This window comes from Helianthus annuus, chromosome 3 (assembly GCF_002127325.2).
Source record: "Helianthus annuus cultivar XRQ/B chromosome 3, HanXRQr2.0-SUNRISE, whole genome shotgun sequence".
In the NCBI taxonomy this organism is placed as follows: domain Eukaryota; kingdom Viridiplantae; phylum Streptophyta; class Magnoliopsida; order Asterales; family Asteraceae; genus Helianthus; species Helianthus annuus.
This window is the reverse complement of record NC_035435.2, coordinates 161,226,355-161,298,443: the sequence shown is the minus strand read 5'-3', so window position 1 is coordinate 161,298,443 and position 72,089 is coordinate 161,226,355. Positions and strand designations below refer to the sequence as shown.

General features: G+C 34.3%; 4 protein-coding genes and 1 long non-coding RNA gene across 5 annotated transcripts; 2 read left to right on the top strand and 3 right to left on the bottom strand.

Annotated features, from left to right (window-relative positions):
* The first annotated feature begins 20,031 nt into the window (after positions 1–20,031).
* On the top strand, positions 20,032–24,243 carry LOC110930247 (endoglucanase 6). Its single transcript, XM_022173524.2, has 9 exons — positions 20,032–20,397; positions 20,512–20,724; positions 20,953–21,153; positions 22,242–22,331; positions 22,449–22,484; positions 22,611–22,895; positions 22,984–23,332; positions 23,417–23,488; positions 23,634–24,243. Exons 1-9 carry the CDS (start codon positions 20,182–20,184, stop codon positions 23,921–23,923), a joined length of 1,752 nt encoding a protein of 583 aa, XP_022029216.1. The 5' UTR covers positions 20,032–20,181; the 3' UTR covers positions 23,924–24,243.
* A 1,078-nt stretch (positions 24,244–25,321) lies between these two features.
* Positions 25,322–30,904, bottom strand: LOC110930246 (long chain acyl-CoA synthetase 4). The gene is made up of 18 exons (XM_022173523.2): positions 30,520–30,904; positions 29,538–29,601; positions 29,348–29,437; positions 29,104–29,160; positions 28,977–29,025; positions 28,789–28,865; positions 28,647–28,686; positions 28,475–28,569; positions 28,203–28,370; positions 28,006–28,116; positions 27,841–27,928; positions 27,638–27,704; positions 27,469–27,544; positions 27,266–27,383; positions 26,929–27,177; positions 25,910–26,232; positions 25,700–25,819; positions 25,322–25,593 (listed from the first exon to the last, which is right to left on the bottom strand). Exons 1-18 carry the CDS (start codon positions 30,669–30,671, stop codon positions 25,552–25,554), a joined length of 1,986 nt encoding a protein of 661 aa, XP_022029215.1. The 5' UTR covers positions 30,672–30,904; the 3' UTR covers positions 25,322–25,551.
* A 9,252-nt stretch (positions 30,905–40,156) lies between these two features.
* Positions 40,157–42,962, bottom strand: LOC110930245 (ribosomal RNA small subunit methyltransferase). The gene is made up of 3 exons (XM_022173522.2): positions 42,829–42,962; positions 42,044–42,371; positions 40,157–41,093 (listed from the first exon to the last, which is right to left on the bottom strand). Exons 2-3 carry the CDS (start codon positions 42,362–42,364, stop codon positions 40,359–40,361), a joined length of 1,056 nt encoding a protein of 351 aa, XP_022029214.1. The 5' UTR covers positions 42,365–42,371; positions 42,829–42,962; the 3' UTR covers positions 40,157–40,358.
* A 1,047-nt stretch (positions 42,963–44,009) lies between these two features.
* Positions 44,010–47,179, bottom strand: LOC110930244 (putative RING-H2 finger protein ATL21A). The gene is made up of 3 exons (XM_022173520.1): positions 46,803–47,179; positions 45,955–46,366; positions 44,010–44,698 (listed from the first exon to the last, which is right to left on the bottom strand). The coding sequence occupies exons 1-3, from the start codon at positions 47,076–47,078 to the stop codon at positions 44,232–44,234; spliced, it is 1,155 nt and encodes a 384-aa protein (XP_022029212.1). The 5' UTR covers positions 47,079–47,179; the 3' UTR covers positions 44,010–44,231.
* A 12,473-nt stretch (positions 47,180–59,652) lies between these two features.
* LOC110928151 lies at positions 59,653–60,879 on the top strand. The gene is made up of 4 exons (XR_002586172.2): positions 59,653–59,906; positions 59,991–60,126; positions 60,473–60,587; positions 60,653–60,879. It is a non-coding gene; the product is annotated as an uncharacterized LOC110928151 (long non-coding RNA).
* The last annotated feature ends 11,210 nt before the right edge of the window (positions 60,880–72,089 follow it).

Here is a 72,089-nt window from a genome sequence, read left to right as displayed (position 1 = left end):
CATAATCACAAGAATCACGGTTTCGGTCCCGAAACTCGGACCTACACAAGTCTCCATTTGAAGTTCTTTTTAGCCAAACTCCAACTTATGACGATTTTCAATTTTTCAAATGTCAGGTATTTCCTTACTTACGGGATCATATGAAAAACACAAACTTACACCATAAGGTGCTTCGTGTGTCTTTATTGGCTATTGGTATGTGTTTGTTTAGTGGTTAATTTAACAATTCTTAGCACGATTAAGTGATTATGTGACATCTGTCAACTATCCATACTTGTAACCTGACCCGTTTTACTATTTGATTTTAAATTCCCAATTAATCATATCAATTTTCTATTCCTATTTATTTATTAAAAATATTAATAATAAAAGTATTTTTTGAAAATTGTTATTATTTATAAATTAATTATATATATATATATATATATGAACATAGTTTTCTTTAAAATTATATTCTAGATTTATTTTTTATAAAAATCTGATTTTAAACATTTTATAAAATAAAAATATACATTTAGTGGGATTCACATCTAAGAGTCTAAACATAAATTCATAACTGAATTTGAAACTTTTGACTAAAATTGAGTGTAATCATTTCAGAAATTCAATAAAATGCATTCATTTTAACTTCGTAACCACACGCCCATTTCAAGCATAAGCATGCTCATGAATACTATTAGGCAATCATATTTAAAATATAATTCTCAAGCTATCATAACTCATTTCTTTTCTCATCATTTTCAACCTTCCATTGATTCCTTCAAACAAGAACACCCATATTCAAGAGGTGTTCTAAGCATGTGGAGTCTTCGGATCATCAAGAAACCGCAACATGCAATGTCTCGTTCTTGGTAAAACTCTAAACTTGTTAGTTTTGTTTCCTAGAAATAAATTCATGAACCAAACCCTAATTACAAATAAAACTACTGTATTAACATAAATAAAACGTTAATTAGTATTTTTATGGGCCATACATGCAAGTTTGATTATCAAAACATGTAAAAAACTTAAAACAACATCAGTTTCAAACAGATTCTGAACCTGAAATTGTGGGAGTCATAACTTGATGATAATGAAACTATTTAAAAGATTTTTAGGTCTAAGATGTACTACTATGTGTCAAGAACTGAACAATTAAATTTCCTATTTTTTCAATAAGTATAAGTTAGTCTTTTTGAATTTATAAAAAAACATGTGTCAGAACTGTTTTCGGATCAGAAAGATTAGGGTGATGATAATGAAACTATTTAAAAGATTTTTAGGTCTAAGATGTACTACTATGTGTCAAGAACTGAACAATTAAATTTCCTATTTTTTCAATAAGTATAAGTTAGTCTTTTTGAATTTATAAAAAAACATGTGTCAGAACTGTTTTCGGATCAGAAAGATTAGGGTGTTTTACGAGGGCCATAACTCACAAAAATACAAGTTCAGATAAGCTAACATGTACACAGAGTGTAATGCTATGAGTTACAAAGATTCTCCACGTAAAATGACATGATTTGATTAAACGTAGAAGTTATATTAATTGTTGTCGTAAACTGTCGCCGGGAAAACATTGTTCTGGCCTTTCAGTGTCTATTGATTTTTCCTAATTTTTATACAAGCTTATGGCACTAAGTAAAAATATGGAGAAGTAAGAAAAACATGTGGGATCATCCCATTTCATAATTATATTTGGTGGTTTAGTATTTTATTAAAATTCGTGAACAAGGACGAAAAACGAATTTAAAAACATAATTACTAAACTGGAATGTTTTCACATAAATCCTTAACCTAATGATACCATGTTACGATATGGAGACCAGATCCAAGAATGGCATTTTCATGCCCAAACACCATGTTGGCCTCTTAATTTATTCCATCCAACTTAACCATGCTCTCTTTGTAGCATATTACCCGCAGGGTTGTAAATCAATAGCTTAACACACTAAATGGGTGAAGGGTATGCAAAAGGAAATGCTTTATTTACCAAACAACAAATCTTGAGAATTTGTGCCCCATCCTTCAACTTTTAATGTAGTTGGCTCAAAGTGAATTTTTAGAGCAAAATATAAATCTAGCGGGACCATAGATTGGTATAAAGCTTGTTTGCTCGCTCAACAACGCCTTCCTTAATGGCAACCTCATTGAAACGATTTATATGGAACAACCTCCCTGATGCATCGATCAACATTATCGTGATCATGTGTGTGTCGTATACAAAAAGCCCTCTATAAACTCAAACAAGCCCCACGTTCTTGGTTTCAATGACTTAGCACCTTTATAACTAAAAGTGACTTTCATTGCAGCCAAGCCACTAATAGTTTTATGCTATTTTCCCCAAAAAAAAGTGACTAAAATAACCTTAGAAATTCTGAAAATTCAAAATTATTTTGATAAGATAGACCTACAATATGATACAGTTGTATTAGAATAAATTGAAAGTGAGTTTTTATTATTTTACATCTTTTTTTGTTAAAAATAAAATAAATTACATAATATACTAATCTGGATGACCTAAATGATAGTTTTAATACATACACGAACTTGGTGAACAAAAAATATTATGATGACCTACACACATTATCTATAAATTTAACATAAGAAATTCATTTCCTTAATATATAATATGTTTATTAAACTTTCTTCATTTTGCAGTTACGTGAACCCACCTTTTCAATAGGGATTCTTATACCCTTTTATGCTTGATCTCATATTTTGGGGCAGAAGTTGCAGCTGGTAGTCAAATATAAATGACATCTAATAGAAAAAAGTTGTAATAAAAAACCATAACCATTAACATTATCCTAACATATAAAAAAAATTGTATAAACCAGTATCGAAACAACTAGAACTCGACATGTCACACTTCACAACAATTGTTCAACGATTAAGTTTGAGTCAAGCTAGCATCAATTCGAATTTGAGCATCTCGACTCAAAATTTACAACTCAGTTAGGCATATTTCCAATTGAGCCGGAAAGTGAGCCTCCAACTTGAGCCATCTTGCGGAGAGGTCTTGGGTTCAAGTCTCACATACTACTAGGGTTAAAAGAAAGTTGTCCTCCAAAAAAAACTTGTGAGTTGCTCACTTCTCTCAAATTTGATGATTTTGTATTCTTCTATTTATCAGGTTAAAAATCAGTGTATTACACAGGTTGAATAAATGTTTTTTGGAAATATTTTGTATTATAGATTTGTTAAAATCATAATACGCATGTTTATAAAGAGAATTCAATAAATCTAGAAAACGAATTTAAAAGTTTATATTGTCAAGTTTTTTATACATATCTTATAGTTTAATAGGTTATAATAACTACATTACGTAAGTATTTAAAATTTGTAAACTAATAATTTATGTGAATTATATATAGATTTCTAAATCAAATCTTAAACTATTATAACTAAAAATACATTATAAGTGTCAAAACTTATAAATTTTAATCACTATTATACGTTTATAAGTATCAACGTTTATCTATAAATTAAAAATGCATTTAAAATTTATGTTACATCTATATTAGCAACACTTCACTTCACCCATATAAAGCGATGACTTATTTATATAAATAACTTATGTTTTATTGAAGTTTAATTTTCAAAAAAAAAAAAAAAAACACTTATGTATTGGAATTCAGATTTGAGAAAAGTCCATATCAATCCCGAAATATATTCTACACTTTAAGAGTTCTCGAAGATGAGAACACTTTGGTCCCTCAAAACCTTATCAAAATATATCTTCACTTTTCCCAAATAAAATTGTTTTCTCAGTCAAATCAAACGTTACAGATTACACTAGAGATTAGCATTTGGTATCGGATACGGATACCATATCAATACCGAACCGTACCGGATATATTCGGTACCGGTACCGATTCCCATTTCTCTGTTTTCGATACCAGTATTTACGGGTAAAACACTGGTAAGTACCGGTGTATTCGATACCTGTACCACTTTTTCCTGTTTTTCAGTACCGGTACTTTCAGTACCGTGCTCATCCCAAGATTACACACAATTAACTCTTTGTCAAAACAGATTACACATAGTTTACGATACCACTAGAAATAAGGTTAAATACATACAATAAATTCTTAGTTTTCAATTTAACATGCTTAAAGTTTAGCAAGACGATATGACATTAAAAAGTAAAATGGTTAGTTGCCAAAAAAAAAAAAAAAAAAAAACCACCGTCACTATTGTACATATTATCAGATAAAAGTGTTCATAATAGGCAAATTGGAAAATAATAATCCCACCATTGTGAAATTGGCCAATAATAATCCCAAGTCAGGAATTAGCCAATAATAATCCCACCTCGTCAATTTTTGGAAAATAATAATCCACAGTCACTAAACGACAAAAGTGCCACGTCAGCATTTGGAGTATTATTTTCCAAAAATGGACGAGGTGGGATTATTATTGGCTAATTCCTGACTTGAGATTATTATTGGCCAATTTCACAATGGTGAGATTATTATTTTCCAATTTGCCTTCATAATATTAGATAAACTCAAATTCATTGTACCATTTATATTCTTATATTAAAATAAATACATGTATTTATATTTATAAAAAAAACAGAAAACTATCCTTTTAACTTTAAGGCTTTAACCTTTAACCATAACATGATAACAGTGACCTAAAAGACTCTTGATTGTTATTTAAACACAACTATAAAATTTTAAGTATCGTCTAAGTTTATAAAATCATTATTTTTTAAATGGCATTGCTCTAATACACTTCCCTAAATTTGTGTGTAAGTGCTCAAATATTCAAATGATGATATTAAACACACTGAAATATGGGGAAATGGTTGTTGTTTTGGAGACAATTGCTTTTTATAATAATTCAAAGTTCTATAACACTTGTTCAAAGTTCAAACAATTTACGGACCAAACACATCCTATAGTACTATATAGTGCTCCTTATATATATAATTATAACAAATTCATTAATTATAACTAGCATGATTTTTTTTTTTCAAAACCTAAGTTTTTCTTTATCATGCTCTTGGTCTTTAATTTTTGAGTTAAATGCAATTTGCCAGTTTAGTTCAAAGGTTTCATTTTTTGTATGTGGGTCCAAAAAAGTTTCATCATTGCCATTTTAGTCCATTGAGTTAACTTCATCCATTTTTTCTGTTAACGAGAAAGGCAATTCATTCATTTTATATGGCCGAATTGCCCTTATAGTTAACAGAATTACATATAAAATGACCGAATTGCCCTTTTTGTTAACAGAAAAAAGGGATGAAGTTAACCAGTGGCTAAAATGGCAAAGGTGAAACCTTTTTGGACCCACAGACAAAAAATAAAACGTTTGGACTAAACTGCCAAAATGACCCAAACAACAGGGACTAAAATGACATTAACTCTTAATTTTTCTAATGTTAGAAGAGTATGATAGATAAACACTTAATTTTCAAACAAACAAGTTTATACTCCCGTTATAATAAATTAGTTGTGCAACAATTATGTATAGGGAAGACTATATGATGTTTTGTTATGTTGATTGTTAAAAACTGAAGAAGGTTCATAAGTTCAATAATCTGTTGATTTCTATTGTTATTATTATGGATCATACATACAGACAGATTATTATAAGAATGAGGCACGTGTAGAAATTTAAATTGTTCATGGCACTTAGATGATTTGTTTAAAGAAGTTGAGGCACATAGAGAGGTTGATGTTAATTCACTGGTAGTGGAACTATGCGTGGAAGTGTTAGGATCAGATTTTGTTATTCAAAGAGAGGAGTGTACATTTGTAAACAAGTTTAGCTCTTAATGAGGTTTTTAATGGTTCAGACCTCTTACTGGTTCAGCACTTAATAGTTCAGACTGTTTGTTTCGCGAGCAGATGTCTGAATGATTCAGACATTTGCCTCTGAATGGTTAAGCACTGTACTGAGTCTGAATGGTTAAAACCTCTTATGTGAATTGGTCAGACATTTGCCTCTGAACGGTTAAGCATTATACTTGCTCTTATTGGTTCAGACCTCTTACCAGTTCATCACTTAATGGTTCAGTACTTACCCATTCAAAAGTTGTCAAACAGCCCCTAAGTTTTGATGCATTTGAGTGGTGGAAGGATTACAAACTTAAGTTACTCATAGAGATGGTCTCGTACCGACCAAAAATATGTCTTTCTAGACAATAAGATTGATCTAAATGTATAACAATTTATGGGTGGTATGTACACTAAGATACCATCAACTTGAAACAAAACATGTGTTTTGCTCGTTTTGAACAAAGTTAAATCAAACCTCGATTTTTTAAGCACGCCCTTTTCTAAACTCTTGTAACACTAAACTTGTAGTTAAATCGAAGTGCGTTGGGGGGGGGGGGGAGGACTAAATTAGGGCAAAACTTAAGGTTTGACTATGTCTGATGATTCTTATAAAATGTCATATATATATATATATATAGTATTTTTTCAATGAAAACACTTTTAACCATCTTATATGTATAATGGATAATAAAATGTACATACGAACATGTGCCAAAAAAATAACATCATTTAGCATCTTCAACACCTGGTATTGGGCCGTCTTTTAGCTCACATGAGGAGAGACAGTGAGGAGGCGTTCGTGTGAAAGAACACCCTTACACAGGTAATGAAAGAGGTAGGAAAGGAAAAAGAGAGATGTCAGAAAACGACGTTTTCATAAGTAACTCTGACAATTATGACGTTACGATGTTTTTGAAGCTCGCCGTTTAGTACGCCATCAAGTGACTTGGTGAAAATATAACTTATGCCGGTCAAAATTTGATAGATAGATAAATCCTTATAAAACATTGTTTGTCCTATTATGTTTTTATCGTATACACATCAAGTTTTTCAACTGAAAATATAGAATGGGAAAACCATTTGGGTTGGTAAGGTGAGGGCCATGTGGAGGGCCACCCGACAAACGGTCGCCGTGACAGAACCGGTACTAAACCGGCAATTGCGGAGGAGGTGTGGGCGTTTCTGACTTTTCAAAATAAGATGGGGTGGGTGTTCAGATGGAAACTTTAAAATATTTTAATTTTAATTTTAATTAAAAGTGTAAAAAGAATCAGGTGATGCACTTATTTTCTTGGGGAAACCGTTGATTGCGGTTATAAAAATGGTCCACTTTTTTGACCGTTTTCTTTCCTTCCCAAAGTCGATATTCTAGCTCTCTCCGTACACTAAAGTTTATGCAAAACTTATTTATTTATTATTATATTGGTACAAACTAGTGAATAGTGAGTCACACTTTTTAAACATTATATAGGTTAACTGAAAAAAGAGATGAGAACTAACTTTGTCCATTCTAGAATTAATAATCAAAATGTGAAAATAGCTAAAAATATATTGGACTTTATAAAATGTTTATTCAATATAATTAGTGGGATTCCTCGTACGATATGGTTGTAATTTGATTAGAAACAGTTTGATTTGTTATGGTAACGTGACTTGGTATACTGATATAGCAATTGAAAATATTGTACTAGAAAATAAAGTCATAATATGTGCAAGGATATCGACCACTTGTTTACATAAATCGAAAATCACAATAACGATTACTGGTATCGCTTTCAATAATACCAATTTCGTGATAGATGTAATAAAAGTTAAAGAGATATTGTGATAAGTAGTTAAATAGCCATCATATGCATCACATTATTCACAATTTAAAATGTTGTTATATAATGAGCGTGCCCCTGCTATTCAAATTGAATATCATTTCTATGTTTAATTAGAAACACAAATGACAATCTAATTTGCCCATGTTGCCCTTATCAACACACTTTAAAAGTTTAAGGTTTTTTTAATGATTTATAAACTTTGTTAAATTTAATGTTAAAGAATATTAAGTTAACCATACTTTTCATAGTTTTATTTTTCTTATGAAGTTTACTTTTCTAAAATAAAAAATATATATATACTTTTCATGAAGGTAAAAATAGTTTTCTCAAGTCTCGGACTATACTACTAAGCATAATATTGAAACTTTTATTTAGAAGGAAAGAAGAAGCTAATGGTAAAGCTGTTAATTAATATAAAGTTTTGAAATATCATAACGTTTGATTATTTATAAAACAAGAGTCCACATCCTTGTACTTTTATTTTTTAATTGAAAATATATAATTAAATTAAAGTAGAATAATAATGGACGTATTACCATTGTCTACAAAATTATTCCTTTTTTTTTAAAGTTAGTTACATTTATTATTAAATTTGTATATAAAAGTAGTAGATTTTGTTTTATAATTAGATGTAAGCATAAAACTCAAGATAAGAATATGGTGCTATAAGACAAAAATCCTTTTGTTAAATTGGAATTTAAATAATTTGTTTTGATGGATTTTGATAGCGTTAATTACGTTGAGTAATGGAGTATTTATATGAGACCACGTTATGATTATAATAACAAACATAAATGATTAAACCAGTCAAATGTAGGGAATGAAAGACGTTCATGAGAGTGTGTGAGACATTAATTGCAACATTTCACTATATATTCTTTTCTCGCTATACAAATTTTATAACTTTAATTTCACGTATCTTTGTGTTAATTAGTTCGCATGATTGTATAATAGGTTATTACTCATACTGTCTTCAGTGGTGGGTCACCGTTAGTGGCCCGGGTGGCAGCGTCCGTCACAAAGGATGCAATGGAGTGGTCGGCCAGCGCCCAGCGGTGACAGTGCACATATCTAAGAGTGGTCAACCCGTGATGGCAGTATATGTATTTAAAACTATGTATAGTGGTATAACTAAAAAGCATAAAAATTTATGTCACGACATTGTCACGTATGTAGCGGGGCTTTAACTAAACTACAAATTCACAAGAGTATAATGGTTTTACTAAAATTTAATGTGAGTTAGGCGGCATGGGCGTAGCTTTGAAGGGGCCGGGAGGGGCGCCCGACCCCCCGAACTTTTCGCTCAGTAGTGTTATGTATGTACGTTTCGTATAGAATTTTTTAGATATATACGTTTTCGACCCCCCGGTTTTATAATTTTTAAGGTACAATTTTAGGTCCGGTGACTTCCGACCCCCCGGTCGGAAATCTCAAGCTTCGCTACTAATAGGCGGTGATTGGTTAGAAAAGAACCTGGCCCAACACCCCAAGCATTCATGTTCTTTATTACCCTGGCACCAAAGTTTGATGGATGACGTTGTGTTTGGTGTCCTTCGATGCTAACTTGGCGCGACAGGTTAGTTGGGGTGGCGGGGTTTGCTATTCTACTACACATAGTCTAAAGGCAATCTTGGACAAAAAAAATAGTGGCACCCATTTGCATCTAGTTCTCTATTTATAATTGTACAAAGCTCCGCCAGCGGTACTCAAAACTTTGGAGGGCATATGAAGAGAATTTTTATAGGGTGGGTGTGGGTCAAATAAAAAACTAAGGTGGATAAAATGGGAAAAGGTTGTAGCATCGAAAAAACTATGAGGGTTAGGAGTAGGGGTGTCAAGGAATTGAATTTGGCTATGTTAGTAAAATGGTGGTGGAGATTGAAAACGGAACCTGATCAATTATGGATAAAAGTAATAAAAGCACTACATTTTAATTCTAGAAGCGTATCATCTTTTCCACTAAAAAAGGTAAATGCGGGAGTATGGAAGGAAATAATTGGTACGGATAAAGAATGTAGAAATATGGCGTAAACATAAATGCAAGCCTGAGAAGCAGGGTGGAGGACAAAACTCTATTTTGGTGCGATAATTGGACTGTTGGAGGAGCGCTATGAGATCAATTCCCTCTGTTAAACCAGTTAGCGGTAGAAAAAAGAAGTATGGTAAATGATTGTTATAAAAAACGGGTGGTGGTGGTGGGGGGGGTATATGGGATTGGAGATGGTTTCACGATACCTAGTAAAGAAGACGAAAAGACTAAAATGGAACATTTAAAAACATTATTGATGTAGCAAGATATACGGTCAGCAAGTGACAAATGGGGTTGGAAAGAAGAACCAGGACCGGGGTTCACATTTAAATCAGTAAGAATGATGGACCATTTGAATTTAAACATGGCAGGTAGTACATTTTTTTGGAACGAGATTACGACACAAAAAGCGAACATATTTGTTTGGAGAGCCATAGCAATAAAAGGGGATGTACGTACAAAACAACAGGTGCACATTGTGTGAGCACAACGCGGAATCAGCAGACCATGTTCTTCTGAACTGCCGAGTTGCAGTGGAAATTTGGCAGCAGCTGATAGCGTGGATGAACGTCGATGCGGGTCAATCACGTTATACAGTCGAAGATATGTTACAGAACATTAACGAGGTTGAATGTCTCAAAGAGTAGAAAGAGGATAATTCAGGCGGTCTACATTTTGGCTATGTGGAATGTGTGAAAGGCAAGAAACATGAAAAGATTTGAAGGGGTAAATGTAAACAAGCACAAGGTCGTGGAGGAGATCAAAGAGATGGCTTTCGATTGCTTTGTTAACCGATCAAAGTTCAAAGAAATATCATGGAAGGATTGGCATAGGTTTAATATACAAGTGTAATATAAAATGTGGAGGGTAGTTTCTTTTTTGGTGTAATGTGATGTAAATTGTAATTGGTCGATAGCCGCTTGCAATAGGCTTTTGTGAAACAAAAAGTTAGCGTTATCTTTAAGAAAAAAAAAACACCGATCTAATAAATTAAAGACACACTATTCTCACACGCCTAAATCTTATTCACGCAACCTTTTTCACTCTATCTCTCTCTAACCTGGAGTAAAGAATTACGGAAAGGTTTCGAGGCTTAATAGATGGTAAGCTAGAAGCATCCAAGTTAGGGCTCTTCAAAATGAAAAGAAGCTGAACTTGAATTGAAGAAGCGAGCCTCTATCAGAGAAAGGAAAGCCGTTGCGCAATATATATCTATATGTATATATAGAGAGAGATAGAGAGGATGGATGTGTGAATATTAACTCCCTAAATTAAATATGCATTATTTATATAGTTCATTTATGACTTTATCCGTCATCGCTATTTTTTATTACTCATCTAACTATAAAAATAAAGAGCTAATTACTGTTTTCGTTCCTGTGGTTTGTCAAAAATCACTATTTCAGCAATTAGTTTAAAAATTACGATTCCAGTCCCTGTGGTTTCACTTTCGTAACCATTTCAGTCCACCTCGTAACCATTTCAGTCCCTATACTAACATAATAAATGGATTGAAATATACGAAAGTGAAACCACAGGGATTGAAATCGCAAATTTTAAACTAATGGACTGAAATAGTGATTTTTGACAAACCACAGAGACGAAAACAGTAATTAACTCAAAATAAATGCTGAAATATTATAGAACCTGCAAAAAAAAAAATCTAGCGGTGTAAACAAGTCCACTCACATTGAGCTTAATCCATTTAACTTTATATGATGCGAGTCCAATTTGTTTTGAGCTCTATATGTAAAGCTCACACACGATGCATTAGAAAGTTTTTAAACTTAAGCTCAATCCGTTTATTATTTACTTATTTATTCTTGTATAAATGTATTTATACTTTTATAAACATAAACTTTAATTATACAACATAATATATATTGTTTACTTAGTTTTATTATAGTTATTTATATAATATTACTAGGTTAGAACCCCGTGTAATACACGGGTTGAATAAATGTAATTTTATATATCAAATAATAAAAAATATTTTTAAAACCTTTTTTATAACACGGGTTGAATAAATGTAATTTTATATACCACATAATAAAAAAATATATCTTTAAAAATCTCATTTATTACATAGGTTGAATAAATGTAATTTTATATATTAAATAATAAAAAGTTATATCTTTAAGAACCCTAAGTATTGTACGGGTTAAGTAAATTTTATTTTATATATTAAATAATGAAAAAAGTTACATTTTTAAGAACTTCATGTATTGTATGGGTTGAGCACATGTAATTTTATATATCAATCAATAAAAAGTTATATCTTTATAAACCCTATGTATTTTTTTATTTTTATTTAATTCTCTACACCCTTTTAACATAATGCCCACATTCCCACTACATCCATTTTAGAAAAACGTCAAATAATGCCTCTTGCTGACTGTACTGCCACGTGACGGAAAACGCCCAAAGGTGTGGTCATTATTCACCCTTACCACTACGCATGGTCTTATTATATATTTATAAACCCTGTGTATTATAAAACATTTGGACTAAACTGACAAAATGGCCCAAACCACAGGGACAAAAATGACATTTAACTCTTTACATTATATTAATTATATTTAGTGTACGTCTTTTATTAATGTCAAGATAAATAATTTTGAAATCTAATAAATATTTCAAAAGATTATATTATCTCCTATACGAATTGTTTAAATTTAATTTTATGATTATCTTTTAATTAATATTAATTAGTTATAATTAAGTAGGAGATAAATATGAGAAAACTAAAAAATAGATGGCTTCAATGAATGACATGTGTCCCAAAGTTGGTTTTTTTTTTTTTTGAACGGCCAACAAACTCAATCTCGAGGACTCTCGGGGCACCCACTGAACAAACGGAGTACTCCGAGAGTAACCCGAGTCCACCACCAATTCCGGGGAAAACCCGGTAACCCACCCCACCCGTAGGCACGACGGTGAAATTACCGGTAAAACTCGTTTGGCTTTAAGGATCCAACCCAGGTTTCCCTGGGTCCTATCATTGCCCACCAGTGCCTCACTTTGCACCAAGTGCGAGTCGAACTTGCATCTCTCAAGAGAAATGCAAGCCCTCCACCACTTGATCTAGAGATAATGACAGTTGGTTTCTTTTATTATATAGTATTGAATAGATTAATCAATTGATTTAATATTAACATATTAAAAACAAAAAAAACAAAATGACCGCTTGCTTAAGAAAAAAAAAATTAAAACAAAATGAATCAAATGATAAGCATGCTCGCTTAAGAAAAAATTTAAAACAAAATGAATCAAAGGATAACCATCGAATTACGTTATTCTTTATATTTTCATTATTTTGATATGAATATACAATTTAATAAATACTTGATCATATAGTAAGCAAATTTTGAGGAATAAAGAGGAATTGCTATTTGGCATTATTTGGAGTTTTTTATCTAATAATATTTCAAAAGATTATATTATCTTCTATACAAATTGTTTAAATTTAATTTTATAATTATTTTTAAATTAATATTAATTATTTATAATTAAGTAGGAGATAAATATGAGAAAACTAAAAAATAAATGGCTTCAATTAATGACATGTGTCCCAAAGTTGGTTTCTTTTATTATATAGTATAGATGTAATATATGTTCGCTACATTATTAAAAAATATAATATTTATATAGATAGTAGGTTTGTTTATGCTTGTGAGCCTAGTCAGTTTTGTACGTGAAGCTCGGGCTCATTTAATAAACACTCTAGGCTCACTCAAACTCAGTTCAGTTCGAGTTTTCAACGACACAATACTAAATAGCTCACGCGCATCTCAACCATTCTCTTGCCATGAACCTTAGTTATAACTAGTTTTTCATATGAATCACAACATGATTCAGGCTTATTGCTACTTTATTTTTATTACACCACTACATCAAACACGATGAACATAATCTAGAACAAACCCCAACAACGATAGTACTGTTGGGGCACATGTGTGACATCATCAAGCGGGTTGTAGCTACAATGATAAAGTTATGATGGCTCTTAGGGTTAGGTTTCCACAATTGTTACTTGATGGTGGATACAAATGTGGCATACGGTAATGTCTATGTCTAGGGTTTAATATACCTCCTATATTTGACAACATAATTTGCTTGTGGAAGCAACTCTAATTAAGCCCTTGTGTAATGGGGCGGTATATCACGGGTTGGGAGGCTATGGCGCCTCAAAGCGCCGCCCAACACCATTACAGGGGGTGCTGTGGGGGTTGAAATCCTTGCTTCCGTTATCATCTTCGCGGCGTGAACATCTGCACAATCTTTCCCCCCACTCACACACATATGTATGTATAATTGAAGGGGTTATATAACTCCCTTACCACTACACTCCCTTGTGATATCAAGCCTCTCTCTTACGCATTTCGTCACTTGTCGCATAACGTCCCCAAGTGAGCTTTATGACTACACATGGCCTAACAAGTGATGTGGTGTGGAGGTTGAGTACCACCCTATGTGTATAGTTAGGGTGATAAAAAAATTATGAGCTCCGACAAGGGAATCAGTGAGAGAGAGAAGTAAGGTAGAGAGAGATGAAAATTATGAAGAGGCGTGGACTAAAATTATACGAGAGAATGAATGAATGTATGATCCCTTATTTTCTTTTTCTTTTTTTATTTTCTTGAAAATATGTAAAGAAAAATGTCTACTAAGTTTATCGAATTATTGATTTGAAAATATTGAATTATGTCACTTGGCCATGAACTTGTGTGTGTTTGCACCACGTCCCCTAATGACTTTATATATTAATTGAACCATTAAGTGGAAATTTATAATATAAAGCTGTATGATTTGTTTGACAAACTTAAAAAGTTAACAAAATTTCAAATTCCACTTTATCAAACAACATAACTTTTTTTTGAACGGCCAACATAAATTTTTATTAATTTCTAGCCAGTGGCTAGCACCAAACATACAAACACCGATTACAATTATCTACCAAACTACTACAGCCATGGAACCGACTTAATTCGATTCGCTTTTTTTTTTTTAAAACACGTCGAAACAAAACCTTAAGAGCCGTCGCCGATGCTATCTGGGTCACTGAGGATACCTCACGCTATTCAAGATAGAGAGAGAGGTTCAACCAGGGCTCCAGGGGAAGAGACCGGGACCTATCACGCTATTCTGACTGAGTTTTCTTCATCTTGTTTTCTGGCGACGGTTCGTTTTTTAGAGAGAAAAACTTTTGTTTCGGCGTAGTTAGAAATTAATTGTGGAAACCCGATCTGGACGGTGATAACTCAATGGGTGATGCCGATGCTAGTGCCGCAGAAGAATCAGATGGTTATTCCGATAATGAAGATGGTGAAAATCAAATGGAGGATGATGCCGAAGAAGGAGAGATTAGATCAGGGGGTCCGAAGGTTGATGATCGGAATGACAACGAGCCGTCACCGGAATATGTCGGGCCAGCGGTAACCAATCAGGAAGTGGATACGCAACAGTCGCATGGGAATATGGAAGCAACGATTCACCTACATGGGGAAGGGGAGGAGACGACACATATCTCGAGTAGCAAAAACCAAGGTGACTACGTGCATGGGGTACATGAAAAGTCTGGTAAGAGCCCAAGGAATTATGAAGATACTGAAGAGACGTTGGCGGTAGACACGTGTAGTGGTTTTGGACCCCACCAGTATGTTAAGCCAAATTGGACTAAAGATTTTATTGGGCTTGATAATACTCCTGGGCCTAACAAACAAGCTCAATGTGGAAAGAGAACTAGAAGTCTGAGGAGCCCACCATCGGTGGGCTCAGTCCAAGGTAACCCTACTAGGCAAAGGCAAGGGAGTGACGATACTGCTGATGGTTCTATTGATCTGAACAGACTTGGCCATGGCCAGGAGACCTCCGCTCCGGATAGCAATAGTCCGCCGCTCATGCAGCAGTCGCTACCAACTCGGGTATCTCATCTCTCCTCTTCTTGCCCCGATCCCCAACCGTATCCCGATACTCGGATTGAAGAAGAAATTGGGGATACAGTCAAAGTTGGAGAGCTAGTCGGAATTCAATTAACCGGGTTTGAGGAAGATATCAGGGAAATCATTCATGGTGAAGGTGGAAACATTAATTTACAATGAATTTTCTCTCCATTAATATTAGGGGTGTCCGGGATTCTCGGAAATTAGAATGGATTCGGGGGTTAAAAACTAGTCAGGGTGTGCATTTTCTGTGTGTTCAAGAAACGAAGCTCGACAACTCGGATGGTTTTCATTTCAATCAGATGTGGGGCAGGTCTCCTTTTCAATTGGCGGCGGTGAACTCGTTTGGTAGATCGGGTGGCCTGGTCTCGATGTGGAACCCAACTGTCTTCTCCGAATTAGAAGTCATTAAACACAGGTACTTTCTTTGTGTATGTGGTTTTCTTATTCCTACTGGAATAACATTGAATTTGGTAAACGTATACGCCCCAAACGACGCGTCGTGTAGAAAAGTTTTTTGGTTAGAACTGTTAAATCTAAGGAATTCACGCCAAGGACTATGGGTCTTCATGGGCGATTTCAACGAAGTCAGGAAATCGGATGAGCGATTTAACTCTGAGTTCATGGCAGCAAATGCAGATGCCTTCAATGATTTCATTCTTTTGGCTGCTCTTCATGAATATGATATGGGCGGGGCGAAATTCACTTATATGTCGGACAATGGTAAGAAACTGAGTAAACTTGACCGTTTTTTGGTATGCATTGGTTTTCTTGAAAATTGGCCAGGGGCAGCTCTTACAGCACTCGACAGGCGTCATTCGGATCATCGGCCCTTATTATTATCCACTACCCCATCCGACTTCGGTCATGTACCATTCAGGTTCTACAATTCTTGGTTGGATATGAATGGGTTCTTGGCCTTTGTAATGAGTAAATGTCATCAGTTTACATTTGATGGACCTGCGGATTTAGGTCTTGCTACAAAACTTCGATGGCTAAAAAATAGAATCAAAGAATGGGTGGCTATGGAAAAAAGTAGAACTCCCGGGCTGTACAACAGTCGAAAAGCAAAGGTGGCAGAATTGGAATTATTGGCCGAAGAACGAATTCTATTACAGGCGGAATTAGAATACAGATAAGAGTTGATTCAATACATTGTGGAGGTGGAAAAACAGAAGCAAGCGGATACGAGACAAAAATCTCGGGCGAGGTGGGCGCTCGAGGGTGACGAAAACTCAAGTTTTTTCCACTCTATTGTAAATGCTAATATCAGCTCTAATCGAATTAACGGGGTATTTATCGGAAACGATTGGATTACCAACCCAGTGGCCATTAAGCAGGAATTCTATGATTTTTTCGCTCAGCTTTTGTCTGAACCGAAGGAATCGCGACCATTGTTCAACTGTCCAAATCTTGCGGTTCTATCGCCGGAAGATGGTGAACTCTTAACTGGTCCGTTTTCACTTGTTGAAATAAAAAACGCTGTTTGGGATTGTGATGGTGACCGGGCTCCGGGGCCGGATGGGTTTAATTTTAAATTTCTAAAGAGATGCTGGAACGGGTTACAAAATAATTTTGTTAAATTATTTGAAGAATTCTATGATAACCCGTATATCAATAGAAGCTGTACATCGTCGTTCATCGCACTAATTCCCAAGGTTAAAGATCCACATAGACCGTCCGATTTTCGCCCCATCAGCCTAATCGGTTGTATCAACAAGGTCATTTCAAAAGTCCTCGTGAATCGACTAAAGCTAGTTATTGGGAAGCTAATATCCGAGGAGCAAACAGCATTTATATCCGGTAGAAATATAACAGATGGCCCTTTAATTCTGAATGAAATTTGTGCATGGATGAAAAGTTCGAAAAAAGAAGGTATGATTTTCAAGGTGGACATACACAAAGCCTACGACTCCCTCAGCTGGTCGTTCTTGCACAGGGTTATGGAACAGATGGGATTCCCGTTAAAATGGCGCAAGTGGATAATGGCTACACTCTCCTAGCCCGAGCGTCCGTTCTCGTCAATGGCTCTCCCACTATGGAGTTCGAATGTTCACGCGGGCTTAGACAGGGAGACCCCCTATCTCCATTCCTATTCATAATGGCCATGGAAGTCTTATCTGGTGTCATGAAAAAGGCGTCGGAGACAGGACTGTTTCACGGCATTAGGTGCAACAACTCGGGCATGATGCCCTCACATCTGTTATACGCTGACGATGTGGTTTTTCTAGGGGAGTGGTCTGCTGCAAATGCTTTAAATCTTCGCCGTCTCTTAAGATGCTTTCATTTAATTTCTGGGCTGCAAGTAAACCTATCAAAAAGCAGGCTTTTCGGGATAGGAGTATCGGATCCGGAGTTAACTGGCATGGCAAATATACTTTAGTGCAGTGCTGGGTCATTCCCATTCAAGTATCTGGGGCTATATGTGGGAGCAAACATGAATTTAGTACGGAACTGGAAACCAATTGTTGAATTATTTAAGAAACGTTTATCAATTTGGAAAGCCAAAACACTATCTTATGGCGGGAGAATCACCTTAATAAAAGCAGTGTTGAGTTCGCTACCAACCTATTTTTTCTCCCTTTACAAAGCTCCGGGTCAAGTCTTGAAGCATCTTGAAAGTCTCAGAAGAGTTTTCTTTTGGGGTGGGACCGAAGAAGACTCGAAAATGAGTTGGATGGCATGGGATAACGTTGTAGCGCCAGTCAAGTACGGGGGTTTGGGTTTCGGGTCTCTCCGAGATGCAAACCTGTCGATGCTTGCGAAGTGGTGGTGGAGATTCAAGACGGAACCCGATTGTCTTTGGAGGAAAGTAGTGTGGTCTATCCATTATAGTTCCCGATCTTGGAACTATATTCCCACCAAGCTTTCGATAGCTGGGCCGTGGAAAAACATCTTTAACATAGCACCTCTATTGTCAAATAAAGGTGTTGATATCGAAAAAACTATATTCGGCGTAGTACATGGGGGGAATGATGTGGCTTTCTGGGTAGATACTTGGGTCGGTTCCCAGCCGTTGCTATATGTTTTCCCATTGCTTTTTCAGCTGGAAAAGGAGAAAAGGTGCACAGTAGCGGATAGGCTGCAAACTAGAGTTTCTGGGGTTTCTTGGGTGTGGAACTGGAGACGTCAACTGTCGGACGCCGCTGAATTCAGTGAACTTCAGCACCTAAATTCCATGCTGGGAAGTGTCTCGGTCAGTGGTAACGTCGACAGGTGGCGGTGGATGTTGGATCCTTCAAACGGATTCTCTGTCGCCAGTATTAAGCGTGTTATTCAATGTCATAATCGGGATCCGAATGCATACGTAGTGGAGTGGAACAACTGGGTTCCAAAAAAGGTCGGTATTGTTGCTTGGCGAGCCGAAAAGGAAAGACTACCGACGAGGGATGCTCTTGAAAGACGGGGCGTTACGGTACAGTCCACGGAATGTATTATATGCCGAGAATATCCGGAAACCAGTGACCACCTTTTGGTCTCGTGCGGCTACGCTCAAATAGTTTGGCAGGCTTTGTTTCAGTGGTGTAAAACACATCCCATCTTGGCTTTTAGCCTTAGGGACATCCTTGATTCTTACAAGCAACTAGACGGCTCAAAGGAAAGAAGAAAGGCATTTCATGCGGTTTGCTTGGTGACAGTTTGGAGTATATGGAACATGAGAAATGAGCTAATGTTTAGGGGGAAAGACAAGTCAGTAAACAACATTGTCGAAGAGATCAAAACTAAGAGTTTCCTTTGGATAAAGAATCGATCAAAAAATCTGGAGCTGACTTTGGAACATAACTATATAATACTTTATGTATACATATATAGTGAAAGATGTAACTTTCCAATGTAACAAACCACATAACTATATAATACTTTATGTAAAATAGTGAAAGATGTAACTTTCCAATGTAAATTTCTTAAAGTTAGAGTTGGTAGCAAATGAGATAGATGTGAAGTATTGTTTATGTATCTATCATTAGGTGGTTGTTTTTAATTCAATTATAGTTGTATACCGAGTATTTGTCATATATTATCAGAACTTGTAACTATATATCCCAATTCTATTGTATAGTTCAAACATTTTAATGATTTTATGCAACTTATGTGTGTATAGTTCAAACATTTTAGTGTTTTTTATGCAACTTATGTGTCATTTTAACCTTGTTGATGTGTATTTAGCAATACATGTATCCATGTGTCAAAACTTAAAAAAAAACTAATTTAAAAAACCACCGATTTTTCTGAGTAAATGAAACCCAACAAATGAACAAAGTCACATGTCTTGCTTCTCCTATGTTCACTTGTTCATACTTCTTTTACTCACAAAAAGCCCTTCATTCTTCAAACTTGTTTCCAATAATTATGTCAAATGTCTATTATTATTTTTATTAAATAATAATATTAATTCAAGAAAATGCGTTTATTAATCTCTACTTTAAGACACATTCACTTTCTTCTCCTCCATATATACTAACCCTTCCCTCCACCTTCTTCCCCAACTCTCATCTCTCTCTTCACTTTCTCTCTCTGACACTTGCTAAACTACACCGGCATTGCCGTTTGAACCAACCCGTTTCGTGTCGGGTAGCGAAAAACCAAACCGAATAGAAACCGGTTCTTTTACAATGGGGAAATTAATGGCAATTGGTCTGTTTTTACTTATGGGAGTTGCACCATTAGCATTAGCAGGCGGGCACGATTACGCAGGCGGGCACGATTACGCTGCCGCTTTAAGCAAAAGCCTTCTGTTCTTCGAAGCTCAACGATCCGGTTATCTTCCGGGTAATCAGAGAGTTACATGGAGAGGAAATTCGGGGCTCCATGATGGAAAAATTAATGGGGTAATTAATTAATTAATTAATTATCAATATTACATATATATAATTGGATAATTGGATGTTGAAATTATTAATGGGGTATTGTTATTAATTGATTTGGTTTTTGAAATTTTGAAGGTGGATTTGGTGGGAGGGTACTATGATGCAGGGGACAATGTGAAGTTTGGGCTTCCGATGGCGTTTACGGTAACGATGATGTCGTGGAGCATCATCGAATACGGGAACCAAATGGGTGCGAGTGGCGAGCTTGGCCACGCCATGGATGCGGTTAAATGGGGTACTGATTATCTCATGAAAGCTCACCCGCAACCTCATGTTCTTTACGGGGAGGTAAAAAAACGAGTATTAGATGCTAAATAAAACATAAAAAGCGACATTTGATAACGACGTGATGTTAATTCAAGGTTTTATTGTGTGGGTCCTGTTTAAAAGGACCCATGTTTTAAAACCGAATTTAACGGACTTGTAGTAATGATTACTTTAAATGTATTGATGGTGACATAACCACATAGGTAACGTTTTTACTGATTTAAATATTTAATTAACGTTTTACTATAGGTGGGTGATGGTAACACTGATCACTATTGTTGGCAAAGGCCCGAGGAGATGACAACTTCTCGATATGCTTATAGAGTTGACCAAAATAACCCCGGTTCGGATCTTGCTGGAGAAACTGCCGCCGCTATGGCCGCTGCCTCCATCGTCTTCCATCGCTCTAACCCCGCTTACTCGCGACAGCTTCTCAACCATGCTTATCAGGTCAGTTTTAGCCTCTTTCATCATTCCGTTTTTAGTCTATTATTATCACTACTAAAAGTTGATTATTTTTGTGCATAGTTGTGCAAGGTTGCAATTAAAAAAACACACACACACTCACACTATGAGCAAGGCGTAAGATAGTAAAAGATAGGTGTATGTTAGCAAAAACGGTTGGTGTGAAAGCAGTTACAGTATCAACTTTATTGTCTGGCAGGTTGTTGGCGGTTTAACTTAGCATACCTAGCTAAGTTACCTAGGTCCTAGGTAGCAGTTACCTTTTTCATAGGATGGTCAATGTTCCAACTCTTTTTCTCTTTACTCCTTTTTCCAGAGCCACAATTTCTAAATTCAGAGTGCCATACAACTTTTAATGCACAGCATGCATATTATCTGAATCACTTTACTGAATCTAACTATTAATGTTCTGACAAAAGGTATTACTTTTGTCATGTACAATGATGTTAATTTGGACAAGTTAACCACGTTCAATAACATGTTACTTTTAACTTTCGATCACTAACGGATCAGCAGAGTATTATCATGTTATTAACAAAATCACTCGATTATATACATCTCTACTAGACAATAATGTTTATACATCAATTAAAAAAAAACCAAATAAAATATTAGAAAAATCCTCTTACGAGAATCAAACCCAAGACCTATGTTAGTAACAAATAAATAAATAATAACAACAACAACAATAACAACAACAATAATAATAATTATAATAATAATAATATAATTTTTAGAACATTCTTTAAAATGGTGTTTTAACCTCCATAATTTGCTGTCAACTCCAATTGTTTGGTTTGGTTTGGTTTGATTCGGTTTGATCCTGTCTTAAAAACCGATCATCGGTAACTCAAACCGAGTATGTTTATTTTGTGTTTGTGTTAATCAACTCCAAAAGTTATTAGGTACTGTGGTCGGTGGTAGATGTGAACCCATCAAGAATCTAATTTTATTTAGTATTGTCGGTGGTAGTACTACTACAGTAGTATCACACCCCATTGTACCAGTCACCACATTTAATTCCTGTTTTACCCCTGCCACGAGTCACTAATTACAACTCTTTTTATCTACAGCTATTCGATTTTGCCGACAAGTACAGGGGCAAATATGACAGTAGCATCACCGTGGCCCAAAAGTACTACCGATCTGTCAGTGGCTATGCTGTACGTGATCACAATCTCTCCCCAACCACAATTTTAAGTCTTACATATGTTTGTTAAAATTACATATTTACCCCTCTTTTTTTTTTTTTTTTTTTTTTTTTTTTTTGAAATGGGCAGGATGAATTGCTATGGGCAGCTGCTTGGATGTACAAGGCAACAAACAATGATTACTACTTGGATTATCTTGGCAAAAACGGTGACGCCCTCGGTGGGACCGGGTGGGCCATGACTGAGTTTGGTTGGGACGTTAATAATTTTTTTGGTTGATTTTATTTATAGTTTTTAATGGGAGGAAAAGCCAAGAATCATGCTTCAGTATTTGGGAAGTACCAAGAAAAAGCCGAATTTTTCATGTGTTCATGTCTTGGAAAGAGTAGTCAAAATGTTCAAAAAACTCCTGGTGGCCTAATTTACAAGCAAAGATGGAACAACTTGCAATTTGTCACAAGTGCGTCGTTCCTACTCACCGTCTACTCGGATTACTTAACATCTGCCCGAAGAAACCTGCATTGTTCTTCGGGCAGTGTTGCGCCGTCAGAGCTACTCGCATTCGCCAAGTCACAAGTAAATAAAACCGCCTATTATTTATTACTTATATTTCTTTTAAGTCATAAACATTGAAATGTGACTAAAACTTGTTTGTCTTTTTTAGGTTGATTACATTCTTGGAGATAATCCAAGGGCGACAAGTTACATGGTTGGATATGGAAACAACTACCCGCGACAAGTTCACCATAGAGGTTCATCTATTGTTTCGGTTAAGGTTGACCCGTCATTTGTTAGCTGCAGAGGAGGTTATGCAACATGGTTTAGTAGAAAAGCGAGTGACCCGAATGTTTTGACCGGTGCTATTGTTGGTGGGCCTGATGCTTATGACAATTTTGCTGACCATAGAGACAACTATGAGCAGACCGAGCCTGCTACTTATAACAACGCCCCACTTCTTGGTATTTTGGCTCGGTTACATGGTGGTCATGGCGGTTACAACCAACTGCTTCCAGGTATGTTTCAGTTTGTGTTCGTTAGATGTTATTGTTTAGGTTTCTTTCGATTAAATATTTAAACGTGTTTGATATTGTTTGCAGTTGAAATTCCTGTTGCTAAGCCTACTGCTGTTCAACCGCAGCCTAATTCAGTTAAAGAAACTCCATTTGCAGGTACTTAAAGAAACTCTATTCAAAAGGGGGGTTGTGGCGCAGCTAGTTGCCCGTTTACCTGCCATTTTACTATAAATTTCCTATAATATGATTATATCATGAAATAAGATAAATTCTAATCTTTGAACATTGTTACTTTGTTTAGCTCCCGTTGCAATTGAACAAAAGACAACAACTTCATGGGTAGCAAACGGGAAAACATACTATAGATACTCCGCTATAGTGACCAACAACTCAGGAAAGACGATCAAGAACCTTAACTTATCAGTCTCGAAACTCTACGGTCCTCTATGGGGTCTAACCAAGAGCCCAAGCGGCTCATACGGGTTCCCAACATGGGTTAGTTCATTGGAAGCTGGCAAAAGCATTGAGTTTGTGTACATCCATACCGCTTCACCGGCAGAAGTCTCAGTCTCAAATTACACATTGGCATAAGTCAAGATCAAGAACGCGATCAAAAGACGAGTGCAACTGAAGTAAAGTTTTCTTGGGGTGTGGTGTTTTTAGTTGTGATTTTTGGGTTGTTTAATGTTTTTAAAGGTGTGTAAGAATGGAGGGTGAAAGTAGTGAAGAGAGGGTTGAAAAGAAGAGCTCTCCTCCTCTTTCTTTAGATTAGTGTTGTTTTTCACTTCAAATTAGCCTTTTGAAGTTAGTTTCACTTGTTATTGGTGTGTGTGTTTTGGTGTAAATGTGGCAAAACACTTTAAGTTCCAATATGAATGCAGATTGTGCAACACATTCGTGTTTTTTTTCGACGTGTTTTTGTTTCTTGAACTGATGAGATAGTTTCTCTGTGCTGCCATATTTGTTGGGTTTCATTTTCATGTATTGTTCAAAACATAATATGTGTCATTGTCCATTCCAAATAACATGTCATTTACTTTAGAAAAAAACAACATGAAATGAGCAATTTCAAACTAAAACATGCCCACTTTTGCCTCGTATTCAAGTTCTTCAAGACTTTTCATTGACTTGGCTATAGGGCCTTAATACTGTTTTTTAAAGTTATGGTCGTTTTTAAGCCTTTTAGTTCACTTGGTAATGGTCGTCTTCAAAAGTTGTGGCAAATGGCACATTTACTCTCATGCTTTTGACATTTTTTTTTTCTACTTATATTTTGATAAACAATTCAAATTGGCGCCAAGAAGTTTAGATAGATTTAAAATGGGAATAAATATAATTTGAAGTTTCAAAGTATTTTCTTTTGCTTTACTTCCTTTTCTTTTAGGAAAGTCTAAGGATGGCAACGAGTCTCAAGTATTTTCTTTTGCTTTACTTCCTTTTCTTTTAGGGAAGTCTAAGGAGCATGGCAACAATTCAAGTTTGCGACGAGCATTGCCGTATTGGTAATCCTAGTCCTATACCCCCCCCCCCACTGTATAATTGAATTCCACACCACACCCCACTCCATTTTCGACGAGTGTGAACAGGTATCGGCATACTAAGCTTTCAAGTATATCAGATCGGCATACCCATACCCGAACCCACAGCATTTTCTTGTCAATCCAATACTTAAATACCCATTTCATTACCAAGGGGGGTGGTGGTTCATTGGCAAAGACAAAGCCTTTAAAAACACCTAGATTGGGAAGGGAAAGGTCTTGGGTTCAAGTCCCAAAGACAACAGAGAATTAAAAGAAATTAGCCGTTCAAAAAAAATACCCGTTTCATTACTAGTCTCGGATGTTTCTAGAATTTCCACCGGGTTCGCCCTTTCTTGCCATCCCTGGAAGCCAAGATATAAATTACACACTAAAAATTCTGTCTTGTCTATCTCCCACCCAGACACTTTTTTTAACCCCCGACACTTTAAAAAAAAAATAACTTCAATAATAACTTACGAAGTTTTATAGTATTTATTGCAAGATTTTCAAATCAAATGAACAATAATATATAGGTGTAAAAGTATGAGACTACATTGTGGTGCATAAATTATCTTGAGACATAACACAACTGTACAGTAGCATAATTATAAAACTTAGAATTCAAAACAAATTCAGAGTCGCTAAAGGTGATAGAAAAACTTCAATCAAGCAGAGAAGTCACCATCTTCATGCAGTGATTCACTTTTTGTTAATCGTCTTGTACATGTTATCGATCACATCCTGCAAAAAGAAAAAACACGAAATTTACATCCAAGAGAACAATATCATATAAAGAAAATGCCATTCTAGTAAAAATGAAAACAAAAAACATATTTTATATACATACCTTGTAATATTTGAGCATTTGGGGCCTTTTCTTCTTGAATGTTGGGGTCAAAAGGTCGCGTTCCATGTCAAAAGGAACAGGGTCAAGGTGGACCGCTTTCACAAATTCAAAACCTTTCAACTGCAAGACGGTTTGACGGATACAGTTAAAGAGACTTTGAAAAAGATAGAGAAGCACATAAAAATTTTACAAATTAATAATAATAAAAACCTTTTTCTCTTTTCCGATTCTGGTGAGCTCTCCCAGTATGTACTCTTTAATCTTAGGATTCTCGCATAAGGATTCAAAATCCCCAGAAATATTATGCGTTTCAGCATATCGTTCAACCGCTTGCTTATTTGGGTTCGCAACAGCAACAAGACAAGACTCGAAGCTGTTCCCATATATCCATACCGCGTCAATGTCGGAAACAAGTCCATAAACATTTTCCAGATTTTCAACCGCCACATATTCTCCTTGAGAAAGCTTGAAAATGTTTTTCTTCCGGTCAATAATTTTCATGCTTCCATCAGGTTGCCACTCACCAATATCCCCTGCAACAAATTACATAAACAATAAGAATTTAACTAAGTACAAAAAATTAGGGGTGTGCACGGTTTGGTTCTTGGGTAAACTCGAAACCGAAACCGTAACTGAAATGTTCGGTTTTCGGTTTTTAAAATCGTTTGGTTTCGGCTTTTACGGTTTTGACAACGGTTCGGTTCAGTTTTTTGAACAAAATTACGTGAGATTCAAAAATAAAATGTATAGACCAAGATTTAAGAATCTTTCTTAGATGTTTACATTTAAGTTATTATATTAACCTTTTTAATTAATATTGTTCACATAAACTTAACTTTCTAATCTATTTTTATGTCTCACCAAAATTTTTATTAAAACATTTTCTTTTTACGTTAATCTTTATTATTGAACCCAAATGCGAAAAATGAAACCTTTGGACTAAACTGGCAAAATGGCCCAAACCACAGGGACTAAAATGGCATTTAACTCTTTACTTTTTACGTTAATCTTTGTTATTTGTTGTAGGCAATGGGTAAATCATTTCAAAAATAAATAAGTTATATTTTTATAACAAATATTCAAGAATAAAATTAATAATAATTCCTAAATCGATATATAAAAAAACATTTAAAAAAATGATTTTTTAGGTTGAAATTCGGTTTTTTCGGTTTTCTGCTCACCCCTACAAATAATTATAATAATAACGGCTAATTTCTTTAAAGGCAGACCTGTATGGAACCAGCCATCGACTAACACTTCCTTTGTAAGGTCCTCGCGCTTGTAGTATCCTGAAAACAGAACATCACCTCTAATACATATTTCTCCCTGTGGTTTGTTTGGATTCAGGGCATCATAATTCATCTCGAAAACAGACTCCAAACGGGCGTCCAAATTTGGTACTGGTGGACCCACAGTACCCAACATATCCATTTCGTTTGGCAGCGAGACAAACGTTCCAGCACAAGTTTCCGTCAGCCCTATATATTGTAATAACATAGTTAATATTTAAATATTACTTAACTATAGACCAAACATTTTGATCAAATGATAAGAGTGAAATGATACCGTATCCTTGGAGAACGTGAGAACATGCCACCACTTTCAGGTAAGCTTCCACATGTGGAGCTAACGGAGCTGCTCCGGATAGAATAATTCGTACGTTACCTCCGAGCCCCTGTTTAACCTGCTCAGATTACGTTAAACAAATATCAAGCAACCATTGTTATTATGTTTAGAGAATGGAAGCTACTTTAAGTTGATACACTCACCTTACTAAAAACAATTTTGTCACTTAGTGGAGATGCCTCAGAATGTTTATGCCCACTCTTCATATTATGTAACTTGCTGTACAAGTTATCCAAATCAACAAAATTTAGAACTTGAAAGAGAAAAACATATATGTAAGTTACGCTAAATCAAATAAGTTATGTAACTTACTAATTATACGCTAGATTAAATAAGTTACGTTTGAGAAAACCACCAGCAGCAATTTTTTGTTGTAAACCTAACACAGCGACAGTTGTTAGCAGCAAAAGATATTAACGAAAAGTTTATAACTTATAACTTATAAATTCTATCCAAGACTCGAGGATAAATAAATAACTTATAAGAAAGTCGATAAATAAATAACAGAAAAATACCTGAATAAATTCTATCCAAGACTCGAGGAACAGCACAGAAAATAGTAGGCTTTAGCTCCCCTATGTCTTCAATCAGCAATTTAACATCCTGCAAGTAATAATAATTCAAAAGAATCGTCATTTTGTGTAAATAACTAATAAAAACTTAGTAACCAATCGGCTTACCCCACGCCAAAATCCAATAGAGGCCCCGTGATTGATAAAACATTCTTCAATCACACGATCAAATATATGAGCCAGTGGTAGAAACGAGAGATAGACATCGTTAGCATCCAACTGCAAAATATTAATTCACGTGTATGAAAAAAAGCATGAAACTAGTGAACTTTTTCCACTTTTTTTATTAGCGGGTGGGACCTTACCGATTCATTTGCACTTCCTAACAGACGGCGTACACCAGCTATAAGTGTTACAATGCTGTTATTGGAAATCAAAACACCTTTTGGATCGCCGGTTGTTCCACTAGTGTACATTATTGTACATATGTCACTTTTTTTCTTCAATGGTAGGTCAAAGTTTTTATCATCACCCTGCAAGTAGATATAAGGCACCAAAATTAATTTGTAAATTCGTATTAATAAATATAATAATTGATAATAAGAATAATAATAGTAGTAGTAGTAAAAGAGCGTACCAACGACAAAAATTCCTCCCATGAATGTATTACCACGCCAAAATTTCCGACTTGTTCTTTTTGTTCAGGAGTAACTTTCCCAAAGCTCACAATTGCTAAAAAGATGTATGCATTTAGTTTCTTTAAAATGAATATAAATGTTTTAAGAAATTAAACATTATGAGTAGCTTACTTTTTAGATGTTCGCCAGCTGCGGGAAATGTTTTTAAGAGCTGTATAACCAACAAAACATAGTTAATCCAACTGCAAACTTTGAAAGAACTTATAAATAGCTTTTTTTATGAAATAAAATAATACAAACAATGACGAAATACCTCAGGAATCTTTTTCTCTTCTACGAAAGCAATTGTAACCTCAGCATGGCAAATAATGAATTCTACTGCACCAGCACCTATATGTAAAAAGAACATGGTATAATTAAAATATATATTATAGGTAACACAGAAGCATAAGGAATTACACATCTTTAAAACTGAATCAAGAAATAGCATTGCCTACTTACCTAAGGTATCGTATAAAGGCACACAGTACAATCCATGAGCATTGCACGCCTGCATTAAAATAGAAGTATTAAAATCCAATCGAGATCAAGAAGCAACCAAAAAGAAACAAAAGGAACACTAGAGTACCTCCATGCTCATAACCCATTCCGCACAATTGGCACCATAGATCCCACACCGTCCTCCCTACATCATCAATCAAATTTTGTAACAATGAATCCATGTTTATTAAAATTAAATTAAATTATATAATTTTCGAAACACTAGCAATAAGATAGAGCCAATGGTCATGAAGAATGTTTTAATTACACATGAAAAGATAGGCAAAGCTAAAGAGAAAACGTCTTATAACTATCATCAAAAGGTCACTCACCGGCTCGACACCACATGCACGGATAGCATTTCCAACCTGTATCACCTTGTCATACACTTGCTTGTAAGTCAACCATACATACGGTCCATGCTGTAGACCCAACAAAATGCATATAAATATTGTCAACAAATAGTCAAACACAGGAATTACTTAAGGAGTTCAGTATGATCCATCACAAGCACCAATATACCTTTCCATTCACAAGTTCACGAGTACCAAGCATTCGATTATCGGGGTATTTCTCCACCGACAAGCTGTAACATAACCACAAAAAGAAAACTTCATAAAAAACCAAGAATTCCAACACTCAAAAAATAAAATCAGATCCTTATAGACGTTGTCACTATGTTTTAGATTCTCTTTGTGCAGTAAGGCTAAAGGGTATGGAGAGCCTCATCCCCAAGGGGATGGGCCGCCACGTAGGCTCGGCTTGGAGGGGATGGACCTAGGGGGTGGGGGATGCGCCCCTTTATATATATATATATGTATGTATGTATAGATGTGTGTGTTAGGAGAGAGGAGAGAGGCACGGCACATCCGGCTGTGGGGAGCCGATGTTGCCGAGCCGACCCTATGGGGGGCGGTGTGGGGGACCGGCGCCGATCCTAGCCGGGCCTCAGCCGGCCCCCATACCCTTCAGTCTAACCAATTGAACACGTTCTATCTTCCTAACCAAAGATTCTCAAACAATCAAACTCCCAGCCAAGTCTAACCAAGCATCTAAGATTACAAATCCTATAATCGTTCCTGCGGAATCTCATATCTATCGTTTTTGTATGTGAAATCACATCTTTACAAGAATACAATTCAAGTTTTCATAATAATAAGAAGAGTTTATCCATAGAGTTACATAACAAACAAGGTTTAACATAGAGATTAGTGGCACTCTAAATAAACCTTTTGACTTTAATGATCTACCTTTAAATCATCCAATAACAAAAGCCAAATCAATAAAAACACAACAGTAGTCAAACACAACATTCCACACTAATAATTAAAACCAAACAACATGCAATTTAGGTCAACTAACCCTAACTACACAAAATCAACCACACAATAAACAAATATGCTCAAATTCAACCTAACTAAACTCAGATTCCAAATCCAAATCACAACACCACTTGAATCTACTATCATTATGAAAACACAACTGAACAAGTTACAGATCTAACCGGAAAACGTCCCAGCAGGAATCTAGACCGTCGATCGGAGGCGGAAAACCGTCCTTAGCGAAGACACTGCGGTAAACTGGTCCCATGGATGGTTTGCCATCTGTGGCTTCAATTGCTGGCTCAACTTCTACTATGAACTTCTTCGACGACATTCTCGAGATAGCTGAAAGTTGAAGGTTGTATGTATGTATGTATATGTATGTATATATATGTGTGTGTAGAGTTATCGGAGGTGGTGGAGTAGGTGGCGGAGGAGTGAGGAAGGTGGACAGATTCCGATCGAAGCGTGTAGCGCTGGCCTAACCCTTTGACTTGAAGCAGAATTATATAAGCCTCTTGTTTTTTTTTTTAATTTATTTATTATTTTTTTTGTACTTTTACCTTTGAAAATTATTGAGTTTGGTTTGAATTTTAAGTTTAGCTGAATGGATACAAGATAATGTAATCCAACACTAATCAGTGATTTCTTTTAATTTGAGTTAGAGAGTGTTTGGGGTTGAGTTTTGAAAGATATTTTTAGATTATTGAGTTTTGAAATCGTAAATAATCAGTTTTGAGTGTTTGGGTAAAAAAATTAAAAAATTGATTATTTGTTTTTAGAAAATTACAAAACTCAGTTTTCCAAAAGCAGCCCCCCCCCCTGCTGCAACAAAACGCAGTTTTCCAAAAATTGATTATTTGCGTTTAGAAAAGTATTTTCACTTGTTTATTTTTTTCAACGTTTTGTTACAGTAAATTATCTGATTCTTATTATTCAAAACGCATAATCTATTTTCAAAACTCAACTAGACGATTATCAACCTTTAATATTGTTTGGTGAAAAAAATGTTCATTGTTACATGTTTGATTTTAAGTTAATTGAAAACAATATTGTTTAGTAGTAATTAATTTTCTTATGTGTTGTTGGACTCGCTTGCTTTTATAAAAAAAATAAACATTTATAAAAAAGTTATATATGACTGGGACACCAAATAAAGGTTGAGTGATTTCAAAAATACTTTGAATAAAACTTTGTTACTATTTTGTAGATTTTTCCTTGTAAAAAATATTGATAAGTCATGAACAATTATGGTTTTTAAGTTTTTATATCGTATTTGTAATGTATAATTAGCTCATTGATGTAAATGTAGTATTACTTTATTAAATGTAGAGAAACTGTCACTTGAATATAAAAAACAAAGTAAAAAGCTATGACAACCTTGTAACACCTTACACCTATATATGTAGTGCACTCAAATATAACTTGATAAGTGAATGAGAGATAAAGATACATTTATGATTATAAATAATCCTATTTATAATATTTACGCTTGTAACTTAAGTAAGATACATTTTTTTGCATGTTTCTACTTAAAATTGATCGTGTATTGAATATTTACGTCTTCAAATCCCCTACATATCTAACCTAACTCGATGTAGTGTGACATCATAGTCGCCTTTTATTGTTACATGCCGTTTGTGTGAACAATCATGTTCAAATTTTATTTTATGTTCTAGAAGATCTAGATATAGTATTTTGAATAACAAGTTAGTAATGTTTATAACTAATAGCTGTGATTGTAACTTACGTATTTGTATGAAGTAGTGTAAGAAATATATAGAAGCATCAATTAGTCATTAACTTTTTTTTCTTTGCTATTGCATTTCTCATAATTCTTTTATATCAACAAAAGAAACAAGCATAGCGTGTTATGAAAGAAGCTTAGTCAAAATATAATATACGTAGAAGATAAAAAACTTGATATTTAAACGCATTTCATTAGATACAAACAGCTTGAATTTGGTTATATCTTATTAATCTGTTAGATGAAACATATATCCAAAAGAAACGGACCATGCAATTCACATAAACTACATTATGATTAAACAATCAAAAGTTTTTTTTTTTTTTTTTGTTACCATGATATCTTTTTTTTTGGATAGATGGAATTCATCAAAAAAAATCCATACCTCCCAAAACGAGATTACAAACAAAGCTAACTCTACCTTTAACCATATCTTATGGACTTAGGGTGGACGGAGTCCTTGCCGCTCCCCAGCTTGAGAAGGAGGTTCACGCAGAACAAATGCTTGGATTGAGGTGAAGAAGGTCACGAATGGTCAAGAAGTAGAACCTTAACTAGGGTGGCACACAACCCTTAACTACCCTGACCCTCATCAATCCTACAGTGCTACATCACTCACTCCATCAATTGTCCTAAACCATCAAATTTTGTGATACCAATACCCTAAATTACCATTTTATTTATTTTGATTTAAAAATAAATTAAGTTTTCAAACACATTGTTAAAATTAAAATTAGTAAATGATAAAAGATAAAATTAAGACGTAAATAAAAAATTAAACATTTAACACACAAATAAATTAATATACGCCTAAAATAAAAATACAAAATATTACACACATAACTAAACATTAAAACACACAATTACATAAACTAATAACCAAAGATTGAATCGGGCGACGAGCCGTCACGATCACTATCACGTATGTCCAACCTCTTGTGGCGACATCGATAGCCAAAGCTTCCGGATGACTTGGTATGTATTCTGACTCGGGATTAGTTTCGTAGCCTTCGGCCCAAGTTGGGACTTCTTGTGTCGATTTTGGGTTTGTTAGTATAGGAGTGTTTCCCGTTGGAGGATGAGACCCCTCACAATTCTTATCCCTACTAACTATAGTTGACTAAAGGTATAATCATATACCCAGTTCACTCTTCCATAGTCAAATCATTAGGAGGTTGTGGACCGTAGACTTAAAAAACTGGAGGTGGTGGGTTTGAAGGTTGAGGGTTTACACGACGATGGGATAATCATCGAAGGTTTGAAGGTGGAGGTTTTACACGACGATATGTTGATCACGATGGTTTGATGGTTCTGTTGATTCAATCGGAAACAGATAACCACCCCCGTGATGATCAAATGTGGTGAAATTCATTTAAAAAATGGAGATAGTAAAATAAAGTGGTTAACTGGTAGAGATGATGAATTGTTAGGCGAGATGGTTTAAATTAGTTATATTTAATTGATTTTTTTTATATTCAAACGGTCAAAACGACCGTTGAAACCATTAAATTCATCCACACATCTTTGGCTTCCACTACCCTTGCCACGTACGCACATGACCTCCGTCGGTGTTGTCGAACGGACAAGGGTACCCGAAATCCCTCGGCTTGTGCCATGACCCCCCCCCCCCCATAAGGTTGAGAAGAGTGTGTGAGGAGTGGGAGGTAAGGGTGTTTAGAATTCGTTTCGAATTCAAAAAATTCGACATTCGATTATCAAGAACTCGTTTCGATTGTCAAAAATTTAAAATCGAATTTGATTCAATTCAATTCGAGTCATGTAAATCAAATACAAATTTATAATTTTAAACTAAATTCGATTCCAAATTCGAATTAAAATTATACATACTTATTTATTATTTTTATATATAATACATTTATAACTTTATCAGGCTATAGTATTAATTAATCTATAAATTTACTCTAACTATCAAAATAGCTCATTACTAAACATATTACAAAGCGCATAACTCAAATGAATTTATTACATATTTTAACTGAATTTAAATCGAATCGAATTCGAGTTGGGATTTTAATTCAAATACGATATCAAGCAAAAAAGATATATCATTCGAAAAATTCGATTCGAGAAATCCGAAAATTTGATATTCGATTCGATGAATACTCCTAGTGGGAAGGAAGGAGGAAAATCTCACGGTATCTGATTGAAACACCATCTCGCGATTGCAGTATTGGAGGCTTGAGCTTAACCCAAAGGTGTTTCGCTCTACACTCTGTTCGACCTTATTGGGGGGGGGGGGGGGGGGGTGGAGGAAGTGGCCAAACAAACAACAAAAGAACATCGTGTATTAATTTAAACATAAAGGACGAGAATTTACTCTATTTTTTTTTTTATGGAAGTGGCAAACAGATAAAATTATGTATAGGTTTAGAACAACAATGTAGGAAATAGTTTGATTTAAAATATTTTATTTCTGTAAATAAATCCCAACGATGATAAAACATACGACTTTGAAAAAAAAAATATTATTTCATTATTTGTTGCTTCCGTATTTTCCTTATCTTGTTCAGATTTGTTTATTGATTTCGTGTTTCTTTATCTTAAAACATTTGTTTGAATCTATTATATTCAACTTTCACCCATTGAAACCAGTTTATTGATTTCGTGTTTCTTTATCTTAAAACATTTGTTTTAATCTATTTTGTGTACTCATGGATGCACTTAATTTGTGATCATGTCTTTTTGACATCACATTTGTTAAGTGCTTCTAAGATTAAGATTGATAGGAAAGATATTATGTAAAAGGAGTAATTTTAATTAATCTTTTTACACACAGATGCATCTAACTTGTGTGATTAAGTCTGGTAAACGGGTTGTGTCAGCCAACGGCTTAAAAAGGTTCAAATCATAATAGGTTCAAGGTAATACGAGTTCTAAACAAAATAAGTTCGGTGACAAAAGTGGTGGTAACAATGGTTTGCATACTATACATATTTTTATGGTGGCTAGTCTCGACTAGTGGAGAATGGAGATGGTAGAAGTGGTGGGGACGACAGTGGAAGCGGCGGTGGGCCGGCGGTGGTGTTATGGTGGTGTCGTGATGAAAACAAGGGGTCAAGGCCGGCCAATCCGTGTCGTCGCTCGAGGCCCAAATTTTTTAAAGAGCCCGAAAAGTTTCTATGAGTTTTTATATATACACTTAATTATATATTTAACATATGCATCTACTAATTATGCAAAAAAGTGTTGGTGTTGGAGTGGAAAAATCATCTCAAGCTAATGTGAAAGGTCTCAAGTTCAAGTCTTGATTCCATCACCAGAAGTTTGTTTTTTTAATTCATTTCCCCAACCACAATTTTGGGCCCAAATTTTTTTTGTCACCCGAGGCCTAAATTTTTTTGAGAGTTCTCGGGGACGGCTATGCGAGGGGTGTTGGGGGGTGGTCGTGGAAGGTTGAGGTGGTGGAAGCGACAACAATGGCAGTGACAATGGTTGAGGCAACCATTAGAATGTTGGTGTCGGTGAGGGCGACGGTCATGGTCGGCCCAGGGCCCACTATGTTTTGGGGCCCAACTTCTTTTAACAGAATATATATATATATATTTTATATTTGTATAATTTTTTATTTGATAGAAGTATATAATTAATTTAAAAAGCTCCATTTGTTTGTTAAACCCAAAAACTTATGTTTGTTAAACCCATTAACCCATAATTGTTTTGAATAATATTTTTAAACCCAATTAAAAGTGGCAAGTGACGGTAACAATAACAAAAAAAAAAAAACCCCGACTTACGATTGATGGTTTGAAGCGCGAAGAAGAGGGTTGATAAATGGACGATCGATAATGAGAAGGGTTGCGATTGTACGATTGTAGGCTTAAAGCGAGATGAACTTTAAACTCAATGATTCAACGAAATAGAGAGGGATGTGAATTTCAAGAGTTGCCATTATATTTTAGGGGCCCATTTTCTACTCGCTCAGGGCCCCTGAATTCTAAGGGATTCTCAAGATTAACCCTAGCGACAGTAGAGGTGGTGCAAGCGATAATGAGCAGGTGGTAGAAGACAAACAATGGTAATAGGTAACGATAACCTATTTAAACTTGTTTTAAGTCAACAATTTTTAGAACAGTAGTCCGTTTTAACCTGTTGTATAATGTGAGAAAAAACTATATGTATATATATTCTTTTAACAAATCAATTCATTCTTTAAGTGGGGTTGGTACCGATGTGTGATGGTAACTAGACATTACATGAGGTGTTATATATTCTTGTTTATTTACTTTTTATTGAAACCTGTTTTTTAGTTAAATTTGATGTCATGATATTGGTTGGTCGTAGCTTTAATAAAAGCATATGGTTTGGATAAGGTTAGTTTGCGTTATGGTTAGAAGGGCAACGTGAATGGTCCATATGTACGCAATCGCAATTGTGGGGTAAATAGCTCTCTCTCACCTAAGCATCATGAATGAATGGTCCATACAACTAATATGCGTCCACGAATATTGTAGGTTTTTCTTTTCAATCAATTTATAGAATAGGGTAACCTATTTGGATAATTTTATTATTAACAACAAAATAATTTTCAAATTACTTATAATACCAAGTTTTTTTTTTTTTTTTTTTTTTTTTTGTATATTAGTGATCGATACATTTTATATACACTTATTTGAATATTAGTTTTTGTATTTTACAGGTTGAAGAGTTTGGCTTGAACGATAAACTTATATATTATTAGAACAGAGCAAATACAATAAAGTTCTTAATAAAGGTACGTTGAAAAAAAATGATGGTAAAAATGAGGTTAAATGTAGATCCTTATTTGAAAAGCAAATACGTGGAAAGATTAATAAGTTTGAAAAGTTCATGAAACTAATGAATGAGGCTGAATTAGTAAGATGGAATTATATAATAAAGTTCATAATAAAGGTCCGTTGAAAAAATGATGGTAAAAATGAGGTTAAATGTAGATGATACTTTATTTGAAAAGCAAATATGCGAAAAAATTAATAAGTTTGAAAAGTTCATGAAATTAATGAATGAGGCTGAATCAGTAAGATGGAATTATATAATAAAGTTCATAATAAAGGTCCGCTGAAAAAAATGATGGTAAAAATGAGGTTAAATGTAGATGATACTTTATTTGAAAAACAAATACGTGGAAAATTAATAAGTTTGAAAAGTTCATGAATGAAATTAATAAATGAGGTTGAATTAGTAAGATGAAATTAATTAATGGAGCAGGTTGGTGATGTGAGGATCAAAAGAAAAAAGAAGTTACGTTTGTGAAACCAAAATTTCTAAATTGGAGTTTAAGGTTCTTTCATTACTCGCTATAACTAAAGGGTCAAATTCATGTTTTTCTTAAAAACACTAAGATTTTATATATTTAAAATAACAAATTCCCGTGACCAGAAGATTAGCGAACCCTCTTGTCCCCTCCTGGTTTCGCCCATGAAAGTTTATAAAAGCAGTTCTTGAGTTTATTAGGAGTACGCTTGAATGCTTGATTGAATTGCAAATTTACGGTTAAGCTTAATTGAGCCTCATCTAAATCTCATTGGGCTGAACTTGGATAGCAAACAAGTCGACATTCAATATTATATAATATTAATATATTATAATTATATTATATTATATATTATTTTAATCTATACTATATAATAAAAGAAACTTGTTTTGGGACACTTGTCATTCTCTAATTTAATTGATTAAAATTATTAATAATACTAATAATAATATTTAGTCTAATCTAATACAAAAAATAATAATATTTAATCTAATTCAATACAAATTCTTATTAATTCAATAACCTATTGTTAAACTAAAACTTCAATATAGCTAAACAAGTTTCGAAATTCATAATAATATTAATATGTTAGACTAAATATATTATTGATATATATATAAAATATATTATTGATATATATAACTAGAATTATTATCAATAATATTAATAATAGGTTTAGAATCAAATACAAAGATTCAAAAAAATAAGAAGTCGTACAAAGGGTATCAAATAGACTCTCATTGACCCCATTCAACCGACATTAGAGCTGTCTTATCGAACTCTACGACATTAATTAATATGTACGAGTTGATGGGTTACATTTATATTAACTCATTTATGTCAATATGGTATGTAAATGTCTTTGTCTTTGTTTTGCATTTACAGGAAATATCTATACTATATAGTTTAAATTGTTCAACCCGTGTAACACACGGGGAACTAACCTAGTATTAATTATATAACATTATAACTGTAAGTTGGATGAACAGGAACTTTCTTTTTGATTTATTTTTTACTAGTTGCTCACAAGTAGAGTTGTTTAAAAAACCGACTTGGGCCGGCAAATCAGTTTATAACCCGACCCACGTCACCAAAAAAAACGGTTTGGACCCGATCCAACCCGCCCGTCCGTTACCATTTCGTAGTCTCATTCCCTGAAACCGGCTTGGACCTGACCCGATTTGAAAAAAATGTCAAAAAACCCGTTTTTTTTTTTTTGGTCCCAAACCTGTTTAAACCAAATCCTAATCGATTTGATAGGTTCAAACATTTTCCCTCCTAAGCCAGTTTATAACTCGAACCGGTTTTTTACAAACTGATTTTTATTTTTTGCTCACCAACCCAGTTTAGTTTATAACCCAAACTATTTTTTCACGAATAAAAAAGGGATTTTTACATATTTACCCCTCCTAAGAGGGCTTATTACATATATTCCGAAAGAAAAAAAAACAATTACATATTTCCCTTTTTTTTAGAAATTACTCAATTACCCTTTTCTTAATCTCATAATCTTCTCCCATCTTTATAATCCTTTCGCACAATTCATTCGAGTTTCAGGGATGTTTTTTCGAGTTTGTAAGGTTATTTATGCACGAGATTCGCACAGTCCACAATTTTTTTTCGAGTTTCGACTTTTTGCATCCCCTAACATGAACGGTTCATTCGAGTTTCAGGGATGTTTTTTCGAGTTTACTATGTGAATACTACATAAATAGGTGAAAGCACATGCAAGCTTTTCAAATAGCACAATAAGGAAGACAGAAGGTACAAGTTCTTGATTCGCATAAAACAAGTATGCGGGGAAAAAAAGTAAACTATTTATGTATAAAAAAATAAATTCAATTATGCAGCTCTAATCGGCTAAAAATCACAAATACGAATAAGATTTAAAAACTCAACTTTAGAATTTGGTTTGGATACTAACACAAATAAAAAAAAATCGGTTAGTCTCTTTTAAATAATAAGGACCCCTCGCTCTATGTATTTTTCATCATAATTAAATTTGCATTGGAGCTAAATAATCATTCAATAAAGGGAGATATGTAATTATTTATTTAATATCTAAATACTCAATGAATTAGGGAAATATGTAATTGATTGATGATATTAAAAGGGGAAATATGTAAATATTCATTTAATTAGTTCATTAGGGGTAAAATAGTCATTCAATAAGAGTGTTTTTAATGAAAAGGGAAAATATGTAATATATATGGGTTAGGGACGAAAAATATGTAAAAACCCCAATAAAAAATGGATTTGTACACCCTCTACTCACAAGAAGTGTAGAAGAACGGAAGAATTTCTAGTGGGCCATTTTTCGAGAGATGGGCCGTTGGGAGGACTCAGGTACACCTTTAGAGGGCTTGCAAACCTTAGCCATACGGGTGTGAATTTCAAATACGAAGTGAGAACACAACACACACGGGCAGTTGCGAAGCTTGAAATTTTCCACTGGGGGTCGGAAGTCACCGAACCTAAAAATTCTATATAAGTAAAAAAAAACTATAAAACCAGGGGGTCGAAAACGTATATACCTAAAAAATTCTACACGAAACGTACATACATAACACTACTGAGCAAAAAGTTCGGGGGTCGGGCGCCCCACCCGGCCCCTTGAAAGCTACGCCCTTGCACACGGGTTTGATTTTAGTCTAAACGAGTCTACGCCAGTTTTGGGTCGAACTTGTAAACACATTTAACCTACGAGTTCACAGGTTGACCTGTTTATATCACTTCTTTAGAAGAAAAAATAAGTGTGAATTGCATACATTAACAAAAGCTTAAATAGATAACCAAACACTCTCATCAACCAAGATCATAGTTGAATTTAACACATCCAAACACCACCATTTTTCAGTTAAAATTCATATCCAAAATTAGACCTCACTATCCTTGGAGTGTTGTATTTAAACATCCCGGCTAAAAGAACAAACTATTATATGAAAAAAACATATAACATAGACATAAAGTTATCGCAAAAAGAATACATATATCAAAAAAAAAAAAAAAAACTTGCAGCTCATTCAAGAAAAATGTATACCCGCTTGGTTGAACAACGATAGCAAATGCATAAAATCGGCTTGTGCAAGCTTCGACGATCTCTTATCTTCATATTTCCCCTGTTTCAGCACACCCAAAACTTTTTCTTTAAACTCCGACCCCTTTGATTCACCATCATCCATTTCCATATCATCATCAACATCGTCGTTTTCATCATCAGTCTCCATATTCAACTCACCACCGTCTCCAAGAACAGATGCATCGGTAGCCATTTGATCACCGTTTCCCTGAGAGACCTGCAACGCTTGTAGAGTTTTGTAGTTCTTCTCCAATATTGAAAGTACGCGTTTTTGCTTAAATATCGCACCGATAGTTTTGTTTTTTCTAGTGAAACAGATCCTGACCAAACCGTCCCATTCTTTAAAGTTGACTGATGGGGCGGGTTTTCTTGGCTCGATTCGGACTACGGATGAGTCGACTTTTGGTGGCGGTCTGAAGTTGTTTTTTCCGACTTTTAGTAAGTGGGAAACACGGGCAAGAAGCTGGGTGTTGACTGACAAACGGCAGTAGAGTGTGTCACCGGGTTGGGCCACTAATCTCATGGCGAATTCCCTTTGAAACATTATCACCGCACATCTAAATACAGGGCGGTGATTTAATAATTTAAAGGTGAGTGGAGATGATATTTGGTACGGGATGTTGGCTACGCAGATGTCGAAGTATGGAAGATCACATTTGAGCACATCTCCTTGAATAACCTATATACGATGTCAACGGTAAAAAAATTAATTAGTTATATATTATAATTTAAAAAAAAGAGTAAAATGTCATTTTCGTCCCTGAGATTTGTCATTTCGTCCAAAGGTTTGTTTTCTGCATCTGAATCCAAAATGTTTGAAATCTTGTCATTTTCATCCGGCTCGTTAACTCCAACCAAATTTCTCCATTACGTCAGGGGTATTTTAGTCTTTTTGTTAACTTAAAGGGCAATTCGGTCTCTTTCACTTTATGTACAAGCATTTAGCATAATGTACAAGTATTCAAAATACCCTTACTAATAGAAAAAGACAAAAGAACCCCTAACTTAACGAAGAAAAACAAATGAAGTCTACAAGCTGGATGAAAATTGCAAGATTTCAAACCTTTTGGATTCAGATGCTGAAAGGGGTGCAAACGAGCCGAGCCAAGCCCAAGCCCGAGCTCGGCTCGATTAGAGCTTTGTTTTCAAAGCTCGAGCTCGGCTCGTTGGTATTTTCTCAAGCTCGAGCTCGGCTCGGGCTCAGCTCGTTTATTATCTTTTAATTAATATTAATATATTAAATAAAAAATATAAATAATAGACTTTTCAGGCTCGTGAGCTCGATAAGTGAAGCTCGGGATCGAGCTCGTTTACTAAATAAGCTTATTTTTAGGTTCGGGGTCGGCTCGTAAACAAGTTTAAATAATATCGGCTCGGCTCGTTTACACTAAAACAAACCTTTGGACAAAAGTCGCAAAAATGGTCAAACCCTAGGGACGAAAATGGCATTTTACTCTTAAAAACAGACCAAATTAAAGATTTTTATTGGTATAGATAAGAATGATCGACTTTGTATTGAAGAATTTTATCAGTAACCAATCATACAACTGAAATAAATTACTAAAACGAACGCAATGCAATGTTAAGACACTTGAAAAGATACTAATCAACAGGAAGTGAAAAACTTGCCTTGAGTCGATTGGAATATGGAGTGCCTTGAAACCGACGCTGCAGCTCGAGAACCATACGCGGGTCAAGCTCAACGGCAACAACAGACTTCCCGGCTTCTAAAAGTTTCTTGGTAAGATTACCCGTACCAGGACCAATTTCAAGAATCACATCCGTGCTGTTGATCCCAGCTTTCTGGATAATCGAATCAACAAGTAAAGGGTTCTTCAAGATATGTTGACCCTTTGACTTGTGAAACTGTATACCTCCTTGATAGTGATTCGAAGAGCCCGCAGCAGCTCCACGCGACGGCTTCTCCTTCTTAATCTTCCCTCCCGCCATACACGCCCTACGTTATCCATAAACATCTCAATAAAATTCCAGTTCTCACTTTTGACAATCAATTATATTACTTTCAATATTAAAAAAGCATTTATTTGGTTACAAGGTTGTTGGATCATAACATTGTGCTTCAAAGTTCAAATAATTAAACATCAAAATTGAAATTAATTAGTTTCTACAGTTTGAGTCTAGTGAAACTAATTATGATTATTATCTGATATTTTGGGGTCAAACAAACTAATTAGGGTTCATTTTACAAAACTAAATTATTACCACAAAACTAAATTATTAAATCCCTTTAACAACTAATCTTACCACAAAACTGATTCATGGAAAATAATAAGAATAATTTCATCAGATAATTAATAATAGGCAAATTCTTGAAATAAAAAGCGGGAATAAAGACTTATGTATAAAGGTAAAATAGTTGAGCAAGCAGTTACAGTAAGTGTGAGAACGTGTACCGTTTATGGTTGTCAACGATCTTTGCCGGTAGCCGACGACGGAGATCGGTAAGTGGGGGTTGTAGGAGGGGAGGCTGTGAGGCTAAACAAGGGTTTTGGAGAATATATTCTTAGGTTTTGTAACTCTTTTAAATGTACAAATTCAGTCCTTTTAGTTTTACAGTTTGAAAAAAATACCCTCTCATAGTCTCATATACACTCAAAAGCACAATGTTGGTTCATATGAATCTTATGTAGTTATGTTGTATTAGATTTCAAACTTCACTAAAAAAAACATCTGTCTTTTTCACCCATCGATCTGGATGTGGTTCGCAAACAAGGACCAAAACATCGGACTCCGCAAACACAACGCATCTAAGGTCCGTAAGGGGTGGTTTGTCGTTCCAGACCATGCCACATATCAACTATCACATGTTTTGAATGCTCTAACAACTACAAAGGGAACGCTTATTTTCACTCGAGTGTGATATCCTTCATAAACATCCTTACAATTCCATATAGGGATGAGCATTTGGTATCAAATCTCAATCCCGTCCCGATACCGATCCCGAAAATACTGTACCGAATTTTTTCGGTACCGGAAACGGTATCCACTTTTTGGCATTTTCGGTATCGGTATTTTTGGGATCGGTACCGGTTCGGTACGGTACCGGTAGAGTACCGAATTTTACCTTCAAATACTGCTACCATACCGATACCGTACTGTACCGACATATTTCAGTATCGGTACCTAGTTTTGGCGAAATTCGGGATCGAGATTTTTGGGATCGGGATCGGGATTTGCTCATCCCTGATTCCATATTATCATCTGGTTTTTTACTTTATTTTTTTATCGTTAGATTTATTTAAATAACAACGTTTAAACCCCTTTCATATATACAGTTGTTGCGAACTTTAAATAGATCCGTTGACTGGAAGCTCACCAACCCCATCCGTGAAGACGAACAAATACCCACAAACATCACCCCTGGATTTTTCCTCCAACACGGACAAATGGCCACGTCAGCCACGAGCGGTATCACTGATGAGGAGTCGAAGATGTTAAGTTTAAACAAAACTAATCGAATACACCATTAATTCAATTGTTCAACCTAACTTGATGTTCAGATTTACATCATTATAAAGACGTGAGGTTCCGTTTTAGTTTAAGACGGTCAACTAAAGCTCAAACTCAGCTTAACTTGTTCAAGTATAGTTTATAGGTTTACATCAGAAACTTTTTGGGTTTGCTCAAACATGCATACTCAAACCATGTTTTCGTGTAAATTATTATACAACATTCAAATCTCAAAAGATATTGAAATCCTATCGACCCCCAGACGGGGTCATACTCATTCCTACACCCTACAACATAAAAACTTTTGTTCATATACGTTATTATATACACAAATCGTATCAAAACTCTACCCTTCATTGGTCGTTTGTGATGAATTCGATGACATGGAAGAGCATGGTGTAACGAGAGATGAACTTTCAGGTGACTTCCGGCACACGGGACAAGTAGCATTTAATTTGAGCCACTCGTCTATACAATCCGCATGAAAATAGTGATTACACTCCGGGATGCTCCTTACTACCTCTTTGGGCTGGTAATCTGAAAGGCATATCGCGCAAGTGCCATCGTCAACTTTGGGTAATCTACAACTCTCTCCCAATATAGTTTTTGGGTAGGACTCTATTGTGGGCCCATCAAGGCCGGTTGTTGAAGGTGGTTGTGGAGTGATTGCTATAGAAAAAAGGTCAATGTTATGACGTTGACTGTGGTTATAGCTCCTTGCCTTGCACGCGTAGCATACGAGCCCAATGATGCATACAAGTGCAGGTACACCAATTCCTATGCTTAGCCCATATTTGGCACTCCTCGGAATACCTATAAGAAAGAAAATATCAACTAAATAAGTACAGTTGGTACTTTTGACCCGTTTACTTATGAACAGTGTTAATTTGGTCCTTGGATAATGTTGTGCCTCTTACGGGTCAGTTGGATAAAATTGAAAAAGAAAACACAAAAGGAAACAAAGTGACTAAACACACACACATCAAATGTGTGTTATATCCTTTATTAGCTTATATTCCCTCTGTCTTAACTCTATAGCTGGAAGTTTATATTCCTATTCAAAAATATCTTAAAGAATTCTGATAGGTAGATTACCTTGAATCATTACTGATAATTACTTGTTGCAATAGCATACAGATTACAGACAAGCACCAGGATAGAATATTTGACAAACGAACTTAATTTTAGTGGGCATAACAACAAGAATGAAAAGTAAAGGCCTGCTTCCATATAAGATCATACAAGCAAATGCCTAAACAAAAACATGTTATTGCTATTTGGGAAACAACCGGTACAAAAGATAATAAATGTGTGTGCCGCCAATGTTTAAAACGGATTACGTAAAGTAATTTATTTAATAGGTTATGTTAAGCATTTCAGTCACTAATTATGTGTAAAAATTTACTCTAATGAAGTTTCGTCACATATAGGCATATAGCTAGTTTTGAGTTTATTTGTAAAGATATTATATACGCACAGGCGAAGCTTTATTGTGGCCGGAGGGTGCCCTAGCCCCCACCGATTTTTCGCTCATAATGTTAATTTACCGAAAACTTCCCATTTTTTAGTGTAAAATGTTGGATTTCTAAAAGTCCGGCCCCCACTAATATGGATTTTGAGAGTCCGACCTCCACTGAGTTTTCGTTCAAGCTCCGCCACTGTCTATATAGTGCTTGAGCAAAGTATAAATTGATGATCATTCATCTTTCATCATTCATAAAAGGAACGATTGTACAATACTATACTTGATCTTCTATAAGGTATTGAAATACCAAATTGACATATATATTGATTGCCCAAAACATGCCATAATGCCTAATTATTTTAGAACAAAAAGACATTCAATTGGGATAAATGAACAATCCATATATAGTAAATAATGCTGTTTTATCATGCTAATTTAGCAAATTTCCATTTGTTGGCCAATACAATTCATTACCAAACAACTTTTAGGTGTAAATCGCGTACGAATTGACCGCTTAACTAATTCATCTATATTCAACAAGAAGCAATATAGCTTTAACAGTAGTACCTTATGCATAAAAACATCTACAGTAACAAAAACTCACCATGAGAAGAAGAACCAAAGCAAACAGTCTCTTCTCCATCACCCTTCAATCCACAAGTTCTCCCATCAAGTTCACACGGTCTACAATACGGCGCAAACCACAACAACGTCAACTCATTCCTGAAATCAACAAACCGCCTCGTTGGCACCGAAATCGTCGTAATATCCTCGCAACTCGCCGGAATATCTCCAAACGGAATCCACACCGTCCGCACAGCAAACACCGAGTGATTCGCACTTCCTAAGCAAGGAAACGGAAGCATCGGCACACTCTGGAACGTAAAACCTATATTCTGCAACGAGCAGTTGTAGAAAGTGTATCTCTCTACCATACTGAAATCGAACGGTGTGTCGGTTAAATTTAAACCGGTGAGTCCCTGCGGTGAACAGAAATCTGGATCTATGTTGATCACCTGTAAATCGTTAGCTCGTATTCAAAATCAGGTCTAATGAACTCAAATTAAAATAAAAAAAAAAAAGCTAAATAGATTGAGTTATCAAAACCTGTAAATCGTAGTTCGTATTCGAATTTAGGTCAAACGAACTAAAAAAACTAGATAGATTGAGTTATCAAAACCTGTGAATCATTCGTTCGTTTTCGTATTTACATCTAATGAAATAATATTAATAAAAAACTAAATAGATTGAAGTAACAAAACCTGCGAATCGTTAGTTCGTATTAGAATTTAAGTCTAATGTGAAAGAAAAAAAAAACTAGACAAATTTAGTTATCAAAACCTGTGAATCGTTAGTTCGTATTCGAATCTAGGTCTAATGAACTTAAAAAAAATATTAAAAAAATAAAAAAAATAAAAACCTAGATAGATAGATTGAAGAATGAAAAGTAACCTGTAAAGCGTAGGAAATACTTTTGACGATGAATGATCTAGAAGACGGAAGGTGAAGAACTGTTTGATTTTTTTTGTTACAGGATAGATCGAAACCAGAGAAACCGCATCGATCCGGTTGCCGGTGACGGAGACGGAACGGGAAGCGGACCTGAGGGCCGGTAGGGGTACAGGAGGCCGGAGTGCAGTCGTCGGTGCCGGAGATGGATTTGAAGAAGATGAAGAAGAAGAAAAGTGATAGAGCTAGGGTTTTCTTCTTCGCCATAGGCATAGGCATAGGGTTGTTGGCTTTGGCCACCGTGGTTAAAGTAAGAAGAATCTGTGCAGTGGTGGCGATTGATGAGTATGGAGTCCATGGAGCTTTTGTTATTTCTGGTTTTTTTATTTCTTTTTCGCTTCACGCGCTGGTTAAGATTATTTTATTATCATTTTTTATAATTATTTTTTATTATAGTTTTCTAGTTACTCGGTTCTAAGGAGGGTTGTCCAAAAAGCTAGCGTCTCGACCTCGTTTGGATTTAGCTCGGATAAGGTCGTTCGATATGGTTCGGTTAGAAAGTGAGTCTAGCTCGGCTTGTAAGGAGCCGGATTGGCTCGGTTTAGCTCGGATTATTTTTACTTATAATATATTTTATTTTTATTTTTATTTTTATATACATTATAATATATTACAAAAACTGATTATTATTTACATGTATTTATGAGTATAATTTGATATCTATTGCATATTTGAATGTTTGATACCATCTAATGAACTACTCTTGTATTTCGTTGAAATTTAAAACTTATTTTATGTTGTTGAACTTGATTTTGTTTTGTAATGTATTAGGCTGAACTTATTTTCATATGTTCTTTTAAATTGTTAAATGATATTTTACACTACCGAATTTTGAGTGTTATTTATTAATATTTCTTTTTGAAATCGCGCCAAACTAAGCTAAGCCAAGCCAATTCAGTTTAAAACCAAGCCAAATCCGAGCTTAGATTTCCAGCTCGGTTTCAAATCCAAACTGAGCCAACTTGTTTATAATCGAGCTGAGTCCGAGCTTGCCCTAACTCGACTCGGTTCATGAACAACCCTAGTTCTAATTTCGATTAATGATACTAAGCTATAGGACCGTCTACTATTACAGAGGTTAAAATGTTATAATTGTTTGTGTACTTAACATGATTTAACATATTTTTGTTGTATAAAATATTTTTTGGTAAGGTTTAATTTGAATATATCATTATCATTACAAATTGTAAATTAAATAAATATGGATTTTGTAAAAGTTTAACAGATCTAATATAACAACAAATATTGGTCAATTTAAAGATATATTTTAAGTAATGACGGATATTAAGGTAAAGATTTTTAAACAAGCAATGTTAACATTATATGATAGTATTTCCATTTAAAAAGTTGGAAAAAAAAACGCCTTTTATTAAAAAAACATTTTTTTAGGGATGATGGTGTTGACACGTGACATTTTTAGAATCCTTTACTAGAAGTTGGATGTTATAAAAATTTCTTGTTTTTTTTCGAGGCTCAAAGCCACAAACACATGATTGAAAAACGATGGTTAGGCAAATTAACTATAGACTTTATAACCGAAAAATATGTGCACAAGTTAAAATAAGCATGGAAAAACGATGGTTAGCCAAATAACTATAGACTTTATAAGTTAAAATAAGCATAGAAAAACGATAGTTATAACCGAAAAGATCAAATTGTTTGTAGTTGAAACCAATAATTTATGAACATCTAAAGACAAAATGTTAGTTGAGATACAATTCTAAATCATACTTGATGTTAATCAACTCGTAATGTATGAAGTGTCACACGATATAAATAATATAAAAGAGGTAATTGCTCCTATATTATAAGGCTGTGAGTTAAAAATATAAAAACTAAAATTAATTGTGGCCTTTGTTAATCTCGTTAAGGTTATGTAATATATCATCCGTTCCATTTATTTATTTTATTTTTATTTTTTATTTTTTTGTATCTTGAATCACTATCTTAGCAATAAAAGAAATAAGGTTAGTAAGACTAAGCGGTATGGGGGCCGGCTTAGGCCCGGCGAGGCCCGGTGCCGGTCCCCCACACCGCCCCCTGCTTCCGTCCCGGCGTATCCGGCTCCCCACAGACGAAGTCGACGGGTCTCTCTCCTTCTCTCACATATACCTATACATACATACATATATATATAAAGAGGTTCATCTCTCACCCCCCTAGGTCTATCACCCTCAAGCCCTTCCTACGTGGCGGTGACGTGACGGCCCATCATCTTGAGGATGGGGCTTTCCATACCCTCTAGTCTAAGTATTTGACAAAGTAAACTAATTTTAGCATGAAGAGTTAGGTCCCGAGACAAATATAATTAGTTTTTAGGTTGTGTGTAAGCTTATTATCGTGATAAAAAGACCGATCTACCATCTTATGTAATAAACTTACTGTATACGGCTTGGTTGTAAAATCGGCCTACCATCATGTGTACCAAAACCCAACACTTGGTTACGACCAACCAAGCTGTAATCGGTCTGAAACCAGACCGAAAACACTATTATCTGTTGGTATTTGATTTTAATTTACATTTGCCTCGGTCTCGGTGAAAATTTTTTAGTTACATGGCAGTTGAAGATTTCACCCAAGTGTCCATTGCAGATTGCAATTCGCAAGTAGATTTTCGGTCGATCAACACGGCAAACGGTAAACTAATAATCGTATGCTTAAATCTTCTTAATCATGTAAATATTCTATAGTCTCGTTAATTTTCTACGTTTTCTGTTTTGTCTTATATTTTCAGACAATAATGATTTACATTTATTTTTCCAGAATGTAATAGATCGTTATATCCTACAGATTTTTGAAACGTTACTTATTATTCAAGGAAAATGCTAACATTATGATTAAGAAATAATTTTTCAAATTGAAATAAAATCAATCACATCCACCAACCATAAGAAAATGATTTTTAATCATCTACCGACTATCCATAGTGATGCTAGACTTATTCATAATTAAAAGTTTAAAATCAATTTTGTAACCATCAATCAGACAATCACCACCTACAAAGAGGTGATGGAAAAGTCGTCTATTAACAACTTTTGTATTATTTAAGCTAGGATTTGATTTTATATTTGTGTAAGATTTACAATCATCAACCGGGGTCAATGGAAAACAGTCTTTCTATTCCTACGAGGTAGAGATAAGGTTGTTTATATCTTATTCTTCTCATACCCTACCTTAACTTTACTATTAGTGAGATTTACTGAGTATGATGATAACTAATAAATTAAACATTAACAAAATTATATTGTATTATATCTATTAATTACATCTATTAACAAAATTATATTATATTATATTATATCTATTATATCTATTAATTAAATTAAAGGATGATGGAAAGGAATAGTGTTTTTAAGATCTTGATTATTCATTTGATTTAACCAATTAGGACTAATATGCTAAAAAAAACACAAAGGGGTTGTTTGGTTCGAAATTTTTTTAAAGAAATTGGAATTGTAATTTGAATGAAATGTTTTAAAATATAAATGTCAAAATCATAAATCATTCGACGTTATCGCTTAAAGTATGATGGTTGGTCTTTTGACGTCACCCCTAACATACGTCCCTCGCAACTCTCTTGGACAATTTCTCCATTTGATATATGTACGATCGATGCTACCGAACATCCCTGGAAAATGTCATCTAGCCTCATGCACGCATAAATATGTGCGATGTCGTGTCTCGTCGGTTTACGTAGAAACTCCTTGACATACAATTTAATGATCACGTTACAATAGAATTGCAAACATTCACATGAAGTTTTTTCCGACATAGCTAAGTATTCATCAAATTGATCGAGAGGGTTACCTGTCGCTAGTTGGCGAATGGCGGATGTGCATTTTTGTATCGGCGTGAAACTTCGTTTGTCCCTCCTGTCATAACGTTCTTGAAACCATTTTTCGCTTGCTTCGATGTCTCCTACAATCTTTAAAAATAAATCTTTTGGTAAACGAACCCGATCTCTAAACATTTCGACATTGTAAACTGAATTCTCCACAAAATAATCCTTCATTAACACTTCGTTAGCATGTATACGATCACGATCCACCATCATCTTCTTTGGGCGGCTCAAACCTTCAAGTTCGTTATACACCTTCTAGAAAAATTAAAGTGTGTCATCGTGGGAAGACGAAGAGCTTTCGGTGTCTAGCGGAAACGAATCGGTTGGAAATTGCATTTTATGCAAGAAAGTGGTATAATATTATGTATTTGTGTGGGTGAAATATGTATTTGCGTGGATGGTATATATATAGTATTTTTTTTCTCATCGTCAAATGGTCACATAACGTTCGAATATCAACGGTAACATCATCATCTTCGCGCGTTATGGCTACAACGCGTTTTATTGTTCACGCGTGGTGAAGTTGGGTGGCGGCGGTGTTCCACGGGGTTCCATGCGTGGTCACCGTGCCACCACAGAGCGTCCCGACTGGCCTTACCCACAATATTGTAGCTGCAATGATAAGTTTTGAGGGCTTTTTTTTTTGTTTTGTTTTTTTTTTCTTTTTTTTGGACAGTTTGGCCGCCTATTATTTTATATAATAATGACTATTTCGATATATCCAACTTATAATAAAAACTCCAAATAATGACATATGGCATTCTTTCCTTCAACCTCATAAATTTTATTTATATTTGTTTAATATTTCTTTTAATATTAATATTAATTAATCTATACCATATAATAAAAGAAACCTGTTTTGGGACACTTGTCATTCTCTCATTTAATTGATTAAAATTATTAAGAATACTAATAATAATAATATTTAATCTAAATTAATACAAATTTTTATTATTAATAATATTTAATCAAGTCTAAAATCTAATCTAATACAAATTTTTATTGTCAATAATATTTAATCAAATCTAATAAATCAAATGGAAGACACATGTCACCTTTGGGGTGATCTCCATAGAGTTTTCTGGCCTAAAATATATTTGTTCTCATTTATCTCTACTTAATTTTCAAAATTTAAATAAATATAATAAGTATTTCTCATTTTTCTATACTTGATTTTTATAAATTAATTATTATTAGTATCTATTATTATTTTATTTTATTTTAGTATCTATTATTATTATTATTAATATTAATATTAATTTAATATTAATATTAATATTAATATTAATATGAACAGTGGTTCGTTTCACCAACCAATGGACTAGCTCCATCAAAAACAACACCTGTCCTTTTTTCTTCAACCCACGAGTAGAGTAAAACCCCCCCATCTACCCTCACACACATCCAGAAGGAAAAATAGGGGCATGTTTGGCTTAGCTTATTTTCAACTTCTTCAAAAGGACTTTTGGAAAAGAAAAGTCAGGAAATCCTGACTTTTGCCCAAAACAAAGGATTTTTGCCTAAAATAAGGAAAGCCAAACACCAAAAAAAAGGACTTTTGCCCTAAAAAAGGACTTTTGCCCTCAAAATAAGGAAAGCCAAACATGCACTAGGAGAGGAAAAATTAGACGGCCACCGACGGGAGAGACAGAAAACGCGATTTCGAAGGAGCAACGTCGTTGGCGAAGTCCTCACGCAGTCCCCCATACTCCAGCCACAACAACGACGGCCGGTAACGAGTTCGAGGGCATGTTTGGCTTAACTTATTTTCAACTTTTCTAAAAGTCCTTTTGGAAAAAATAAGTCAGAAAAACCTGACTTCTAGCTTTTGCAAAGGACTTTTGCCTTCAAAAGAAAAGCCAAACACCCTCAAAAGTCCTTTTTTCCCTTCAAAAGTCCTTTTTTCCTCAACAAAAGGAACCCCAAACACCCTCCGAGTGAGGGACCACGCAACGGATAGGGTTTCACGGGATCAACAAGTAACGAAGGTGGTAGATACAATTTTGAAACACGACCACAGCTTTGAGAAAGCTGTAAGATTAAATATGTTATGTATAATATTTAATCTATAGCCATCTTAATCATTTACATTATAGAGATCAAAATATATTAGAACCTATTATTTAATTAGTTGGTAATTGTTGATGGACCATATTACCCTTAGTAACTAATTAGGTTTCCTCCTGGGTGCTTATATAAGGAGAGTTATGTGGAGGTTTAAGGGTTACTCAGTTTCACAATTCACACCCCATAAGTCATAACATCAATAAGGTTTTCGGCCTCCTCTCCATAACCGATACCCTTTTCGGTTTCTAAGTTCCCATCATCAGTCAGCACCCTAAGGAGGAACCAGATCAAGATGACAGGCATGTCGAACTCTCTCACTGGATTCTCTTCTGCTCTATCTGCTGTGACAGGTATGATTTATATATGTTTTCCTTCATGAACAAACAGAACTGAACCAACATGTGGTATCAGAGCATATGTTGATTAGTCAGTTCTGTTTTCGTATCCATAATTCTGGGATTGAAACTTGGAAAACGGAATTTTGAAACATTTAAAACCATAACAGCCGATTACGAGTTCATCAGGTTGCGACTCGAAATCATGATTTTCGATGAAAAAGATTAATTGTTTGTTCACCGAATTAACTGGATTATAATTTTAGCCGAAATCTGTTTAGTAAAATTATTAAAATTCAGGTTTCGGGTTCCAGAATTTTATTTTTTTTATGATTAGGGTTCATCATGTTCATGAGAAAATTCGAAGATTTCTATTATGTTTTGGAATGATTTAGGATTAATGGGTGTTTTTTCCATGTTTGATCTAATTTTATCTTTTAATTTTTATTCGAAATTGTTATTAGATAAACAGTTATTAATTTTCGAAATATGTTGATAAAATTAGATCACTTTAAAACAGGAAATAATATCCCATAATCCCTTAGATTTCGAATTTTCGGTTATGATATCACAATTAACAGCTGTTAACGAGGTTGCTACTCGAGACCATGAGATTGCTACTCGAGATCATGAGGTTGCTACTCGCAACCATGAGGTTGCTACTCGCAACCATGAGGTTGCTACTCGAGAGCAAAAGGTCTACAACTCGCAACCATGAGGTTGCTACTCGCAACCATAACGTCATCACTCGCAACCATGAGGTTGCTATTCGCAACCATTACGTCATTACTCGAGACCATGAGGTTGTTACTCGCAACCATAACGTGATTAGTCGAAACCGTAGTTGCGACTCGCAACCAAAACGTCATTAGTCGAGACCGTAGTTGCGACTCGCAACCAAAACGTCATTAGTGGAGACCGTAGTTGCGACTCGCAACCATAACGTCATTAGTCGATCCGCGCTAACGGGTGGTTTGCTATTAAATGAATGGTTTTGTAATTTACTTAGTTAACAAATCAGAATCAGATAATGTTTTTGCAAAACCAGAATAGCTTAACTTGAATGAGCTTTTGATATATCATTTCTGGCCAAAGCTGACTTGATACATCTACTTATCATTCAAGTATTACGAAAGCTATGCTAAGTGTGTATCATAAGCATGAATGTTTTAATATCTGGCCAAAGCTGATTTAATTCTTTCATAGATGGCATACTTAGCAAGTGCATAACTAAAGTGATTGTTTCAATTTCTGGCCAAAGCTGATTTGTTACAACCACTTTGCACATATGCTTAAATGATTACACTTCTGGCCAAAGCTGTTTTGTCTTCGTTTAAGTAGAATTTTTTAGTTAAGTCTATTATTTTGATGTTAGTAATAGACATTATCACAGCTTCATTATGTAAAATGGTCATTATTTTGCCTGCCTTAGTTTAACGTGCCCATAGATCACATTAGTTTTTCTTCCTTAGTATCATAACTTGCTCATCTTATTTCCACTATCAGCACCCAACTGCGGGATTCCACCTTTGACTGGTGATAACTTTGCTGCATGGAAGGATGCTCTCATGCTTACTCTCGGATTGCTTGATTTCGATTATGCTCTAAGAGAGAAAAAGCCAGCGGACCTTACCACTCAAAGTACTGCTGCTGAGCAGTTAACTCATGAAAAGTGGACTAGGTGTAACCGCATGTCTCTCATGTTTATGAAGCAATCCATAAGCAATGCAATCAGGGGAGCTATTCCTGATTCTGAAGATGCTAAAACCTACTTGGAACATGTGGAGGCTCAGTTCAAAGGGACGTCTAAGGCGCACGCTAGTACCCTTATTCTCAAGCTGGTGACAACTAAGTATGATGGGAGGAGCGGCATTCGCGAGCACATCATGATGATGAATGACATGGCCAATAAGCTGAAGGGGCTGGAAATGGAAATCAGTGATGGTTTCCTTGTTCATTTCATCATTACTTCGCTTCCTTCTTCTTTTGAAGCATTCAAGATCAATTACAACACTCAGAAGGAAAAATGGACGATGAGTGAGCTGGTCGCTATGTGCGTACAGGAGGAGGAGCGTATGAGGATGGATCGCACTACTGATGTTGCCAATTTCACTACCTCCAATCCTAAGAAAAGGAAGCACAATTATCAAAGGAAGGATGCTTCTAAAGTCCATAAGTCTAATCCTAATTCTAATACAAGTGCACCTTCCAGCTCTAAGAACTCCTTAGGCAGTATCCGCTGCAAGTTCTGTAAAAAGACAGGACATATGCAGAAGGAATGCCCTGACTTTAAGGAGTGGCTGGCTAAGAAAGGTAACGATTATTTTATGATACTTGAGTCCTATAATTTAAGTGTTCCTGCTAATTCTTGGTGGTTTGATTCTGGTTCTATGGTTCATGTTACCAATTCTACTCAGGGATTCCTTTCAATCCGGAAGCTGGAAAGAAACCAAAGAACGCTTAAGGTTGGGGATGATCGAGAATTAGAAGTGAAGGCCATTGGAACATTACAATTAGTTATGAAAACTGGTTTATGTATTAAACTTTATGATACCTTATATGTTCCTGAGGTAACTCGAAACCTTGTATCAGGACCAAAGTTAGACATGGACGGTTTTATTGTTTCCCATGGTCATCGCCAACTCTCTATCCATTATGATTCTGTTCTTTATGGTACTGGTGTTCTGGATGGAGGTCTCTATAGATTAGAACTAGATGATGGCTTTTCCAAATCTTTGTTGTCATATAACATTAATGAATCACTCACAAAGATGGAAGAGAAACGAGACTTAGAGACTTCATCCATGTTGTGGCATCAGCGTTTAGGCCACATTTCAAAAGAGCGATTAAATCGTCTCGTAAAGGATGAAGTCTTACCTCCTCTCGATTTCTCTGACTTCGGAACATGTGTCAAATGTCTTAAAGGTAAAATGACATTAGCGAATAAGAAAGGTGCCACTAGGAGCTCTAATTTATTAGAACTCATTCACACTGACATTAGTGGTCCCTACCAAATCGCTGGCATAACAGGACATACTTCATTTATCACTTTTATTGATGATTATTCTCGTTACATGTACTTGTATCTTATTAAGGAGAAATCTGAATCTCTAGCAACTTTTAAAGATTATAAGGCTGAAGTTGAAAAGCAATTAGATCGTCAGATTAAAGTTGTGAGATCAGATAGAGGCGGTGAGTATTATGGAAGACATACTGATGTGGGTCAAGCTCCTGGTCCATTTTATGAGTTTTGTAAGGGCCAGGGGATTATGAACCAATACACCATGCCTGGTACACCTCAGCAGAACGGTGTCGCTGAAAGAAGAAACCGTACCCTTATGAACATGGTGCGCAGTATGTTAGCCAACACTAACTTACCATTATTCCTCTGGACTGAAGCGTTAAAAGCAGTTGTTCATATACTCAATAGAGTTCCTTCTAAGTCTGTCCCTAAAACTCCTTATGAACTTTGGACAGGAAGGAAACCGAGTCTTAAATATATGAAAGTATGGGGCTGCATTGCTGAAGCAAAACTTTACAATCCTTTCCTAAGGAAACTTGACCCTAAGATAGTTACCTGTTTCTTTATCGGGTATCCTGAGAACTCTAAGGGTTATCGTTTCTATTGTCCTTCCCATGACACCCGTATTGTTGAAACCAAGCGTGCTGCGTTCCTGGAGAATTTCAAGGTCAGTGGGAGCAGTACCAACCCTTACGAAGAATTGCAAGAAGTACAAGACGCGGGGGGGAGAGACTCGTCGCTTACCATTACTCCGATTACTCCTCTTGTACCCAATGAAATTATTACACCTGAAGCTACTGCACCAACTCCAAATTCACCTCTACAATCAGAACCCATTATACCTCATGACGAAGGCACATCAAACGCTCAAAACCAAGACAACGCTGAACCCGATAATCTACTCAGGAGGTCATCCAGGCAAAGAAGGCCTCCTAATTGGGATGATTATGTTACCTACCTGACTGAAATGGATTCCGGAAAGCTCAATGATCCTATCTCTTACAATGAAGCCATTAGCAGTGATCAGTCTTCTGAATGGAATAAAGCAATGATTGATGAGCTTGATTCCATGAAGAAAAATGACGTTTGGGATTTGGTAGAATTACCCAACGGAGTCAAACCCGTAGGATGCAAATGGGTGTTCAAAACAAAACTGGATCCAAATGGTAACGTTGAACGCTACAAAGCGAGATTGGTTGCAAAGGGCTACACTCAGAAAGAGGGAATTGATTATCAAGAGACGTTTTCACCTGTCTCTCGTAAAGATTCATTAAGGATCGTCATGGCCCTAGTAGCTCATTTCGATTTAGAGCTGCATCAGATGGACGTTAAAACCGCTTTCCTTAACGGAGACTTGGACGAAGATGTTTACATGAAGCAACCTGAAGGCTTTGAGCCTGAAGGTCAGGAGCATCTAGTCTGTAAGCTGAAGAAATCCATTTACGGGTTAAAACAAGCATCACGTCAGTGGTACCTCAAGTTTGATGAAGTCATGAAGAAGCAAGGTTTTATGAAGAATCAAGTGGATCAATGCACCTACCTCAAGATGAGTGGGAGCAACTTTACTATACTTGTCCTTTACGTTGACGACATTCTATTGGCAAGTAATAGTTTAGACATGTTGCATGAGTCGAAGCGGTTACTCTCGCATAACTTCGACATGAAGGATCTCGGAGATGCATCTTACGTCATTGGCATCGAAATTCACCGAGATAGAAACAAAGGGATCTTAGGATTGTCCCAAAGGGCCTACATAGATCGTGTCCTTACACGGTATAACATGCAACAGTGCAAACCCTCCGTCGCTCCAGTAGTTAAGGGAGATGTTTTCGGTTCGTTTCAGTGTCCGACAACAGAGGTTGAGAAGGAGCAAATGAGCCAGATACCTTATGCATCAGTAGTCGGGAGCTTGATGTATGCTCAAGTCTGTACTCGTCCAGATATCGCTTATATTGCTGGAATGCTAGGCCGTTATCAGACTAATCCTGGCTTAGATCATTGGAAAGCAGCTAAGAAGGTACTTCGATATCTGCAAGGGACGAAAGACTATAAGCTGACTTATAGAAGAAGTGATCATTTAGAAGTGGTGGGCTATTCTGATTCTGACTTTGCCAAATGCAAAGATGACAAGAAATCCACTTCGGGCTATATCTTTATGTTAGCAGGCGGCCCTATCTCTTGGAAGAGTCATAAACAACAGTTGACCACAACTTCCACAATGATGGCAGAGTACATTGCTGTTTATAACGCAACCTGTCATGGAATGTTGATTAGAAACCTGGTCACTGGACTCAAAATTGTTAATTCCATTTCTAGACCATTGAAGCTTTACTGTGATAATTCAGCTGCCGTTAGTTTCTCGAACAGTAACAGTTCGACTGGAGCTGGTTTATATCTCGATACGAAATATCTATTTGTACGTGAACGTGTTGAGGAAAATAATCTTTGTATCGAGTATATTAGTACTAAGGATATGCTTGCGGATCCGATGACTAAAGGTCTCCCTCCTAAGGTTTACGAAGAACATGTTCGGAATATGGGATTATGTAAAGACCTTATTTGAGCATATTGTACTAGCTTATGTTTTATGTTTAATGAAATTTCCTCAAGTTTGATTTTGTATGTCTATTAGAATATGTTCAACCGGTATAATGGCATATAGACAAATAAAAAATTACAAATCAAACAAAGGGCTTACGCGTATTTTGATCATGATGATTAGGTTTTAAATTAAGGCTATAGTATGATTAATGGGGGTCCTGAGTCGCATAATGATTCAACGGCTGTATTTTTCTGCTATAGTACTTGTTTAAGGCTAAAATGAGTGTTAACTCCTGATCAGGCTTATCTAATACTCATAGTAAATGATTACTCGGCTAAGTGGGAGAATGTAAGATTAAATATGTTATGTATAATATTTAATCTATAGCCATCTTAATCATTTACATTATAGAGATCAAAATATATTAGAACCTATTATTTAATTAGTTGGTAATTGTTGATGGACCATATTACCCTTAGTAACTAATTAGGTTTCCTCCTGGGTGCTTATATAAGGAGAGTTATGTGGAGGTTTAAGGGTTACTCAGTTTCACAATTCACACCCCATAAGTCATAACATCAATAAGGTTTTCGGCCTCCTCTCCATAACCGATACCCTTTTCGGTTTCTAAGTTCCCATCATCAGTCAGCACCCTAAGGAGGAACCAGATCAAGATGACAGGCATGTCGAACTCTCTCACTGGATTCTCTTCTGCTCTATCTGCTGTGACAGGTATGATTTATATATGTTTTCCTTCATGAACAAACAGAACTGAACCAACAAAAGCATCTCGCCTTCCAGCTCTGTTCGTCGCTCGTTGGTTGCCGGGAATGTGACGCACCGCATCGCCAACGTCCAGGTGACTTTATGTTGGTTATTATTTCGTCTTTCTGAGTTTATGTGGAGATTTAGGGCTGTAATTAGATTTCATTGAGAATTAGAATTGGGTTATTTGGTTTTCTTGCAGTTCATCCGTGAATGTTGTGAATAAAAATGTGTGGTTGTATACGGTCGAAGATGACTAGATGACTAGATGATGTGTAATGATGTTTATTTTTGTGTGCCTAAGGGAGTTTACTGCGATTGGAGATTGGATATTCAAGTTTCGGTTATTTGGTTTTCTTGCAGTTTATCCGTGAATGTACTCGCAAATGTTGATGAACTAATCAAGGACAAGATTGAAATGGAGAAGGAGAGTAAACCTAAGGAGACTGAAGAGCAGGATGTAATCAAGTAGCAGGTTTTTGCTATTTTTAATATTTTTTTATCATCACCTTGTACAGTAAATGGAAGTTACTAATGACTATGCATTGGTTGGTTGTAGAACATGTATGCCCAACTACGGCCACTCGCTCAACCTGAATCGTAGGGTATGGGTGGTGGATACGGTCAACTAGGACCACCACTGCCAATGGTGAAATGAGAGTTTCACCAATGCACCACCGTTTGGCATGCCTCATGTAATATTTCTCTAATGCATTATTGGTAGTCAAGTTGTTAAATATGTAGTTGGGTTTGAGATTTGTGAACGCTATTCATTAATTTTGCAACATAAAAAATTTTCAACCTTCTGAGATCTTTTTGATATATAGGGTAAGGTCGACCTGTGAAGGGGTTCGGGTAAGTTTTTGGTTACACCCTCGAACATGTCATAATTAAATGGTCTATGTTGTTGACAACCCACTAGGTTTGCAGATTGACCTGTTTAAAATGTATTTTATATACTGGATTTCTTATTTGGTTTATGTATATAATAGAATTAGTATTTTTTTTTCTCTAAACTAACAAGCATAATTATATCTGCAGGCCCTTGAACTCGATGGAAAACTATTATCGATAGTGCTGTGACACTTCATTTAGCAGGGGAAAGAGGCGCATACACCCCCTATAACAACTTGAATATCAGAATCTCGACAATGACGTAAGCTTAACCTTTTAAATAACTTAATTGTTATTTCTACTAAACATCGTATTTTGCATTCATAGACCTAAAGAATATAACATATCTTGATGCAACGATCAGCCTTCAGTCTTGCTATTCTATCAAAGATTACATATGTGCGCTTCAAGATGAATGTTGAAGATTGTAACCCACACAACTTGCATAAGATCTGGTAAAGCAACTTCAATGGTTTCCTTACACAGAAATAACACACCACAACACCTCTTCCACTTTGCATCATATTTTTCTATGTACCATCTCTGTTAACAATCATGTCATGAGGTTTTTGGGTTTTTGTTTATGGTTCATATTAGCATATTCATTGAGGCATTTATCACATTTTTTAATGGGCCGTTAACCCGATGTTGAGGTTACGACCCGTTTTTGCATCGACACAAAACACGTTTTGATATCCTTTTGGCATATCACGACTTAATGTATTAGATTTTTGTATCGGTTTAGAGTGCAGTATCATAATGAACCAAAGCGATACTGGTCGAATTCCCGACGCAACGCGAGGGTGAATCCACCTAGTTAAATATGATAAGTATCCATTTTAAAAGTTTAATTTTAAAATAAAATTTGTTTTTCCAAATATTCTATTTTAATGTTCATATATTCGTTTATCGAAATTATTTTCAAAACTTATATGAAGGTAAATATAGTATCTTTGATTTAAAAGTACGTTGCCACGCATATTATTTTTTTTTGTTAAAATGTGTTTTTTCAAATATTAATATGGGGTAAATAATTTGTTTTTCTTTTTATTTTAAAAGTATGTTCCCTTTTATTTTTTATCCAAACTTTATATATTATACTAGGTTATAACCCCGTGTATTACACGTGGTTAAATAAATAAATTGTATATACTAAATAATAAAACAATATACGGTAGAAACTTTATAAAATAATACACTTGGGACCACCAAAAATTATTAATTAAAAGAGTTATTAATTAATCGATAAATTAATAATTATTAATTGATATATTAATTAATATTTTATTAATTTATAGTAGAATACTTAGTTTACAAACACCTTTCAAGCTTCCACTTAATTATTGTATACAATACATGTATATCAAACGAACGACCCAATTTGAAAGAAACCTTCAATCTCCCACCTTATTATGCTTCTTGTGTTCAGTGTATCACTTTATGGACATTAAAAATATTTTTCTATATAAATAAAAGATCAAAATAGGTTAACACAAACAAATCATACACACAACATGGCTTCCCATCTTAAAGGTGTGAAAAAAAACAACAATGACAGAAGTTCTTACCATGCTAAGGAAATGAGATTCAAGGGGAAATTGATTTCAACAAAAAAACAAAAGACAATTGAGTCATTTTTCAAGAAACATTCATAAATCATTCATGTAATCTGCTATAAATATAGGAATTATTAATTTATATTTTATATAGGGTCTAAAGAAATTATCAAAAATGTATTATCTTATAATTTTAGCGAATTCTTAATTTAGCACCCTATCCCCGAGTCGGGGCCGACAAAAAATATTATCTTAGAGAGTTTATTAAATAATCGAGTATTAATTTATCGAGTTTCTACTGTATCTTTAAAAACCTCATTTATTGTACGGGTTGAATAAATATAATTTTTTATATTAAATAATAAAAAGGTTATATCTATAAGAACTATATTGTACGGGTTGAATAAATGTAATTTTATATACCAAAATAAATGTAATTTTATATACCAAATAATAAAAGAATTACATCTTTAAAAATATGCGCATTACACGGTTTGAATAAATGTAATTTTCTGTACTAAATAATAAAAAATTTATATACTTAAAAGATCTTGTGTATTGTACGAATTGAATAAATCTAATTTTATATATCAAATAATAAAAAGTTATATCTTAAAAAACCTCATGTATTACATGGGTCGAGTAAATATAATTTTGTATAGTGAAAATAATAATATTTAATATATTAATACAAAGTTTGGTTTTTGTGAAAAAAATAGATTATTCTGTTGTTGCAAAATTTGTTAACCAAGTCTCAATAAATTTAACCCTTTATTTAAAACTTCGTAAAATGACAAATAATATTAGTTAGTTTTATTTTAAATTTCATAAAATCTATTTGATACCAAATTGAACAAACCGTTCAAATATAATTAATTCAAATAAATAAAATTATAAATGAGAAGGAGACTAAACTAAATAAGAATTATCCATAAGATATTAAAGTAATAATATTTAGTAGGAGGATTATCTATAATTTAAGATATTACACTAAATAATATTTAGTAGGAGGGTTATCTATAATTAATTAGAAGAGATTAAACTTAAACTATAATTATCTATAAGAGATGGTCTAATATAATGACAAGTATCCCTAAAGTGGTTTCTTTTATTATATAGTATAGATTATTTAAAAGTTTACCCATCTTCGTTTTTTTGGACAACATTCCATTTTAAGAAACTCCGTATTTGAAACAACATAAATAAGAGGCTGTTTGTTTACCTCTTCATGGGACTTTTAATGGTTCAGATCTCTTACTGGTTCAGCACTTAATGGTTCAGACTATTTGTTTCGCGAGCAAATGTCTGAATGGTTCAGACATTTGCCTCTGAATGGTTAAGCACTTTACTGAGTCTGAATTGTTAAGACCTCTAATTTGAATTAGTCAGACATTTGCCTCTGAACAGTTAAACATTATAATGGCTCTTAATGGTTTAGACCTCTTACTGGTTCATACCTCTTACTGATTCAGCACTTAATGGTTCAGACCTCTTACTGATTCAACACTTAACCATTCAGATGCTGCCAAACAACCCCTAAGTTGTTTATATGTTGTTAGTAACTCTTTTTAACCCTGTCAGATTTTAATTAAGATTGTATTATTAATTTTGTGATTAAACTAGGATTCCAATGCGTCTTAATCCTCTCGTATTATATTAAATAAGTAGTACATCAAAGTTTATTTTTTTAAGCATATCATAACGACTATATGTGTAATACACGGGTTTATTTAACCCGTGCAATGCAATACACGAGGTTTTTAAATATATAACTTTTTATTGTTTCGTATATAAAACAACATTTATCCAACATCGTGTAATACACGTGGTTATAACCTAATAAACAATATATAGAAATCACTTATTTTTATCCTTATCTTTATTTAAAACTAGTATTAAGCCCCTGCGTTGCAGCGGTTGTCATAAAACTGTGTTAAGTAGTAGCAATACTATACCATTGTCAGCGACCACCAACACCGGAAAAGCTCGAAAAACTAAATAAATAAAAACGGGAAGAAATTAACGCCGAGCGAAAAGCAAACGTAAAATCTTTGAATCACACACGTTCGTTGCTGAGAAATTAAACCGAAACGTAAAACATAGAAAAAATAACTAAGTCTATCCAGGACCCGCGTGTTGGACGAACTTGTCAAACGCAGAAAAATAGATGTGACGCGACGGGCCAATCAAACGGGAAAAATATACGAAAAAATGTTGAACCCCACATGCATGTTGCGGTGCGTTAACTCACCAAATTTAGAACGAAACGAAAAACTTGGGAAAGATGAAAAGTATGGTGGACCAAAATTGAAAATAAAAAAGATTGAGATTAAATTGCAAAAGATGAAAAATTTTGGGTTAAAAGTAAAAAAAACAAAGGTTCTAAATTGCAAAATTGAAGTTATTTATTAATTTTAGATAAAGATAAGGATAAAAATAAGTGATATCTATATATTGGTTATTAATTAATATCAATATTAAAGAAATTTATTAAATAAATATAAATAAAATTTATGAGGTTGAAGGAGAGAATGTCATCTGTCATTATTTGGAGTCTTTTATTATAAGTTAGATTAATAAATAACATCAATTTTGAAATTTAGACCATCTGTTTTTTTACTTTTAACCCAAAGTTTTTCATCTTTTCCAATTTAATAAAAACTCTATTTTATTTTCAATTTTGGTTCACCATACTTTTCATATTTCTCAAGTTTTTTCTTTCGTTCTAAATTTTATGAGTTAACGCACCGCAACGTGCGTGTGGGGTTCAACATTTTTCGTATATTTTTTTCCCGTTTAAATGGTCCGTCACGTTGCATCTATTTTTCTGCGTTTGACAAGTTCGTCCAACACGCGGGTCCTAGATGGAATTAGTTATTTTAGTCTATGTTTTACGTTTCGGTTTAATTTCTCAGCAACGAGCGTGCGTGATTCAAAGATTTTAGGTATGGTTTTCGCTCGGCGTTATTTTTTTCCCGTTTTTATTTATTTTGTTTTTATGAGCTTTTCCGGTGTTGGTGGCCGCTGACAATGGTATAATATTGCTACTACTTAACACAGTTTTATAAGAACCGCTGCAACGCATTGGGCTTAATACTAGTATATACGTAATATTTTAGTTACAAAAGGCTTATAAAATAAGACTTGTTTAATGTTGTATACGATGGACAAATGCATGCAGCATGCCGAAAGTAAGATATAGAAAATTATATAATCGAAGAATATTAGTCACAAGACCACGTCATATATGACTTATTCGAAGTGTAAAGAATCGTTCCCATTGATCAATTCATTCAATAATATTTAATTTAAATGTAATTAAACTAAACAAACTAAATGTATTAAATTAAACTAAACAAATAAAATCTATCTTCTACTATAATAAAAGAAACCATGTTTGGGACACTTGTCATTATATTAGGTCATGTACTCTATGGATAATTATCATTTAGTTTAATATCTTCTAATTAATTATAGATAATCTCCTACGAAATATGATTTAGTTTAATCTCTTCTACCTAATTATAGATAATTATTATTTATATCTATTCAAATAATAATTAAAATAAAAAGATATTAATGGTAGCAATTATAATTAGAACATAATAATACAAGTAACACTGCTAATAATGATATTAATAAAAAAACAATATTTTTTGTCATATGTATATTAATAGTTATAATAAAAAAAAAATATAATATTTACTTATAACAACATTTAAATATAAATACAAACTAAAGAAACACTAATAAAATATAATCGATTACAAATACAAATATACTTTAGTCTCAAAATATTTCTCCTGAACCATTAAATTTTACGAGCATATAAGTGATGACAATGTACCTGCCATTTACATGTGCTCAATCTTTTTAGAAACTTTAAAAGCTAAACATTAATTACTACATGTGTTTTATTGTATATTTACTTTTAGTCATTTAGATTTTAAAATCTTTATATCAGATTATCAAAGAATTTCATAACTAATACAATTAAACTTCCTAAAAGAATGATGATAAACGTGGATTATGTTATTCGATTTATATCTTAAATCAAACAGATTATATGTTTATTTAAAAATAAATTTCGGATTAAGAGGAGTTTGATAAATCAAATTGGGATAGAGAGGAAAATACATGGTTTTAAAGATATAAGATTTTTATTATTTAGTATATAAAATTACAATTTATTCAACCCGTGTAATACACGGGGTTATGCCCTAATGTGATATATCCTAAAACAATTTAAATCTATTAAATAAAACTAAACAAATAAAAAGAAATAAAACTAAACAAATAAAAAGTGATATATCCTAAAACAAACAAAACACATATGCCAATTACGTTTCAGAACAATGACCATTTTGCCTATAAGGAAAAGGACAAAATAACAGAATTTTATAAGACAAATATGACCTGATCTCACTTTTGGACCAAAATGGCAATAAAACTGAAACCAGAGGGACCTAGATACAAAAGATTTGAGTTTTGAATTAAAGTGGAAAAAGTGAACAAAATGTCACTTTACTCCTTTTTCAAAAAGTTAACCTTTCAAGATCCTTTTTTATGCTACCTTTTACCCTCTCAGCAATGTCTTTATGTTAACACGTGTCTGTTAACGTGTCTTGCTCTGGTCTCGCTTTTGGTCAAATTACAACAAAACCCAAAAAACACAAGATTTACAAAAACATCAAACGTAAACATAATCAAGCTGCACAAGAAATCATTGTATTTCACTAACCATAGAATGAAGTCAATAAACGGACAATACGAAACGAGGTGCAAGATAGTTATGCGTAGTTTTTGAGTCTCGCCGGAAAAGACTAGACCATGGCCGGCGAACACAGTTTCACCTTGAAACCCTAGCCGCCACAGAATGGGTAAATAAAACCACATGCAATGGTAGATTGGGACTGTAGTCACCTTAAACAACCAAAAATAGCCTTCCTAGTAGCCTATATAAACCTACATGTCGTTATCGTCTTCATTGGACCTTCAAACAATCACAACCATTGATGTTTAAGAGATTTTTATGTCATTGGAGGTCACGGTAAACACTGAACCCGCGAGAGCCGCCGCCCCTGCAAACAATGGCTTTGTCACCACGATATGTATGTGAAGAAAAGAGGGGGATGGTTGACCTGCGAGAGAATCGAGATGGTTGCGGTGGTGGCGGGTCACGGTGGCAGATGTGGAAATGGAGGGGTGGATGTCTGGGTGAAGGGTTTAGAGAGAGACGAACTCGACCATAGAAAAGAATGTAGTCACTTGATATCGGTCGGGATTCAAGACTCCGGCAACAATCGTTGAAGACACTGGCTGGGAATAGAAAATAACGAAATAGAGACGAAAAGTCTTTTCTTCACTATACATTTTTATTACTTGAAAATACCTAATGCTGTTTTTATTTTATATTTACGATTATTACTTGAAAATACTTGATGATATTTTTATATTATATTTACGAATTGATGTATTAAATATTTGGTATTTGTTTTATGTTTAAATTATACCTGAATTAGTGAGTGTGAACGAAGGTGAACTCTTTTTGAGTGGATTATCCAAGTTGTCATGAGGATATAACAAAGCCAACTGTAAAACTGAATTTCTCATTATCAATCACAACATTAATTGCCAATAAAACGATGTATTAAATCATGTATTAAACATTGTTTAAATCGTCTGGTATTATATCCGCTCAAACTGGTCCGAACAATTAGCCAGTAAAATGACCAGTTTCATATCGTTGTCCGATTCTACAAACATTAGTTTTCGGTTGTTATACCGAGTGTAAGCAACGTAACACTATTGTAAAGAAATGAAAAGGCGAAGACTTAGCTTTCGTGAAGAAACGAACAAAAAGTTTCACTTTTACCCCCTAGGCTACTACTTTATTTTAATTGCCTCAAATTTTCAAAAGTGACAGGTCCCTAAGCTACTACTCCATTTTACAAATTAACGCCTAGGTGTCCCCAAAAAATTTAAATCCACGTTTTGACCTATTTTTCGGAAACGAATCAAGTCAAATATAATACGTTTTCATGCTTATTTTTACATACGTTTTGACGTACGAGTTATTGTACATTTTGATGTCGCTAGGTCTTGATGCAAATGTAGGGTGTTGTAGTGGTTAGGTGGAAATCCACTAAACGTACCAACCCGGATTCGATTTCGTTTCTTTTATATAGTATAAATTCGATTTATTTTACTTTTGGTCTAACAGATACTTCACATTGTGTTTATTTGATACGTCAAAACACGTGTTTTTATATGGTTGACGCATTACATAATGTTTGGACTAATTTATTTGATGTTTACGATGTATCCGTGCCGCAATGCGTATAGACCTTTAGACTAGTTGTTTTTAATATATAAATAAAACTGTATAGACGACTCAAAAATTATATATTATATAAATATTGTTAACGAAAAACGATGAATAATAACTTTATTTTTATAAAAATATATAGTTTTTTTGTTTTTCTTTTATTTAATATATTATAATAGTTTACTATTATATTTTCTTTAAATAATATATTTTTATTTTTTCCCAATTTTTAAAATCATATATTTCCTTTACCATTTTTTAATAATTCTTTTTCCCTTTTTAGAATATATATTAATTTATCAAATAATTTGATATTTTTTTAATAATTTACGTTTATAACTTTTTTTTCTAAAAACCTAAGTATGTAGTTGTGCTTGATTTTTTCCCCTCGACATTCCGTTATAAGTTTTTTAAAAACGAAGTTGTACTCAAAATAAAATATTTATTTGGTATCATAAAACGGTACAATGATAAACTGAACCATTCTAATGGTTTGGCTTTCTAAACAACATGTTTTATTTCAAATCACGTTTGTTTTACATTATCATTTGCTCGGTTTCGTCGCAACACGCGACGTAAAAAAAAAATAGTTACAAATTAAATGACATCATACCATTTTTTCCATAAAAATACGTCAATTGATGGTTTGAATGGGAGTTTTAATTGGTGTTTGAATTAGGGATGTGCGTGGTACCGTACCATATCGAACTGGTACCGGTACCAAAAATACCGGTGCCAAAATTTGTCAAAACTGGGTACCGGTATCGAGATATTCGATATGGTACCGGTATTTGAAGGTAAAATTCGATATTTTGCTGGTACCGATACCGAAAATGTCAAAAAGTGGGTACCGATACTGATATCGAAAAAATTCGATACAGAAAATTCAGTACCGGTACCCAGTATCAAATGATCATCATTAGTTTGAATCATTAGTTTGAATGGACAATGATGTTTTGCTTCAAAGTTGGTTTCAAATTGGAGATGAGGTTTGAAAAAGAGTTAATTACACAAATGGGTCATGTGGTTTATACCTAATTTCGCCTTTGGGTACTAACTTTATTTTTTAACAGGTTTAGGTTCTATGGTTTCAATTTTGTAACACCTTTGGGTACTAACACCAAAATTAGTTAATTAATGACTAAAATACCCTTGCATTTTTTTAAGTTTATCAATGTAACACATTTGGGTACTAACACCTAATTTTATTTAAGTTTAAATCAATTTTACAAAATCTATTTATTTTTTTTTTATTTTCATCTTTTTATTATATCTCTTAATTAACATAAACTGTATTTATTTTTTTTATTTTCATATTTTTAACATAAAATCTATTTGTTACACCAGTTTTTTTAATAGATATTTTAAATAAAATCTACTAGCTATATAGTTTTATGTAAAAAAAATTTTACTCGTTTTTAATAATGTAAACCTTACTCGTTTTCAATTTTGGATTGAAATGAATGATAATAATAAATATCTTTCATGTAAAAAAATTTAAGCCTTTTTTTTAACTCATTTTTCTTATTTACATTTTACTATTTTAGAAAGATATTTAATTTACATAAAACTATATAGCTAGGTATTTTAGATAAAACTAAAAAAATTTAAGCCTTTTTTAACTCGTTTTTTTGTAAAAAAGATATTTAATTTACATAAAACTATATAGCTAGTAGATTTTACTGGTGCAACTAGTAGATTTTATGTAAATTAAATATCTTTCTAAAAAATGAACAAAAAGACAAGTTAAAAATGGCTTAATTTTTTTTTACATGAAAGATATTTATTATTATTATCAATCATTTCAATCCAAAATTGAAAACGAGTAAGGTTTACATTATTTAAAACGAGTAATTTTTTTTACATAAAACTATATAGCTAGTAGATTTTATTTAAAATATCTATTTAAAAAAATACTGGTGTAACAAATAGATTTTATGTTAAATAAGAAATTTAATAAAAATATGAAAATAAAAAAAATAAATACAGTTTATGTTAATTAAGAGATGTAATAAAAAGATGAAAATAAAAAAATAAATAGATTTTGTAAAATTGATTTAAACTTAAATAAAATTATGTGTTAGTACCCAAATGTGTTACATTGATAAACTTAAAAAAATGCAAGGGTATTTTAGTCATTAATTAACTAATTTTGGTGTTAGTACCCAAAGGTGTTACAAAATTGAAACCATAGAACCTAAATCTGTTAAAAAATAAAGTTAGTACCCAAAGGCGAAATTATGTATAAACCACAGGACCCATTTGTGTAATTAACTCTTTGAAAAAAAAAATATATATGTGCACGTTACACAATGAATCAGTCAAAATATATATATGATACCTAATCTAACATGTGATTTTTGTTTGGACTTTATTAAATTGTGGGGCTAAATACGTGTAGTGTCCTTCTCCCCACTAGCAAAGCAAAAGATCCTGCCTTGAGTGTTTAGCGTAGATTAGAGGGTTATGTGGTAGCCACGTTTGTTTGACAAGGGGTCTTAATCAGACTATAAAGAGTGAAGACAATGTCTAGCATTCAACATGTGGTGTCAACCTAAAACAAGTTTTTTTTTTCATGTTGAGTTTAGGGCTGAGCAGTATGCGGTTCAGAATCGTCAGAACTGAGAACCGAACCGAAACCGCTAGATTCAAACCGTATTTTTGTATATAGGGTCCGGTTCCGGTTCTTAAATTTGGGTAAAAATGGTTAACCGGTTCGGTTCCGGATAAAACCACGGTTCCGGTTAAAGAACCGCTAGAACCAGTTGAGATTATAAATATTTAAACCCTATTTTATTAATGGGTTTTTCAACATCATACGACCATCCTAATTCTTATTCCCCCTCTTATATTCATTCCACGATCTCATCTTTCATCTTCTAATTCTTCTCCATCTCTCAACCCTAACCCTAACTGCTATCATACAAGTTCATCTTTATCAACACCCTGCAAATACATGTACGCTATTCTACATGACCTTTTTTATGATTGCATATATTTTCTTTCTAGATGTTTGTTTTCTGATACATATAGTTTTCTGTATGTGAAATAAAAATAGAACAAAAATAATCAAATCAATGTTGATCAAATTGTAAATGTGTATATAAATAGTGTATCACTTTGTAAATACAGTAGATGCATTACTAAACAATCTATTCACGTGAACCAAATACACTAGATGCATTATTCGTTTATTTTTTTAATTGCTAACACTTGGTTTCATTTAGATGTTTGTGAGAAGATTGAGAGGATGAAGATCAAATGAAGTTTGAAGATGTTTGTTTTAATTGTTAACACGATGGTTGTAATAGTTTTATTTAGAGTTTGTTTTATGGCTTGAAATTTTTTATTGTTGATTTTCTACTTTTATTTTGGTTGGTTTGAACTTTGAATGTTGCAACTCTTAGTTAATGTTTTAAATGGTTTGATTCGTTTTTATTGAAATGTTAATTTTATGATTTAATTGTCAACCGGTTCCCGCAAGAACCGTTTAACCGGTTCGGAACCGAACCAGAACCGTTATAATACAATTCGGTTCCGGTTCTTAAATTTAGCAATTAACGGTTCCAGTTCGGTTCCGGTTTAGTTCGGTCGGTCCGGTTCTAAACTGTTGCACAGCCCTAGTTGTGTTAATCATTGTCGCAACACATAAATTCGGGTCAACCCAAAACCCGAGTAACATGTAACTTTGTTCGAGTATTTTCAAACAAAAGAATAACGATTAACCCAAACATCATCCTTTCGATTATTGAGATGGCAATTTAACTTTTAAACATAGACTTGTTAGGGAAAATAAAAGCGGTGGGGAGGGGTGTAATTAATTTAGTTGGGCCAGTGGGCTGGGAAAGGAAATATTAGAGAACTATATCCAGTCCAGCTT

Excerpts from the sequence above, each read along its gene's own strand:
- LOC110930244 (XM_022173520.1), bottom strand. The coding sequence starts at position 47,078 with ATGCCTATGCCTATGGCGAAGAAGAAAACCCTAGCTCTATCACTTTTC. Across the intron at positions 46,367-46,802 it reads GTATTTCCTACGCTTTACAG|GTGATCAACATAGATCCAGA; the intron begins GTTACTTTTCAT and ends AACGATTTACAG. Across the intron at positions 44,699-45,954 it reads CTTTGGTTCTTCTTCTCATG|GTATTCCGAGGAGTGCCAAA; the intron begins GTGAGTTTTTGT and ends TCTTTCTTATAG.
- LOC110930247 (XM_022173524.2), top strand. The coding sequence starts at position 20,182 with ATGGGGAAATTAATGGCAATTGGTCTGTTTTTACTTATGGGAGTTGCA. Across the intron at positions 22,332-22,448 it reads GATCTGTCAGTGGCTATGCT|GATGAATTGCTATGGGCAGC; the intron begins GTACGTGATCAC and ends TGAAATGGGCAG. Across the intron at positions 22,896-22,983 it reads TCGCATTCGCCAAGTCACAA|GTTGATTACATTCTTGGAGA; the intron begins GTAAATAAAACC and ends TGTCTTTTTTAG.
- LOC110930245 (XM_022173522.2), bottom strand. The coding sequence starts at position 42,364 with ATGGCGGGAGGGAAGATTAAGAAGGAGAAGCCGTCGCGTGGAGCTGCT. Across the intron at positions 41,094-42,043 it reads CATATTCCAATCGACTCAAG|GTTATTCAAGGAGATGTGCT; the intron begins GCAAGTTTTTCA and ends CATCGTATATAG.
- LOC110930246 (XM_022173523.2), bottom strand. The coding sequence starts at position 30,671 with ATGTCGTCGAAGAAGTTCATAGTAGAAGTTGAGCCAGCAATTGAAGCC. Across the intron at positions 28,570-28,646 it reads AGCTGGCGAACATCTAAAAA|CAATTGTGAGCTTTGGGAAA; the intron begins GTAAGCTACTCA and ends ACATCTTTTTAG. Across the intron at positions 28,371-28,474 it reads GGGAGGAATTTTTGTCGTTG|GGTGATGATAAAAACTTTGA; the intron begins GTACGCTCTTTT and ends ATCTACTTGCAG.